This window comes from Rutilus rutilus, assembly GCF_951802725.1.
Source record: "Rutilus rutilus genome assembly, chromosome: 4".
NCBI lineage: Eukaryota > Metazoa > Chordata > Actinopteri > Cypriniformes > Leuciscidae > Rutilus > Rutilus rutilus.
Window position 1 is genome coordinate 20,320,708 of NC_140212.1, and position 71,787 is coordinate 20,392,494.

Consider the following 71,787-nt stretch of genomic DNA (forward strand, 5'->3'; position numbering starts at 1 on the left):
TCCCTTTTCACACCATTCTTTGTAAACGCTAGAAATGGTTGTGCGTGAAAATCCCAGTAACTGAGCAGATTGTGAAATACTCAGACCGTCTGGCACCAACAACCATGCCACGCTCAAAATTGCTTAAATCACCTTTCTTTCCCATTCTGACATTCAGTTTGGAGTTCAGGAGATTGTCTTGCCCAGGACCACACCCCTTAATGCATTGAAGCAACTGCCATGTGATTGGTTGATTAGATAATGAGAAATTGACTATAAAACTATAAAAATGTATGAAATACTAAAAAAAAAAAAAATTGTGCTGCTCTTTTTATCATTGTCTCTATTCTCTTTCTTGTATTAAATGGTTCTTTCCCCATAAATCTTTAGAAATACTTAAAGATCTCACATTTTGCCATGTGCACCACCTCCTACATAAAACTCATTATATACATATTTCATAGCGCATGTGGCCGCCTCTTACTTTCTATAAACAGATTTGTGTGACTAGGAGGCTAAAGCAAGAATAATGATGCTGCTATTGTTAATTACTCGTGTCTTAATTATCTGTGCATATCTCTTATAAGTTATAGTCTGTAAGGAAATGTTGCGTAAAACTTGATAAATTCGTTTCAGTTCAGTTTTTGATTTTGGAAAGAAAAAAACTGGTCCTGAAAGTGTGTGCCAACCTGTTCCTCAAAGGGGAATATTTTGTTTTGGATTTGCAGTCCCCTCAGGATATCCGCATGGAACAGATTTACACAACACAATGCAATATTTCCACACCTCTAAATTACAGATAATCCCATCTTGACATTTCCCAATTCTCCCACTCATAAATCAAGGCACACAAAACCTTTGTAATCACATTTCAAGCCTTACCAGTGCTGGTGTCAAATCATGTTGTGTTATTTAAAACACCAGTTTTACAGTCAAATCTACAGTACTATGGAGAATAAAAAAGGCGAAGAACAACAAAATAAAATAAAGGCAATTGCATTGCACAGGGAAGACAATTGTCAGCACAGCCAGTTTACTCTGATTGGTGGTTGAATGACTCTTGTGAAAATATTCTTTTGTTGAATCAGACTAAATATGCACAATTTTCAAATGATCAGAATCAGTCTAATGATTTGCTCGCTTGAATCTATAAGAACACTTACAGAATTACCAGAGTTTAGTAATAAATGTTGTATTAAATGCTATTTTATTTGCAATTCTTAGAATGACATTAGGACCACATAAGTTGTTATCATAAATAGCTATTTCTTCCACTTACCCTTGAAGGTAGAGTAATGTTTTTATATACACTTTTTGGTTTGTATTGATTCAAATTCTCTTCACATCCTGATAGAAATCAATAATAGAAGTGGTCTAAATATTAAAACATTCTCTGGAAGTCTCAGGACCACAAAAAAATGTTCGTCCAATCATTGCATTCGGTCCGAATGCAATAATAGGATGTTCTACATGCCTTCTGTCATCTGATTTTTTAGCAAGTAAAAAAGTGCTTTCTGTTATAAACATCTCATTTAAGCTATCAGAATTTAATCTTTCTTACTTTTAATCTTATCTTTAGCCTTATAAATAACATCTGAACAAAATTGTATTTGTAAAAATATAATAAAACTGAATGAAAGTTCTTTTTTTCTCTCCATATTGTCATTATATCATATTATATAAAATAAAAGCATGATATGATACAAAACATAAAACCCATATGGAACCTTTTCTCCTTTTTTTCCATCAAAAGTTTCAATAAACTGTTCCATTTAATATTTATATTTCATATGTCAGGCTTTACACCTCTGCAATCTTACTTGTTTGCTGCTCTGACTTGATAAAGCATGTTGTTTCTATTAGCTGTTACAGCACATTAAATTGGTTGCAAAATGTGATCAATTTGATTATGTCTTCTACATAACAGATGAGGGCGTAGACATTTTTTTCTCTGTATATCACATTAACACCTTACAGGAAACAACACATCATTTAATGTAAATATAGAAGAAAAAAAATTCTACAGTGCATCTTAAAAAAAAATAAAAAAAATAAAATCTTTTATTTTATATTTTTTTGGTGAAGTTGGACCAGATAATGGTGGAAGTAAAGATTACATCACTAGATACCAGCAGTGAATGTAATGCAGCTAATTATCTACAGTACATTTGGAAAGCACTGCATCTCAGATGTACCCGACCAACCTCCAAAATGAAGGACGAGAGGACACCAGCACCCCCTGTCCAAACCCCGATCAAGGACACAAAATCCCCCGTCACCAGGAAGGTGTGTGTATGACTGTTTGTGTGTATACTTGTGCATCGTTTATGTGTGTGTAATTTTGCCTGTGTGCAGGTGTGCACCAGCCAGGCATGGCCGACACTGAATCTATTAATATCACCCTGGGCTAAATTTACATCCTCTGTGCTCTGTCCACACACTGCTCCAGTCACACACACCACCACTGACATATAAAGATCACGATCTATGGATGAAAATCCATGCAAGTTTTGAAATGATTTTCTTGGAAACGTTGTCATTGTACTGCAGGATAGACTTTTTATCTACAAGAATTATTTATTTCAAAAAGAGTAAAGCCACCTAGAGCATTATCAATGAATTGTTTCTTACATTCTTTTACATAGAAAAGAAGGCACATTGTTTATATGATGTGGTGTAACTTGGGCCCTGTTTAAACCTGTTATTAAGATGCGTTTTGATCAATCGGATCACAAGTGGACGGCGCTAAATACAGGTGTAAACAGGATCTAAAACGGTTTGAGCTTGTCCACTTTTGACCACTTCAATCTGATTGCTTTCGTAGTGTAAACGGCTCATGTGGTCGAAAGCGTTCAAACAGACACAATAAGAGACCGCCTGATCTCCGCCTACTGACCTAATGCGTAAACATTATGGGAAGAGCGCTAGCCAAACAGGATTTAAACTTTGTCGGCTGAAGACCCAAGTTTGGTTGGAAGTCGAAAAACGTACCAAACACAGTGTTCTCACCAATCAGTTCCAGTCCTCAAATTTGAATGGTCGAGAGAGATGTACATTCCTAAGACTTTTCTCTCTTTGCACCACTCCACTAGTGTGTGTTTGGGGATTTTTAGTGACTCTTTCCACAGGTTGAATTGTTAAACAATAAGTGGCGATAAGTAGAGTCTTTGAATCATTCACTGAACCAATTAGTATAACAACACTAATCATACACTATCATATACTTGGTGCAATGCAGCGCCAGGCGCAACACAAGTGTTTTTTGCTAGTTTCAGCCCGACACAGTTTACATTTTTACGTCCTGCGCCACGTTGTTTAAATAGCAAATGCATTTGCGCCCATTTGTGCTGGTCTGAAAACGAGGTGTGTTCTGACGCATTGTTGGCGCGTTGCTATTTTGAGGCAACAGAAATAGACTGCGCCATTGACCAACTGAAACCTGGTCTAAAGTCAATGGCGCAATATTTTCTTGTTATTTAATGAGCGCGTTAGACATGTGCGCCTATAGGCGGGTCCACAACACGCGTACACTCTGCTTATTACACACACAGGGAGCACACAAACATGCCAAATATTAAAAGTAAAAGGATTACAATGTAAAAGATTATTATTGTGTACATAAAGATATGGTGGAATCCGGCTTGTCCCGTAGATGGTCTGCTTGCGCGCTTTAACCTCGCGCATGAGCAGTTCTGTTTGCGCTCTGGAGACGCGTTCGGTCTTTCCACTATCAAATTCCGTCATGTAAACAGCGACTGGCTTTTAAAGGGATTGGTTTAATGCATGTAAATCCCAAAACACACCCATTACTCATTAAGAGAATAGGGACAACCCTTTTAGACCATGCACCGGGGGCACCGACCATTTTTCCTGTCGTTAAACTAGCAAAAGGGGATACGGACACGCCATAAGTGCACTTGCGCCGTACGCTTTAGACCATGCGGTTAGATCGGGCCCCTAGTGTGCCCTCTGAGATGTGCAACCATTGACTCTTCTTGACTTTGAGTTTGGAACTAACTATTCATTGGCTCAAAAATACACAAGTATATATTCAAATATAGAGATCTACATTGCTGTCGGTGATGCAAGGTAGGACGAGCTCAAACATCTACTCTCTAGTCTGATTTTACAGCTTCATTGTGTTTATACTTGCATTTTTGCAAACTATTCTAATTCAAACATTCCTACTTGTGGATTTTTCAATTTATAGTATTTTCCAATATCACAAAATTATGTTTATCAAAAAATACTTTTTTGTTTATAGCCTAACTTTAGCTTTTTCTTACGGCTTCAAAATCAATAAAAGTTGTGTTAATTTGTGAAGATGATCTTGATGAACAAAACGTTTGTTGGCTTTATTTCTGCAATAATCCAAAAGCCAGTGTAAAAATCCTTGTGGCTTTTTTTTCTCTCGAGGGAATGGTACAAAATTTCCTGCAGCACTCTATCCAGTAACAATCTTTTTCTAAGAGAATATTTACGATCTTGCAAAAGCAAAAAAATTGTTAAATCATACTTTTAAAATGGAAAATGCACCCTTTTACTAGAAAGATTGTATTACATCATCGTACAGGTCATTTGGCCAATATTACATCACACATAAGAGGTAATCTGTAATAATCAATCTGAAAGCCCCATATATTCACTATAGGCTGAAGTGTCACTTTGTTCAGCCGGGTTAATACTGACTCAAAGCAAACAGAACTAACACACACACAGAGACACCTATAACATGAACAAGGTCACGTATTGCAACCTCTTTCTTCACCTCCTCAAGTGCACATTCATACACGTACACATTGGCAAATACTTTTTTTACACCTCTAATCTTCTTTGAAAACAAAGAGACATTTAAGCAGTCAGATATCTCTGCATTACATTAGATGTAATTATCTTTTCATTTTAATACCATTATTGTGTATTCAAAAAATCGTGCTTCTGATTATGATACAACGGTCGTTTCTATTAGTAAAAGGGAGCCATACCAGCATGCTTTGCACAAAACTTCAAAACAACATGGGATGAATAATTACCCTGTCAAAGTAACAAACAAAGGCACCCGCTGCCTTTATTACGTGTTGTATTTAATTGGTTTGCAAGGGTTTCTGGGAGGTGCAATGTCATAATGTCATAAATGTCACACACCCTTCGCATACTGCAGTTGTGCGCCTGTATAAGTAGTTTAAGTATTCCTTTTACATCCAAATATCTGTAATTATTTCCTGAAATAAAAAAGCAACAAAAAGGAGGAAAACACAATTTGAACACTGACAGGTGGTAATTATTAAAATGTAGGAAAGAGTTGTCATCGTCAGTGTATAATATGTGAAACTGAAGATTAGCTATTCTTTATGGGCCCAATAATTCACAAGAATCACTGCAGTGTGTTATAGTACCAACAAAATGTTTTACCATTAATTTGATGTATTGTTTATAATGAGAGGCATTCAATAGACTAATTCATTTTGTGTTTTATTAATCTATTGGTATAAATCTGCTAGGCACCAGTTAGTTCTCAATTTGGATTGGCCGAGAGTGCTGACATATACATTCCAACCCGATCTCACAGCAATTTGTGCGTATTTAACGAGGTGGCTAATTCGTACAAATTCATGCGAATTCGTACGATTTTTGCTAAATCCCTGACTCCGCCCCTAAACCTATCCGTCATTGGGGATTAGACAAATCATACGAATTCGTACGAATTAGCTATCTCGTACTCACTCATACGAATTGGTCGTGAGATAGCGGTGTACATTCCTAGGACTTTTCTTTCTTTGCACTCCTCTTGTTTGTGTTTGGGAATTTTTAGTAACTGAGGTTAAATCGTTACGCAATAGGTGGTGTATAACAGATAAGTGACTGTCTTTTTGAGTAAGTCTTTGAATCATTCACTCAACTCAACACTAATTGATTCAAAACACTAAACTACTGTGCCCTCCAGGACGCGCAACAGTTGATTCTGCTTTGAACAACAGTATATTCAAACATAAAGACCTACATTGCTGTTGGTGAAAGTTGAGCTTAAACATGTACTAAATTTAGGTGTATACTGTAAAAAGTGAACAGTTGGATCAACTTAAAAAAATTACTTCAATTGGTAACACCTAAAGAAATGAAGTTTTCTCAACTTAAATTATCACGTTTTTCACGATAAAATGTGATAATTTAAGTTGAGAAAACTTCATTTCTTTAGGTGTTACCAATTGAAGTAATTTTTTTAAGTTGATCCAACTGTTCACTTTTTACAGTATATCATATGATATGCTGAGTAGGAAATATGCACAATGATTTAGTTAAAACAAATATTAAAAACAAAAAGAGTGAGAACACTGAGCCCAATGACTGATCTAAGAGAATATCATGAAGATCATACCAGATGGTTTCGGTGTTAGCACGCTCTTTATCAAGAGCAATCCCGACAACAACCCTAATAACATAACTGTAGTTATGTTTCCCAAATTGTGGCCTTATACTAATGTAACCTATATGAATATTAGGTTGTGTGAGCTGTTTCTACCCGAACTTGCACTGTCCGGTTTATCATCTTATTGCTGATGTTCTAATGCTTTTTATTAAAATCAAAGGTTGTATTTGTTAACATTAGTCAATGCACTGTGAACTTACATGAACAAACAATGAACAGCTGGATTTTATTAACTAACATTATTAAAGATGAATAAATACAGTAACAAATGTTTTGCTCATTGTTAGTTCATACATTATTGTCAACTAAAGTGTTACCCATATTTGTGTAATTTCTAACATCAGTTAATGAATGCTAAATAAGCACTTATACTTTCTATGTTGAGATCTGAAGAGCGTCAGAACATTAACGTTAGTTGTCTCGTTTTTGTTTAAAAAGCCTTATTTGGTGCTCAAGAGATATTTCGTAACATTATCAATGCTGAAAACAGTTGTGCTGCTTAATTTTTTTTTTGTGGAAAACGTGAAACATGACCATGCAAAACTTTGGGGTAAGTTTTTCACCGGTCCTCCTTCACTGCTACACTCCCTCACTCCCACTCTGGACCACACTTCCCAGCATCCCTCTTGGTCCTCACCTGCACTCATTCAGCCATCATCCACACCTGCCACTGATTATCACCTCATCAGGACATACACATAAGCACACACCTGGTTTCACAGACAGGGCTTAGATTAAGCCAGGATTAGGACATGTAAGTAGCTTTTATAAACATGCCTTTAAAAAAAAAACATTACAGGTGTGAATCTTAAGAGAAAACAATGGCAGTGACATATTTTAAGATATGTCAGTGCAGGTTACTTTCAGTTAAACCAGCTCAATTCATATATAAATTTTATTGGCTTAAGCCTTGTCTGTGAAAGTTTAGTCTACCATATTGCCTGTCATCTGCCAGTTCAATAAACATCCGTTACCTGCATTTCTGTTGTCTGTCCCTCTGTTCCATGACATAAGTAAGATTTAAAAAAGGAAGAAATTAATACTTTTATTGAGCAAGAACACAATATATTGATCAGAAGTGACAGCAAAGATGTGTTACAATGTTTTTTCTTTTGAACTTTCTATTCATCCAAGAATCCTGAAAAACAAAATATCACAATTTTCAACAAAAAATAAAATAAAATAATATATATATATTAAGCAGCAAAAACTGTTTTATACATTGCTTAAAATAATAATGGGTAATCAATAATAACTGATAATATTTTTTTCTGAAGGATCACATGACACTGAAGACTGGATAATAATGCTGAAAATACAGCTTCGTCATCACAGGAATTAATTACATTTTAAAATATCTTAGAACAGAAAACAGTTATTTAAAATTGTAGTACTGTTTAACAATATTACTGTTTTACTGTATTCTTAATCAGAGCCTTTGTGAGCATAAAAGACTTTGAAAAATCGTAATTATTCCAAACCCTTCACGTAGTGAACACCATGTCGAACCTTGACGCACCCTCACCGGGTGACGCTTCTGTCAGCTAAGAAGAGGAAACTGAGGCTGAATTCTCACCGGCTCACCATAATTAAACAATAGAAGATTGGGAAAACATTTCCTGGTCTGATGAGTCTCAGTTTCTGAACATTCAGATGGTAGGGTCAGAATTTGGTGTAAACAACATGCATGGATCTATCCAACATGTGGTGGTGTAATAGTGTGTGGGTGATATTTTCTTGACACACTTTGGGGCTCCTTAGCACCAATTAAGCATCGTTTAACTGGGGTTTGCTCATGAAAATGAGTTCACTGTAGTCAAATGGTCTCTTTACAGTCACCAGATCTAAATCCAAAAGATTGACCAGCTAAAAAATCTGCAGCTTCTGCGTGAGGCTATCGTGTCAATATGGACCAAAATATCTGAGGAATGTTTCTATGCCACAAGCCCACAACAAATTCAGGGAGTTGCAACACTATCTCACGACCAGTTCGTACGAATTCGTACGAATGATAAAAAGTTGGCTAATTCGTACGAATTCGTACGACCTCACTCGTACGAATTTGTACGATTTGTCTAAACCCACGTGATGGGTAGGTTTAGGGGCGGGGTCAGGGGTAGGTCATTCGTATGAATTCATACGAATTGGGCAATTCGTAGAATTTGTACGTTTTCCCGTGAGTTCTCAAGGGAGTTCTCTAAGTGGCTTTGGGCAAGTTTCCAATTAGTCAATGGTATTCCTGAACTGTATCAGTTTCAGAAAGATTATGTATCATTTGTGCAGTTTGAATTTTCAGATAAGAGTAATCAACCTGGACGTAAAAAAAAATCTTTAACCTAACAGACTAGTTGAAAATAGTGACAATTCTCTAGATTTTGTGGAAAATGGCCAAATAAAACAACTAACTAGCATTAAAGTGCAATGTTTAGTATGTTAAAAAAAATGCTTGTGTGCCGGTTAGGTTTAAGTGAAGAGAAGACTATCTAATTTGCTCAGTATCAAAACAGCAAAAGTAAATGGGAAAAACATGAGTGTGTGTTAGAATATTATTTATCTTCTCTGTGCTGTGACACATTCAGAATTATGGCTCTACACTAGTTGCATAACAATTGTGGTGAACAAACAAAATACAAAGACTAATTAAAGATCTCAAAATATAACATGACAATATGATTGCTTTTATATTAAATGACAACCCATCTAGTTGGAAATAAAGCAGAGACTGCCATCTGGTGGAAGAAAAGAGACTCCCCATATAGTGGATGTCACAAAGGGTTGAACAGCCATTTTCAGGTTTCGCCACTCTATAACCAAGGCCCTTCTCTATCAATTACTCAGTTTGGCCAGAAGGCCAGCTCATAGGAAGAGCCGTGGTTATCCTTCCATTATAGATTATGAAGGCTACATAATGCTGTGAATGTTCAGAAATGTGTTTGTAGACTTCCCCAGATGTGAGACAATCCTGTCTCTGAGCTCTATAGGCCATTGCTTTAACCTCACGGCTTGGTTTTTCCAAATCATGTCCATACACTTGAATGTGTAACGGGTTAACTCCAATCGAAGTGAAGAAACATCTCATAGACGATCCAGCGAAATTTGAATGCGTTTGAATTGAAAATCATCACTTTTTTTTTTTGCTTTGTAATTGTGTTGTATGGTGTGAAGATTGATGCGTTACAGTACAGTAAAAATTGTATTACTTGCTGTTGGTGTCAAAAATGTAGCTACAGAAAAACAGCAACAACAGAGCAAAAATACAATAGATGACAACATGACAAAAACAAGCAAAAAAGATATAATGGTTATTTTTTATAAATACTTTTATAACTTGACTGTCTGACAGTAATGATTGATTATGATAACACTAAAGATAAATAAAAATATGCATCTATGACTGGTTGGTTCACTGCAAATGAAATCATTTCTGACAGTTTGGAGGTGAGATTTATTTGGTGGCTGATAGGAATACCATGATTAACAACAGACTTGTCCCATTGCTTAATCTTACAACGTGAACAGAAATGATCACAATATCAATTTCCAACCCTCTGTTATCATGATTCTGGATTTACTTTTTGCCAAGATACTCCCGAACAGCACGAGCTGCCATGAATAGTTGATTTGCACCAGATTCCTCAAAATATCTGCCATTTTCTATCCTCTGAGCATCCGTTTCTGACTTTAAAAGACTCCCTAACAAACCAATAGCAAAGTAATAAATACCACGTTCATGATCCATATAAGCTTTATATTCTTTTCTAAACGTGATTATTAACTCTCTGTGTGTGTAAGCACTAATTGCCCAGGTTCTTCGTTTGGTGTGGAAATGTTTTTTTTTTTGGAACAGGAGTAATAATTGGGTTTCCGTTTGCAAACACAGCTTTGAAACCCTCACAGTCTTTAACTTGTCTAATCAAAATAGGAGATTCCATGTTATTTTTAGTGTCACTTGCATACACAAAACTCTCACTGAGTGTGTCCGATTCATCAGATAGAAGCACACAGAAATTGGGCTCTGGGTAGTAAGTTCCCAGAGGAAAGTGCTCTGCTGTTATTATGCGCACCTGTCGATCATGTTCGCTCTTTTCTCTGAAGCCACTGTTCTCAGGGAACACATAACCTGTTGACATCACTGTTGGGTAGTTGTGCTCTTTGATTACATCTATGTAAGAGCTCAACACATGATTAAAATCAACTGTGTCTGCGTCAAAAAAGCAGAAATAGATTGTACCTGTAGGGTCGTTGTGCCTAAACTGTCTTACTAATGCTTTGGTATGTTCATAGTTTTTAATTTCTTCTCTTATTTGTCGATATGGGATGTCATTATTTTTTGACCGCCATGTAAAACCTAATTTTTTAAAAGAAATTTCGCAATTAATGCCCTTCTGAAGTTCAGTTTTTACAGCATCTTCATCTGATTCCTTTCCATTAAGGCCAAAAACTACAGCGATGTCCTTAAGACGGACCATGTCCTCTTCCCTAAAAGCTGTGCTTTTCAGAAGATCAAGAAACTTCTGACAATATGAATCAGCATGTGCACTCATTTCAGGTGTAACCCTCATTGGGACATTGATCAAAAATTTGACTCTGATATCTTTTCTGTCAGGTGGTACTGTTGATTCCTATGGAGAGAGAAATCAACAGTTTATACAATCTTTATTCAACTGCATTCATCAAATTCTCAACTGTTGTTTTTATGTATTCCAATCTGAAATGAATGGGTTAGTGAAATAAGTAAGTGAATAATGCCAGAATTTTCATTTAAGAGTGAACTGTTTCATGTAATTTCCTAGAAAAAAAAGTATAGGCCCATTTGGGAATGGCATCTACCATAATTGTGCTTCTGTTACCTGAATGCTGAGATTTCCTAACAAATCATCAAGTTGGTCAGATCCTGAATTTCCTGACTCCCTCTCTTCCTCCTCATTCTCCTTCTCAGATTGTTTCTTCATAGCAGAGCGGTCTGTTTTCTCCTCTTTGTGTGAATTATTGTCAGACGTAGACATTTTGGTCTGAGAAAATGAAAGTAAAATAACTTGGAATGATCAGTAGATTAATAGTGTAACAGGGAGGGCCTGATTTTCCAAATGACACAATCATAGTATAAGTATGTGTAAGGACTTCCACATAAAAGTAACAATTAATTCATTATTAAAAAAACACACTCTGCTATATTAAACACAATTTAAACATTCCCAGTGAAGATTTGAAAAAGTATGTGATTACCTAAGCTTATGAGTTCTCCAAAATCTAACTGTGCTGGAAAGGGGAATTAAACACAACCATTCTGTCCCCAAACCTTTTTTAATTATCTCTGTTCATCTGTATTTCTTTTCCTTCCACCTTTCTTTTAACAAATATGAAATAACCTTTTATACAAAGTCTACCTTATGGCTCTTAGACTATTTAGAAATATGCTGGTATTAAAAAGTATCTAATTTTCACATATAAATGATCAAAAAGCTTCTATATCATGTAGTATAAGAATTATACAGTGGAAAATTATAATTTCATTAATGACTGTCTCGTATAAAAAAGAAAACTGAATGTTTTACTTACTTTAACCTTGCTGTAGTGTGTTGTCATGATACAGGTGAAGCTGCTAGACTTTTTATAGAAGAGGTGCTCCTCCTATAACACGTCATTAAATGCTATAGAAAGTCCATTCATTGTTCTTTAACCATATATAGTATTGTTCACTTGTTTCAGTTGTTCAGTGTCTATGATGCATTACACCGAAACAAACACTGCAAGAAACATATTGCATTTCACATGTAAACATTCTGGTAACATATTATAATAAGTATACAGTTATAAAGTATTTACAAATCATTTTAGTTTATAGTTAACTAATAGTTTATAAACTAGTTAACATTGTCATGTCACAAATGAACAGTGAGTTCTTCATTCATTGTCATTGCAATTAAATATTTATTATTATTAAATTAGCATATATATAAATGCTTAAATACACAAAAATTTAGACAATGCTTTGTTAACAACTTATATTGGTTACAATATAATGTTTTGGTACAGAGTTAACCACCATGCTTAACTGTAGACAGAGTGTTCATTTCAGCATATCCTTAATTCTTCTCCCTCCGGACATACAGCTGATCCATAGGGCCATAAAGTTCCAGGTTTGTTTAATCGCTCCACAGAACAGAATCCCAAAACTTCTGTGGCTTAGTTATTTATATGATTTTGAGCAATCTTAGAGTTCTGGCATGCGTTTAGTATGCGTTCACCTAAAAGCTGAAACCTCAGTGACTGTTGCCACAAAGTCTTTTGCAGTCACTCGAGGGGTTTTCTTAACCGGCCTTCACAGAAATATGGTTGCAGCCGTTGATCGCTGGAAACAGGAAACCGTAATATATATATATAGTATGTATATATATGTATATATATATATATATATATATATATATATATGTATATGTAGGCTATATATATATATGTATATATTAAGGTGGCCCTTATTTTTCAAGTTTTGATTTATAATTGTCTGACCCCCTCAAGTTGTTCCGATACATGAAAAAATTATATATATATATATATATATATACATATATATATGTATATATATATGTATGAATGGTCCAAAAAAAGAATGGTCCAAAAAGTAAAGAGAAGATATCATCGCCCTTCACAAACAAGGAACAGGAAACAAAAAGATAGTGAAGGCACTAAATGTTCATAAAGACACAGTCGGAAGCTGTTTGCCAGTTCATAGTTACAGTGCATATATATATTTATATTTATATATTATTGAATTAGCTCATTATACATATATATATATAAGATTAAAGTCAATGCTTTTTTGCAGATTTGTGCTGTGCTTTCATTTTACATTTTGAAAGTCCTTTGAAGACCTGAAGTTGTTTTTTAAGTTATATTTTGGGAAACCAATTGAAACATGTTGTGCTGAGGTATTTACATTACTTTTGTTTGATTTATTAATTGTAAACAACTGAAAGTCTGTACATTTTAACAATAACTATTATATATTGTTTTTATGAAATAAAATGTATCATATTAAGGAAATGTTTTTGGTCATATTGCCCACCCCTAGTGGATTCTGCTTAAGTTTACACAAAGTTTCAGTGATTTTTTTTTTCAAGTTGTGATCCCATCCCATCCCATCCCGTAGCCTATTCCACCATGAGAAATTCCACCACATCTCCCACTGCACATGTTAACCCACATTTTGATATGTCAGCTTTTGTATTGTCCATGATCATTAAAGCTATTTGGTTATCGTTTTTCTCATTTTATCTCTTCAGAAAGTTCACACCCCCAGCCATTTCTTCCTCCTAAATATGTTACGTCTCAAAACACAGATATTTTGATAGGGATAGAAGTAGTGATTCAACTTACGTTTCTATAGCTAGACTCTAGACCGTAGTTTCTTCAAGCTTTCTCGACGTTGGCACATATGGAGATTTCAGATGCCCAGCATGTGTCCCATGACTCCTGGCGCCGCCCTGCTTCACGTAACAATATATACAGAAATAATTTGTGTCCTCCCTGCTACTTCTAATAGCCGCTGGAAGGTATAGCCTTACCCCAGTGTTCAAAATGTCAATAGTAAGATGAACAATATGCAGATAAGAAAAAAAATTGATACAGAAAACATAACATCCAATTCAGATTGAGGGGCATATTTAATGAGCATCATTACTCGACACCAGAGTAACTCGCTGAGCAAATTCAACTTTTGCTCTTGCGAGAACTCTGGATTGCCAGGGAACTATTCACTTTCACACTGTTGCTAAAAATATTCTACATTGCACACTCTTCATATCACAGTCCTGCAAAGATGACAGAATTTACTCACATTTGCTGTCCTGCGGCAATACATGACAGCAGTTGCGTTTTAGGCCAAACATCTGGTGACTGTGTGCGACCTGGACCGCATCAGTGGATGGTGAGATATTTTACTAAATAAAATTATCCTGTCAGAAGAAATGCGCGATAACTTCATTATTTATTTTTCCATCTGAATCATATGATCTTTTGTGCCCTATTAGTCTCCAAATTACGACCAGAAATGGATAAAATAAAGTCTGCTGTTTAAAACACATAAATGACTGATGTATGGGAATGGTTATTATGCACTAACAGCGGGAAACTCTATATCTGTGCAGTCTGCGCATGTCAAAAAATCTATTCCGATTTTAAGCTCGTGACATATAAACGCACACATCAACCCGATCACGTTTAGCGTTAATGTAAAAACTTAATTCAGATTCATCAATCGGAATGAATTCAGTCCGATTGAAACAAAAGTTGTGCATGTAAACGTAGCCACTTTCACACCTCTGGTTGTTGCTTTTGTAGTAGATTGAATTCAATTCTAGCAATTCTAGTTCCCTTTCGTGGTCACTCGACGAAATTGGATGACGTCGTGGATGACGACGATTGGGGTTTCGCTTAGAAGCCTATCACCTTCGAGTATATAAAACGAGCCAATGGCAATGAAATGCCATGGGTCTGCGGAATTTGCATAGTGTATCTCCGCCCACCGCAGGGGGTATATAAGGAAGTACGCTGGCAACATGCAGATATGTTTTCGCTTCGGAGCCGAGAACTTCTCCACTCCAAGCAAGCCAAAATCCTGAGTTATTCTTCTCAATTCCTTCGAGACGAGCGAGCTCTCCGGTGTTGGTGTGACGGCGATTTCAGCGAGTGCTCACTACCCTGCTGATCTGGTCAGTGATCTGACAGTTAGTGTGATTTCTCCCTGTTCGCTTCAACATCCGCGGAGTTTTCCTCTCACAAAAAGAGCATTGCACGCGGCACGTCTTTTTAAAGATGCCTCGCCCGTGCACTTCTGGTTGTGGTCGCGATGTATTCTTTGCTGATGGGCACAATCTCTGCTTAGCGTGTTTGGGCGTTGATCACGCTAAAGCAGCGTTTGTGGATGACTCATGTTCTCACTGCGGGAACATGACCATCTCCATGCTGCGGTCGAGACTCAATGAGCTCACCAGAGCGAGAGTCCCCCTACCCACACCCCGATCTACTGACTCCCCGGGAGCTAGTACTTCGGCTGGTGGCCGGGGTGACTGTGTGGAGCACACCGCCGATACGTCCACGGTCCACACGCCCCTCTTCAGCATCGGTACCCGCAAGTGTTCAAACTGAGACCGCTGGTCCCTCTACGGAGGCCCCGCGTGTTTCGTTTGGAGCTCCAGCAGAGGATGCAATGTCCATCACTGCATCACAAGGTGGGCATGAGTCCTCGGGAAGTGAGGATTCGGCTGTGTTGCCGCCCTCGGGCGTGCCAGCATTGCCCGAGTCTGATCCCGAGCTGACTGCCATGCTTTCCCGGGCAGCCGCGGCCATTGGGCTCGAGTGGTCCCCATCACCCGATCCAGTGCGCTCGCGGCTGGATGATTGGTTTTTGGGAGCGGCCGCTGACACTCGTCGCCGCCCAACCCCAATACCATTCTTCCCGGAAGTGCATGAGGAAGTCACGCGGTCCTGGAAGGCCCCCATGTCTTCCCGTGATCGTTTGTCGGCTTTCTCCGCCTTTCCTCCCCTCGATAAGGCTGATGCTTGTGGGTACACTGGGATTCCCCCGGTCGAACGTTCTGTCGCGATGCAGCTGTGTCCGACAAGCGCTTCATCGCGTGGTGATCCTAAGCACCCGTCCAAAGCCTGTAGATTTTCGTCTACTATGGTGGCGAAGTCTTACAGAGCGGCGGGACAGGCAGCTGCCTCTTTGCATGCCATGGCCATCTTGCAGGTTTACCAGGCCAAGATGCCGTGACATGCACGAGGGTAGGACAGACCCAGGGCTCTTCGATGAGCTGCGCGCCGCCACCGACCTCGCTCTCCGAGCGACGAAGGTGACCGCGCGCTCCCTGGGTCTGGTGACGTCCACAGCTGTGGTCCAGGAGCGACATCTCTGGCTGAACCTGGCCGATATGCGTGAGCCCGAGCGGACTCGTCTGCTCGATGCTCCCATATCCCAGGCCGGCCTTTTCGGCGTTGCCGTCGAGGACTTTGCCCAGCAGTTCTCGACCGCCCAGAAGCAGACTGAGGCGATCAAGCACATTCAGTCTTGTTTTCTGTTTTTTATGATTAAAGCAAGGACAAATATCTGCCAATGCTGAGGAAGATGCAATGTTTAATGCAACGACGCTATGAATTTATGACTTTCTGCTCTGATTTAGGAGTTTTTTAAGGCCTATATTTTTGTAAGGGAGAATTGAGACTTTTAAGGACCCACAGAAACCCTGTGATATTTATTTAAAAAAAAGAAACATTGAAAATAACTCTATGGTGACTGGTGCAAACAGATGACAGGGTTTCTTTATTTGTTCACCTCCCCTACTATGATGGCCGCTACAGTCTGAGGATAAGATATTATGCATACATTTTTAGCCCTTGTTTCCAGAAGAAATCTTAGACTGCCACCTTGTGGAAAACACAAGGCTTGTAATGTAGAATAAACGAAGGCATCTGCTCAACTGTACTGAACTACTCGGAAATTGACAGTAAAACAATTGAAGGTACAGAGGTAATGAATATGTTCACTTCTGTTTCTGTATCAAAACAAATTTAATACCCCTCAAAAAAGAATGAGAGGAAATACCAATGAAAAACACAGAACAAACAAAAGAACTTGGAAAACATAGACATCAACCTATTAAGAGTGAGAAATTAGCATTTGAAATTACAAGAGAAAACTAATGTCTACCATAAAAAAACAAGGTTTAACAATGAAATACGGAAATACAAAATAAGACCACAGTTAACAACAACCACCATAAAATGATTATCCTAATTCAATGAACTCACACATGATTTAAAACGCAAACACAACATGAATGACAGGTGTAAACACTGCTTGTACTTAATATGAGGCGAAAATGTAATTCTGAATGGGTGGGTCAGAAAGATGGTTTCATCCAACACTACTCTGCATATTTTTATACACAGAATTTTTATAGTATACAAAGTAAACTAAAACAAACTCCTGATTATACATGTACAAATAAATTAATATCACCATTGGCTTAAATAACCGCAAATTGAGCATTTGAAGATGTCATGGCATCATGTCACATAAAATTCATTCATTATTGATATATGGTGAAAACGTTTCTTTTGCGTATAGAAAATGTGAAACGAACAGCTTTAATTCATTATTCAGGTCAAGTCACCACATGAATCTTTGCGCAGCCGTACTGTCGGGCCACTGAAATGTTTTACAGATGAATATATAGACTGTAGCAGCATTAACTGCAGTATAGAAGCTAAACTCAAGCAGGAGTCTGGGTAAAGACGGCACAGGGACGTGAACGCGATAGAACAGATACGGGAGGATGAAATATCGAAACTCCAAGAGTTTCTGCGGAACGGTCGCCGCCACGAGACACGTGCAGAACACCAGACACCAGAACAGAGACTTGGACCTCAAAGTATCCAGAAAGTTCCATACTGCGAACACATATCCAGGGACTAAAAGGAAACGGACAAGGTCATGTCTCTGAAAAATCCTATTCCACACGTAAAACGGAAAGTGCCGGTTGTCTGCGAGCAGGTACTTGTGAACAAAAGTGAATTTCCAGACCAGAAACAGGAAGGACGTCATCAGCACGGCATAAATTAAGGGTTGCTTTCTTAAAGACTGCAGAAACCGGACGACCCTTTGGTAACTCATTGAGGTAGGAAGAGAAAATACGAGCGCAAATGACAGGAAATAGAAAATCTGAGGGAAGTTCAGACATGCTTCGTGACTACTGCGGTCTCCGACCACAATTCCGTCGTTCAACGCCGTGAAAACCACGAAGAGAACGGCTACGGCGATGTACGGCCACGTGGACAAGAACACTGCTTTTATATTGTAGGGCGTTTTCAGGAAATCCAACAGGAAACGCATCACTCTCATCGCACCATTGATGGTTAGAGGGATCTGAGAGGGGGATTTTTCCTCCCGCTTCTTCGACTGTTCGGTTCGCCAGGTCTCGTCCATTTTTTGGGCCACCACGGTGCCGGCGCAGAACGCCACCCAGATGATGTTGGTCTGGCGGAAGAGGACGGCGCAGACGCCGAGGAACGCCGCCGCTTTGTGGCATCCGTACAGAGTCATGAGGTACATGAAGAGCGTGAAGAACGTGGAGCCGGCGTCGGTGTAATACAGGAACGTGAAGAAGTACAGCACGGGGAACGTGGACAGAGCCAGGGCAGAGAATATTCTACGAGAGGCAGAACGGGACTAGAGAGAGAGAGAGAATGAAATATGATAATAGGATTACACATTCAATTGTTTTTGAGGCGTCATTCAGCGTGGGCTATGTCGTTGCTAAGGTGGTTTGTGTGGTCGCTAGGTGCCTTTGTTGAGGTTATTACTTTTCTAAGCGATCAGATTTACTGTTTTTGCTTGGTGGACAATGAAACAGGCTAAACCAATAGACTGTTGACACTACACACCTTAGCAACCGCATAGCAACACCCAACAATTCAATTATGAGTTTTGCATGTGCAAATATCAGTCACAGTTTCTTTGGATAATGTGTTTAGATACCCTGCAATAACTATTAATTGAAAACTCCTTGTCTCCTGTACTGAATATTCTGTCCCCACCCCCTTATGGTGATTAAAAAAAAATTAAATAAAAAACAATAACAAAAAATTATTTTGAGGGATAAATTACAAAATGTTTGAGTGTCTCAAAACATTGAATTTGTCAGTATTTCTTTATTTTGTGCTCGTCTCCAAACCTAGCATCCCCATCAATAATCAATATTTGAATACATTTCTTATAATAAAATTATAAACTGTTTAACGTCAGGGGAATTCTATTTTTATTCAAACTTTTAAAGCATCAGTTTAATAACATTTATATGTACAATTTGTATTATTATTATTATTATTATTATTTTTTTTATAACAAAGCCTTCCTGTTCCCTATATTACACCAGATTTTTAGACTGAGTTTTCCAATAGAGTGTATATTTGGTTATGGTTTATCATTTTTATCATTTATAACACAAACTTAATTCATTTTCATGATGAAAATAGAAACATTTCACACCTTAGCAACTGCATAGCAACACCCAACAATTTTGTTTGTTTTGCTTGTCACAGTTTTATCAGATAAAAAAAATATATATATATATATATATATTTACTATATTTAATATTAATAAATTATAATATATTTATAGAAACTTTTGTCCTCTGTCTAGCATGATTTTGGAGAAAATAATAAAATAATAAATATTATTATTATTTTGAAGGATACATTTTAATATCTTCAAACTTTTAATGATATCTCTTTAATTTTATAAGTTTATAAGAGAGTCAAAATGTTAAATTAATTAGCATATTTTGAGCTTGCCTCTTAACCAATAATACATTTATATACAGTTTTAAAATCAAGTAAATTCTACTTTTTTATAATAAAAATAAATAAATAAATAACCTGTCTGCTGTTATTACCTTGATGCCAAGCATTTTAGAAAACAATTGAGTTTTCCAATAGCGTTTATATTTGGTTATGGTTTTGGTTATACAGGAGAGTTTATTATATTTTAAATATAACATTTCAGATTTGTGTTTATAATACAGAGTATTTTAAATATGACTAACAGAAATGTCTGTTAATAAAAAAAAAAACTAATATAAATACAATGTGAAAAATACAGATTTTTAAACATTATACATTTTAAAGTTGAGCAAGGCCATAATATGTGTGTGTGTGTGTGTGTGTGTGTGTGTGTGTAGATAGATGTATAGATATAGTGTGTGTGTGTGTGTGTGTGTTATATATAACTACTATTAGTTTACATTAGTTAACTAACAAGAGCAATACATTTGTTAAAGTATTCATTAATCTTTCTTAATATTAGCTAATAAAATCAAGTGTTCATTGTAAGTCCATGTCAGCTCAGGTCCATTAAATATTAACATCTTTTTGATTTCAATAAATGTGTTATTAAATGTTTAAATTAGCATTAACTAAGATTAATAAATGTTTAAGAAATATTTCGCATTGTTATTTCATGTTAACTAATGTAAACAAATGGAACCTTATTCTAAAGTGTTACCAATATTTAACTTAAAATGAATACACTTATGTGCAGCTAACTGAAGAATCACCATTTAACTTATATGAAAAAAAATGAGATCAAATCATACACCTTATCTTTGATGTGCAGCCTGCAGATGATCAGATAGATGATGTAGAGATTGCCACTATTAAAGAGCAGATTGATGAACCTCAGCATGGCTGTAGAGCAAACCACCCTGCCCTTCAGATCTGCCAGCCAAACCACCGGCCTGATCAGACCCACTGATGCCAGATACAGCCCAGGAAGAGTGGTGATCATCGGATCCCACTGTGGAAGAACACACATGTCCATTAATGACCAAACACACACACATACTTACTGAGAGATTCACGCATCATTTACAACCATACCTCATTAAACTTCCCATCACAGTACTTCTGCGCTTGAGGGACATGGAATATCTCATCCATGTACGGATCTCTCTGTTCCCGTGTGATTTTGGAGAACAGAAGGCAGGATATGAGAAAGTTAACGCTGCACAGAGCCGTGAAGATATAAACCTCAAATCTCTCCATCCTTACTCAAACAAACAAACTCGATCTTTGATGTTATTACGCTTATGGAAATGAGTGGTATATGAGGATGATTAAGATAGTATGCGATGCATTAATTTTTTGTGAGCGATATTCATCCGGAGTTTCAAAAATGTGCAAATGTATGCAAAAATCGCATTTTTAAGTTTTGGTTTTTGACAGCTTAGTGGTGCGTCACATACTAGAGTCCGTGTGGAAACCGGTCGCGAATAATTAGTTCCCACTTAGATGTTGTCGGTGATTATTAAAATAATAATAATACATCTTTTGTCCGTACTAATGTTGCCATATTTTAATATGCGCATCACCTATACTATAGTATTGTTCCTTATTACTTTTCTTATTAAACATCTGATTAAGTAATTTTGACAAAAGTAACAGAAGACTTGCTTTCTACTTTAGAATTATTTGATTTTACTTACTGCATATACCATCTGTGTAGTGACACCGAAAAACATGACGCCGAGTTAAAAAAATACACAATAAAAAGTTAAAATACAAGTGTTATTATTATTTAGGTTGACCAATTAGAAACAACTTCTGGGCCGATAGCCCCCGATTTGACTTTAATACCGAGCACTGCATTAGTGCTTTTTTATTTCTATAGTTGTCTTATACTTTTATAAACTAAGACTTGACCGTAGACTATTTAACGAATGCCTTTTTAAAATATATGGAATATTACCAACGCAATGACATTGATCTCAAGACGGAACATTCCCAGCAACAAATTACGGTGTCACAGTATTATTATTCCGTCCGTGGACACACTGGGTAGCGCGTGCTGTCTAACGTTAAATAAAGTTGATGTACCGGAGGCATTAAAATATTAATAATGCAGCTTACACAAGACTTAGAACTGTTTCCTGAATACACAGTGACTCAACTGCTCTTCAAAGATGTGAAAAATGCGACGGAGTTGAGAAAAATGGCAGTGAATGGAGAAATAAAAGGCGCCTTGATCAATCCATCAATGGTAAGAGCACGTAACGTTAATTATGTATTTTTATGATTCTAAACTTTGCGTAAAACCCCCAATGTTATACATAGTTGACGCCGAAATACTATGGTCTCAAAAAGTACTATGGGAATACCATGTTTTGGGTGTTATCATATCATGGCGATAGATAGATAGATAGATAGATAGATAGATAGATAGATAGATAGATCTGTTTTGGATGGTATCGCCGTTTTTGAATATTTACCATGGTATACTATAGTACTACTATGATATTATGATATGGTAAGTGATGTAACTTTTTCCTATTGTTCTGCTGTTATCATAGTTTTGCTGTATATTTACTAATTTGTTGTTCTCTGTAAAGGTTGTGGACGCATTCCAGATCCTGGTGGCAGCAAATAAAGCAGTTCACCTACATGAAATTGGGAAAATGAAAACCCGGAGCCTTTATTCGGAAATAATTTTTAATCTTTCACCCACAAACAACGTAAGTGACGTTCCAGTACAGAGAAACAGCTGACAATAACTTTATTTGGTTTACAGGGTGCAATTTTAACATTAATTTTATTGGACCTCCCAGATATCCGAAGCGTTCAAAAGGTTCGGGGTCTCAGACAGTGACAGTGCGGTTCATATTGTGTTAGTACACAATAAAGAAGAGAACCTGAACGTCGATGACATCATCTCAAAGGTGGACGGACAACAGATTCCTGTTGATCAAGTGTCCGATTTGATGGATGCTGCAAAAATTAAAAAGGTTTGTCTCCTTTTGGACAGTACTGATGTTGAACAATCTTGTGTATTGAAAGTACATGTATTTCTCTCTTTACAGCTCTACAAAGTCGCACCGCAGGAGGAAAAGTGCGGCAGCCTTTTGGACGCTGTTGTTTGCAGGATGGCCACTAAAGATGTTGCATAGAGAATATATAGGTGTTGATCTGTAAACAAAAGCCTATTTATTTGAAATTCCTTGGTTTTATAATATTTTTTTTTACAAATAAATGATCTTGAAGTTCATTGGCTATTTTGCTGTATCTCTACTTTTCAGATATTCTACACAGAAAAATGGGAAAATTTCTACTTTTCTACTTTTACTTGTGATACATTAACATTCTTTAATGCAGATGTGAGTATGTGTGAGCCGTTAAAACGTAAACTAATGAGATTTATCTAAAAAGGCTCTGAGAGAGGCTAATTTAAAGTGTATGATTTACATTTATGCATTTAGCAAACACTTTTATCCAAAGTGACTTATGTAGCGTCTGGACCAATCAGATACACACAGATTATGCATTATATTTAATGAATAATCCAGCAAACTCACTCTCCCAACAAAGGCCTGTGAAACTCCCCCCCCCAAAACTAACATCACAAGTGAAGCTTACACACTGGCAGAACACGGTGTCCTGTTACAGGACACATTGAGACTGATAAGAGTTTTACGACCCCAAAAAGGAATTTGCAGAGGGCTGTGACGCTCACTTAATTCTTGCTGAGGATTTTAAATAAACCATGTTAATCCTATATATTCTATATATAACCACTTGACAAATATATATAAACATGCATCTAATTTTCTCATCTAATGATTTTCTTTTATGTGGTTTGGCCTTTGTATTCTTGTAAACTTTTGGGATTGATGTTTCAGACTTTGTTGCATACTATGGTTTACCAAAATCATATGTGTGGCAGGTTTAGTCTCTATGAACTCCAATCTTCGTCCCCCATTTTTTGTAATTTACATTACATTTTGCTAACTTTGTGACGCATTAGTATTATAAGCGTCTTAAAGATTCTTGTGTTAAACATCCAATCAAATTACATGTTCAAAGGCCTGCTTGAACAATGGGTCGTAAAGAAATTTCCCTCCAAAGGAAAACCCTTCTTATTGGCTCACACACCTCCAGAGGGTGTGACATCTTCACGCTTTAAAAGTCACTGATCACAAGATCAGCCCCCTCTCTCGTACTCTTTTCTGGAATGCTGACGTGAAGATGATGCTGAACTAGAAGTTTTCTAAGGACCCTCCAAGCTTGTGCCAGGCTGCGGCCTTCTCTTTCCATTCACCAAAGACCCTCTGACTCCCACTGGTTCTCTCTCATCAAGACCACATCAGCAAAGATCAACTGGAGCCTCAACAAATTGCATCAGGACAGTTTAATTCAAATGGGTTCACGGGACAAGCAGGTTAATTGATTGTAATATTAATTTACGACATTAAGTTAATTATATTAACTGATCCAAATATTCATAATCAATTATAACTAGTTATTGATTATTAATATTTCATAGAGATAATTTGCTACACTTACAATAGAGGAACACAAGCAATTCATCACAGAGCCGACATTTGATTTTTACCTGATATGTCAATTGTACATTAACAAGAATCAAGTCCTTTATAATATCAAATGTATATATATCATATGCATGTTTACTTTAAATGAAAAAGCCAAATTTTCACTTTCCATCAAGGCGTCTTCTGATCAACTTTTTGATGTCTAAAATACTCATTTCATACCTCCAGTATGTGAAATATGCAAAAAGATACTGTAGTTGTCAACATTAATAATGTTACGAATGTTAAAAAGAGATTAAACAGCACGATATGTATAACACTGCATATTAGGCAAGTTAGCAAATCACACTGGGAAAAAAAAACTTGGAGAAGAAGAAACTTGGCACAGATAAAGCAGGAGGGATGTGATTCAAAACCTCATATTTTTATGATGACCACTGATGTTTATTTCTTCACAGTGTTTTCATATCTAATAATATGTATTGGTTATTGTACAATTTTAGTGTTATGCACTTGAATGGTAATTAATGCATTAAATCATAAAAACAAGCGAATGTGGCTAGTGGAATATTCATCGAATTTTCTCACCCTCGTGTCCTGAATTATTTTATTACGTTTGTGGACACAAAAGGAGACATTTTGTATAACTGCTGTTTTCTATATAATGATTTTCTGGAGTCCATGGCCACTATTTTTGATACATTTTTGAGTGAGCTTAGTCCGGGAAGTTGCTAAGCTCGTCTTTGCCAATGTTTCCTCCGCTGAGAATGACCACCACACTCTTGTCACAGATATCTGGAATTTTGTCACTGGTGACGGCAGCGAACGCCGCAGTACCTGAAGGTTCAACAACGAGACCAGCCTTATAAAGCGTGGAAACGGCAGATTTGATCTCCTCGTCGGTCACCAGCACAATGTCCTCCACGTACTTCTGACAAAGCTCATACGGCAAGGTACCTGAGGTTCAATCCCAATATACAAGTTTCAGTTAGCTCAAATAAAAATGAATCTTAAATAATGTAAAGTTATAAGAAAGTACACTGCCGTAAAGTTTCATTTAAAGTAGATTTCATACCTGCAAATGGTGGCGCTAGCCCCGAAGCGATGCTTTTAGCATCCATACCAACAGGCTTCTTCTCAATGAAGCTCTTGTACATTGTACACGCTGTTGAAAATCAAGAGGTTTTAACAATGTGCACCTGAACAACTCTGATAAGGTCACGGGTTGCGTTGTTTTGGTTCAGAAGGAACTGTAAAAGGAGGCTGCAGTTTGTTTGTGGAGCTCTACAACTGTACTACAGCCTCACTGAATGTGCTAATGCAGGTTCAAGTAGGGTGTGCAAAGGTAAATGGTAAAATGGTAAATGGACTGCATTTATAGCGCTTTCAACAGACCCATGGCCACCAAAGCGCTTTACATATTGCCACACATTCACCCATTCATACATGTTCATGATACATGATAGGACACCCTATCATTACGTTCGGACCGAATGCAATGATTGGACGATCATTTTTTTGGTCCTATGACTTCCACAGAAGATATAAATATATATATATATATATATATATATATATATAAAATATATATATTTAGAGCACTTCTATTGTTTGTGAAGAGAGTTTTAACCAGTATAACAAAGAGTGTTTATGAAAAACATTAATTATCCTAGTTTTAAGGGAATTAGATCATAAAAATATCTTAATTTAATTATGATTTACATGACTTTTTCTTAATACGATTGCTTGAAGGTTCAGTGCTGGGATATTATCATTAACTACAGCTAAAACCATACAAAAATGTCATTATTTAAAATAAAATAAATATTAGCAAATATTTTTTTTTAAACGTATTTTATTTCATCTATTTGCCGAGGCAACATTTTTTAAATGGCATCATTTCTTGAGCATGACTCTCAAACATCAATTTTAAAAGGTAGGTGGCATATTCACCTCCTTCTGGTTCCACTCCATAGATTTTTGTGTTCTCACAACCAGACAGTTTGACGGCAGCTGCCACACCAGCAAGTAACCCTCCTCCACCACAGCAAACCACCACCACATCTGGACAGGGCACAACCTCCAGGATCTCAAAACCTAAGCTATCATTGGAAAAAGACACTAGCATGAGTGAACCAATTATAATACAACATTTCATGCAAAATGAAAATGCCATCATTTACCAACTCTGAGCTGTATGACATTATTTTCTAGTTTTTGCAACCCAAAAGTAGATTGTGGACAGGTTCACACAGCTCTTTTCCATACAAGTTTCATTAATACTGATAAAACTTTTATTTTATACATTTATGATACCTTTAATGTTCTTTTTGGAGCTTGACAGTCACAGTTACTGTTGGGGGTAACGAATTACAAGTAACATGAGTTATGTAATCAGATTACTTTTTTTCAAGTAATGAGTAAAGTAACACATTACTTTTTTAATTTACAAAATATCTGAGTTACTTTTTCAAATAAGTAACGCAAGTTTACTGACTGACAGCTCTCCTGTCTCCATGTTGAGAGGAATCGTGAGTAAGTGAAGAGGCACTGTGTTCTGGGTGACATAATGCTTATTCTAGTTCTAGACTAAATGCGAGTAGGCATTAACTTATCTAACTTCTAATTCAGTATTTAAAAGTCAGAATATTTCTCAAATCTGAAATAATTAAATATGTTAAATAACACAAATATACTTTATTTAATCTCTTTATTAACCAATGTCTTTGCAGCTGACCATCCGTGATTCAGTTCAACCATACAAATAAGTAAAAATGACTTTAGATAAACATCACATTTGTGTTTATTTTTATTGCTGAATTAAAAGTGTTAAACTTTCTTCTTTTGTCTCCTATTCTTCTGCAACCCAAAATGGCAGCACAGCTGAAAAGTTTATTTGAGCTTCGCCCTCTACTGTACAACCGTGAATTTGCATGAGGCTTATTCATTTCTCTTTCAGTGTGTGAAAGGAACTTTACATTTGCCAAGAACATGTCTGTTGTTATTAAAAAACAAACAGGCAAGCCCAGCCCAGGTGGGAAAAAGTAATGCAAAAGTAACATTGCACATTACTTACCATAAAAAAATTAACACAATTAGTTACTTTTTAGGGAGTAACGCGATTTGTAACTCATTACTTTTTAGAAGTAACTTTCCCCAACACTGGTCACCATTCAATTTCACAATAGAGGAAACATTCCTCAAAATACCTCCTGTAGTGTAAAACTAAAGAAAGTCATGCAGGTTCGGAATGATATAAGGGGTGAGTAAATAAAGACAAAGATTTTCATGCTTTGGATGACCTATTTCTTTAAATCCCAGATTTAACCTGGCATGTCCAGCGATAAGGTCCGGATCATCATAGGAATGTAGAAAAGTCATGCTGTCCTCTCGAACACATCGGTTAACAACATCCATGAGACGAGCAGTTGGCGCTCTTTCAACCTCAACTCCCAAACTCTACAAATGTTTGACACATTTTGTTTTGTTAAAGATTCAATAAAGAAAAAAGTGCATCTGCAAAGTGTATAAATAAAGTGTGGAATACTTGTATCAGCAGAGATCTGGAGATGGGGGCGGTTTCTGGCATCACCACTTTGCCTTTGGATCCATAATGCTTACATGCATACGCAAAAGACTTCCCATAATTCCCAGCAGACATGGTCACAAAATTGTCTCCTTTGAGTCTCCTGGCAAACTGGTTTGCAACACCTCTTATTTTAAAAGAACCTGCAGGACGAGGAAAGACAAGTTTAAAAACTTTGTATGCTACACTGTATGCAACCATAACCAAATCAAACAGACACAAACCGACCCGTCCTTTGCATGTTCTCCAGTTTGATGTGAATTTCGCCGGATGTTTTGAGCGGCAGTGTGGTTTGGCACCATGGGATCATTGGTGTGTTGATCACATCCAGCGGGCTGAATCGCACAGTTCCACAGGCCTCTCTGAGCATCTCTACTGTAATGCTGTCTGTTGACACTTCTCCCATTGCTCTTGGGCGATCAATCAAACTTTCCTAGATTGCTAATGGATAAATAATGTACAAAATCGAAGTAAACATTTATTAATATATATATATATATATATATATATATAGTATAATTCATACATACTTTATTATCATTCAAAATAATTAGTGTATATCTTATGATTATTGTCGTTTTTTTATTAACAAATCGGATCCGGCACCTTATTTTGGGGATCCCCCATCTAATACACCACTGAAAGATATTTAAATGACCTATGTACTATAAAATGAAGTATAGTAACGATAATGTTATCAATAACTTGCTATATCCATGTATAAATGTATAAAAATGTATTAAGAAGTTAAAGAAATGCTGGCAATAACCATATTGGATTTGACTGCTATTTGCGTTTTCAACACATGACAATAAAATAGGCAATAAAAACTTTGATGCACTTCTGTTATTTGTGAAGCCGTTTTGTGAAACTTATGCATGGAATAATTAAGGCTTAATTTGGTTGTTGGAATAAAGTAAATAGGTCGCATGCCTACGCATCTTTTAAAGTCCCCCTGTGGTTATAATAAAGTTTTTAATGTTGTTTAAATGTCTGTGTGGTGTTTTTAATATACTTTTAGACAAACCATGTGCAAATTCATAAGTCAACACCATTGCTGAGTATTTTTCTCTTTAAAACTGCAGTGCTACATTTTTTCTAAATGTCATAATCATTTGTTAACAAACAAGTAGGCCTACTACATTGTTTAAATTAGGCTAATACATTTTTCGCTAACTGTGATTTTGTATATACATTTCTGAAATACATAACTTAGACAGTTACCTCTGATAACAGATCACTCTAAATTGTAACATGGACTCGTGCATTTTATGTAAAGCTGCTTTGAAATTATTTGTATTGTGAAAACTGTTAGCCGATACAAATAAATGTAAATTGAATTGAATTTAAAGACAGTCTCAAAAACGCGGTTTGAAATCGCTGGTGTTTCTGACGTCACAAACTACCACTGGGAACATGGTTTGTGTAACATTAGCAACACACTATTAGCTGTTTGATAACATAGGAGCAAAAGGCTAATCATATTGCTAAAATGATCATTTTGTCCCACGTTGCAAAGAGATACCATTGTGCAGCGTTTACCTCAGTAAGTTGGCCGAGAGAATCTGTGAGCTGGCATGAATGGAGGAGGGGCTAATTAACATATTCACATACACTACATAAAGCAAAGAAGGCTGAATCCAGCTTCTTATTCGCAGCTTCTATTGACGCTATCCGTTCCACCTTAAAAGTGAACTTCCGCGTTTGTTCCTCACGCTTAACTTAGGGACCGTGCAGTTTTTTCTCTTTTTCACGTTGTTTTTAGGGATTGTGTTGCTTTTGTGTCTATTTTCAGAATAAAAGAATAATAAACTATTTTGAAATGCAAATAACACTGATGTATCAGCGAAAATGGACTGTAAACATATAAAGGTACATCATTACAGTATTCTTTAATTATTGTATATCATCAGCTCAATTTAGGGACCATGTGGTTTTTCTCTTATTCACACTTTTTAGGGATCCTGTTACTATTGTGTCTATTTTCAGAAAAGAATATTAAACTATTTTGAAAGGTAAATATATATAACAACATCATTCTTTAATTATTGCACATGCCATCATTTGACTGCATTAAATAAAAAAAATTTAAAACAATTATTGCAAATTTCAATATCACGAGGTAAATATTGATTATTCCAGCTCCACGTTGGCATCAGTTATGAAGACTTCAGATGACCTATGAATTGATGGAATAGAACACCTACCCCTGCAAGGACTCCAGAACATCACACATGGATGATTATACAAAACAATCATGTTATCATTGCTTTATGCATATATAATCTTACAACTGTACTTTCTGATATCATCTCATTAAATGCTGTTGTGGTTTAACATAGAAACATACATTTTCTGTAAAGCTGCTTTGAAATGATATGTATTATGAAAAGTATAATACAAATGAATGTATGAATTAAATTTAATTGATTTGAAAGAGCCATTGGATTGTTGGTTACTGTACCATTTTGAAGTTATGGACCCAATCTGACAATACAGTTAGAAGAGCCATTAGGGGAGAGTGGGGTGAGTTGTGCCAGTTTTTACTCAAAGTGACTTTAAAGTGAGGCCATGGTAGTAATGCCTTCAACTTAAGGATGTACATATATTTCAGGATGTGGTGCATCCCTGAGAACAATAACTTTGGATCTGAAATAAATTGGATAAATTGCATAGGGATTTTGAATAGAACATAACTCTGGATCACAGTGTCATAGAGACAAGGGGGCGGGCTCATTTTACTTAGACGACCAATCAGTCTCTCAGGATCATTGTGAAGCTATCAAGCTACGCCCTAGCAACCATTTAGAGCACCATAGCAACACAATATATGATATTTGTTAATCATTTCAGTCAAAAAGGCTTTGGCAATAGATGCCTGTTGACATAGCGCTGTCTGTCAACTATGTAACATAAGAATAAAGTGACTAGGCTAATTTCTAAACATCCTATTGTGACATAGGTCACTTAAAAACGGAATAAAACTTCTCTTTAATAACATAGTGCAAACTCAAAACTGAAATCAGTGTTAGCTAAATTAAACAAATAACACGCAGGCCTAAGTCAAACAATGATGAGGCATGCCCATCTCCTCACTTCTCAAGATTATCCCCTGTGAGTATGTAGGTCTAGGTGGTCTGGATCTGGCACAACTTAACCCAGGCCCTTTGGCACAAATCACTCCAGACCCACAAGTTTGAAAAACTAGCATGATCCAGCAGTTAAGAGCTAACATCATGCTAACTGTATAGACTCATTGTGTAGCCTACTAAAGCACTAAAACATGTGTGAAATGTTTTCAAACTTGTCTATAATTGTTCAGACACTACAATCAAAAAACCTTAATCATAGAAATTTTACTTTGAAAGGGAAAAAACAGTTTTTTGCACTAAAATATGCTTAACTCTAATGCCATGTGTCTCTCTTCTTTGGAGGATGAGTAAAAGTGATTGCTTTTCAAAATGATGTGGTCACATGACCAATTTCTTCTATGGTTTTCCAGAAACAAGGGTGGACTATACTTCCCCCCTGGCACAAATCACCCCACTCTCCCCTATATTGTTGGCCCATTTGGGGGCGTTTCACTGATGCTTTATACCCAGTGTGCTTGACTATCATCATGCACAATTTTAGAATTTAGAATTTAGAAGATAAGGACCCATGAAGTTGACAAATGTGACAAAACAGTTAAAGTAGAATTTGCATTGTTGGCCCATTTGGAGGCACTATATCTCAGCTGCCTTTGAGGGTGCATTAAAAGTTGTGCTTAAAGTCCCACTCCGATCATATTTTGAGCTATTTTTAAACATTCTCAGTGGTCTTTAAATTATGATTATGCCATTTTTAGCCATAATCACAAAACCTGTGCCGTTTTCTGGGACTTTGCTTCAGCAGAGCGGCAGTAGCTCATTAGCAATTCGCCTCTGCGTTGTGGGCGGAGCCGTTGGCACGGAGACGACCCTCCCCCTCCTCTCCCTCAACTTCGCCTCGATATTTCATCCCTCCCACAGTGATCAATCAGGACATATTTAGTATCAGTGGATTGCTCGGAATTTCGGGATTATTAAGATGCTATACTGTCACCGCTCTATCTGAAAAACTGACTGACTCTCTCACGAGTGATGGGCTTGACACACGAGGGGACAAACGACTGCGACAGGCGAAACTCGTCGCCACCCGGCGTGTGCAAGTCTAACTTACTTGAACGAGCGTGGAATTTCACATGCACGAATGTCGCCTGTTGCTTGGCTGGAGGAGGCTGGCTGCCCTCTCTCATTATGTAATGATGTAATTACTGACGGGATCAGTCTGTGTTCTCCAAACTTTAGTTTTGACGATTGATAGACAGTGAAAAGTGACTTATTTGTTACAGTATGTGTTCCAATTTCAGCGCCACTATCGGAGCTCTGTTCACAATGACATGCAACGGCTTGTGTGTGTATGAGCTTGTGGCCCCGCCCAGTGGAGTTACTAGGTCACAACTCCAGTCTATTTTAGCCGGCATTTTAGCGTCTGCTACTGATTCACAGCCATTTGAATGCAGAAATACTCAGAAATACAACTTTGAGCTTATTTTTCTCAAGATATGTCCTCTAACATCAGAAAAATGCCACAAGAACATGTTAACACCTAGAAAAACATGATTTTCATCGGAGTGGGTCTTTAACTGTCACCATGCACAATTTCAGACATTTTTACTGTAGCATTTTGAAGTTATGGTCAGAAATGACAATACAGTTAGAATAGCCATTGCATTGTTGGGACATTTAGAGGTGCTATATCTCAGCTGCCTTTGAGGGTGTGCTAAAAGTTGCACTGGGGCCTTATACCCAGTGTGCTTGACAGTGTGCCCTCCGTCTCCTGAAGAGCTGCTCCCTTCATCTTACAGGCTGCGTTGCCTTCCTGTGGGAAACTAGACTTTGCGACCTGGGTGAGGGCTGCTGCTGTGGCCGCACCGGAGCAGATGTAGACAGCACAGGGGGATGCCCTTGGAGACTAGTTGGCGGGGGACAGCCCCAGGCGGGTCGGTGGTGGCAATAGCATCCCGCCAGGGCAGGATGTGTTTGATTGCCTCCATCTGCTTTTGTATTGCAGAGAACTGCTGAGCAAATTTCTCGACAGTGTCGCCAAAGAGACCGGCCTGGGAGATGGGGGAGTCAAGAAAGCAGACTTTGTCAACTTCCATCATCTTGGCCAGAGATGCCATTCCTGGACCACTAGTGTGGACATCGTCTCACCTTGCAGTCACCTGGAGGGTGATGTCCGTCACTGTCCGCAGTTCCTGAATCAACCTTGGGTCAGAACTTTCCTCATGCAGCTCTTTGAGTGCTTTGGCCTGGTATACTTGCAGGAGGGCCATAGCGTGCAAGGCGGAGGTAGCCTGTCCAGCAGTACTGTAAGCCTTGGCCGCAAGGTGGCATCACTTTTCTGGCATGAATGCACTGCAACTGCACACTCCATCTGGGGGATCTCCACGTTACGGATCTCCAAGTACCCCTTGGCTGCCCCACCGTCGAGTGCAGTGAGAACAGTGAAGGCAGCGATGTGGCTTCAGGCAGAAAAAGGTGCCTTCCACGACTTTTTGACCTCCTCATGCACCTCTAGGAAGAAAGGAACTGGGGCGGGACGCTGCTGTTCAGCATGCCCTGTGCCAAGAAACCAATCATCCAACAGTGAGTGTTCGGGACAAGGTAGAGGGTTCCACTCAAGCATCATGCTCGTGGCGGCCCGGGAAAGCATGGCAGTCAACTCTAGGTCAAACTCGAACAGCGCTATTCTCCATGAAGGAGGCAGTGCAGACGAGTCTTCATTCCCAGAGGAATCATTCCTAGGTCCCTCATGGGAAGGACCAGCAGCCTCACCCAGAAGTTCCACAGCCTGTGATGCGAAAGAGGTTTGGGAGGGCGGCGGGGACTGACCCGGCAGGAGAGCTCCGGCTATAACCCTCAGATCACCCTGTGTATTAACCGAAGTGGAAGGAATAGAGAAACCAGATCAGGATATAGCAGAGTGGACTCCACCTTTTTCAAGGTATTGGGCAAGTATCATCTTTCCGCAATGGGTAAATGACTCATCAACAAACGCTACCTCAGCATGCTTAGGACCCAGACAAGCGGGGCAGTGATCGTGGCTGTCAGATGGGGCCAGGAAACAACCACATCCAGAAACACACAGGTGGAATGACATCTTGAAAGAGACGCAACTCCACACCTGTGTTTGCGGGAAAAACTATTTTAGGGAAAAAAAGCTATTTTAAAGGAGAACTCGGTAACTCTAGCGAACTCTACTCACTTCTTCGCTGATTTTCCCTTTTGTTGTCGCATGTTTTCCCCACAAGCTCCCCCTACAGCTGTGGGAGGGTGTATATTTCACAACACGGTCGTAAAAAACTCACTAGCGGCGGCCTCCTCCCCCTCTCTACCGCTACTCATGTGCGTTTGTTTTGATCGGAGCAAGCCAACTGTATCGTGTGGAGCTATGTCTACCGAGGTGGGTAATCTGGTAATACATCATACATGCGTTGCGTGTTTGTGTTTCGCGCTCGTTCTCATTCTCTTTCTCGCTTCTCACGAGACTTCCACTTTCTATCTTGCCGGGACGGTAGTCCCCAAGTTGCAAGGTTGGTTTTCCGCCTGGGAACGCTGGGGGGAGCGGGGAAAGTCACCAATATCACCAGAACAGGTTGTTTAACCATCCAAATGATTTCTAGACAGTTTTATTACGTTAAAAAAGTTACCAAGTTCTCCTTTAATGCTGAAGCGACCAGGGGTGCAGTCGCTGCACTGAGTTGTGAATGCACTGTCATGCCAACACACCAGAACTGCTTCCCTCTTGATCTTCACACAAACAACGATTGTCAGAGCAGAGTGAATGAGTGAATGATGGCCGCTCGACTCAAAAGCGAAAGCTTAACTGCGTGAATGTTGCACGCTGCCTTTTCTACCCGTATGTATGGGGAGTGGTTTGCGATGCAAATCTCATTTGCCAATGTGCATTGGCTTGTTTTGTTACCACTCGAAGGTGATTGGAGTCTCAGACGAGATCTCATTACATCAGTCAGTTCTGACGTAATATCGAACGTGACTGACTAATGGGAACTAGGGATGTGATCATGTAGCTGTCCTGTTATGGTGTTGGTGACGCAACACATAAGGTCATCTGACCTCATAAAAATGTTTAATAGAAAACTGTAAAATAATATCGGATTGCTGCTATTTTATTTTAATTATATATCATATAAAGGAATATAATTGTAATTTAAATGTAAAATGTCCATATCACTTGTTATTGCATGTTATTTCCTTTGCTGAAGTTGCCAACCATAGACGTCGTAGTTATGCTGTCAATTAGTAAGTCATGAAATGTCCAGAGATTTTGACAAACCAACAAATTACGTAACTGGTACATTGTGTATTGGATGTCAAAACAGTCTGACAGGGCACTGGGTTTGCCAGTAGCTGAAAAACTGGTTAAGCATTGCAAACCTAAGCAATTATTTGTAAGAAAGTGATTTCTTTGCCATTTTTAGTATATTAACTGCAAGTTTACTATTTTGTAAATTGTAAGGCAGAGAAGGGACATGTGAACTGCTAACAGAACATACATATTGCACAAAGAATAAGCAGATTTGTGTTGGTTGGTGTCATTGCGTGTTTTTGATGCTGTTAATGGCTCATCTTGATTTAATTCATTATTACTTTTATATCTGTCTAATGTAAATTTTCTCTCTGTTTTTAAATTTATTGTGTTTTATACGATTTGCCATATAAATACTCACAAGAATACTGTCGATATTAAAGTCATACATTATGGTATGTTTACACGACAATGATGTACTAAAAATTGAAACGTTTTTTCAAAACGATCCCCGTTCACACGGATCTGCGAAAACGACTAAAAACGCTGAATTATTCATGCTAGGCCAGTAGTTGGCAATGTCAGTTTGTAAAGAAATACTACATGTCTATACTACGCGTCATAACTTTTTGACTGGAAATTCCTTTTTGCTCTTAAATACAAATAATTATTTGCATTTAGTACATTGTTATTACTCAGTAGAAAGAATGCAAAGTGTCTCAGAAGTACAATTCGATGGATCTCAAAACCTATTTTCCCAACACAAATATAGTAATTTAGTTAATTTCAGCTTGGTGAATTTTTTTTTTTTTGCTCTTTCAAAAAGGCATCAACATGTAAACAACTTGTGTAAAAACCTACTGCATGTAAATGTGATGGTTTTTGTTTGATCCACATTAGGGTTAAAGGAACACAGTGGAAGTTAATGATTAATAAAACTGTCTAATGACCTGTAGGTGAAAAAGACACTTTCAGAGATACCGCTTTGGGGATACTTCAACTGAATATTCAACTGCTTTTTCTCTAAGACACATCTAGACATGTGAGTGTTTCAAAATTGTGAATTAATAATATTTTAATCATGTTTGCATTTGATTACGATGTATTTTGCCTTGAATCATCTCTGACAAGATAGAAGTGGATGGATACACTTTTTTTTATTTAAAAGAAACTGTAACTGCTAAGTCCATTAAATAGTGGTTCTTAACTTTATTTATTTTTTGTCTGTTTTTAAGACACCGAGGCAGTTCAGTATCACAATTTATTTGTTTTATTGGTTATTTTGTTTATTTGTTATTTTTTATTGTATTTTTTTTTTCACTTATTACATTTTTTATAGTTTCCATTTTTCCACATAAGCACACAACTTCAACTTTGCAGAGTTTGTCTTCTTTAATTTTTCATTAGTTTGTGATTTGTTTACCTCTTCACTAGCCCATTGTTCGCCATGACGGAGGAGGGCAGCCCAGAGGAGTTCTTTGAGTCCAGACCAATGGAGCATTCAGACATTAATAAGAAAATATCTCAGGCCAAATGCTGCTCCCCAAGCCTAAAGGCAAGAGACATTGTCTTTGACCATATGCATGTTAAACCGAGCAACAAGTGCAGAACCACTATTAGCTGTTTATTTGTTTTAATAGTGGTGTATAATAGCTGTTATACTTAAAAAAAAAAAAAAAAGGTTAAATCTTCTGACTTAATCTCTTTTCTACCCTTGTGCCTGGAAAGATCTTTATTGGTGTACTTGCCTTCTGTTATTTCTCCAAATCCCTGACGGGATCTTACACCAAAAGCACCCTCACTCAGATTGAGAGGCGGTTTGAGATCCCAAGTTCTACTGTTGGTATCATCAATGGCGGTTTTGAAATGGGTGAGTTGAGATGTGTCGAACTGCACTGAGAAATGAGGGCCGAGGTTCACCAATTAGATGAGTACTTATAGCAGTGAGTCACACCACTGAGGCTGAATTTCCGTTCATACTTTAAAAATGGGACAGTTGATTGATGGTATGCTATTAAACAACAAAGAACTTGTTAAATAACATCACATTTGCTTGCAGGTAATCTGTTGGTCATCACTGTGGTAAGCTACTTTGGCGCTAAGTTTCATAGGCCCAAGATCATTGGAGCAGGGGCCCTGCTGATGGGTATAGGGACACTGATAATGGCTTTACCTCACTTCATTATGGACCGGTGAGTAACGTTCATGGGTCAATGACAAATGAGGCATGTTCAGTTTCATATGATTTAAAAAAAACTCTTGAAACTCATGAAAAGTTCAAATGTAATGACTCAAAAAATGTAATTTAGTCCAAGCATCATGTAAAAGTTATATTTTCCTTATCTGATATTTTAAGAGATTTGTTGATTATAAAAGATGTGTTTTTAAGTCATTGTATCTATTAATTACTTTTAATGTTATGTTGAATCAATGGATGGCCATCACCTAATACCCCTAATTAGCATATTCATACTAAAATATTTAATAAAGATCCACCTCATAACGATAAGTATTTTTCAAGATCTGTATTTTAAATGCATTTACTATTTATGTGTCTGTTTGTTTCTGACAGGTACAAGTATGATACAGCTGCCGCCCACACTAATGATGCTGATAATTTCACAGTGAGATCCACATGCTCATCTGACACCCAGAATACTGTTCAACAGCTTGTGTTCGGTATGCATGGTTATATGTGGAAGCATGTGGGATATTTTAATTGTAAATTGCAGTAAAATACCCAACAGAGCACTCTATATGGGTTGTATAGGATGCCAAAAAGGGGAAGAGGAAAGCTCGCCCACATGGGTGATTGTGCTGTTGGGAAACATTATTCGTGGCATTGGGGAAGCCAGCATCGTTCCTTTGGGAATGTCTTTCATAGATGATTATGCACACCCAGAAAACTCTGCATTTTACATTGGTGAGAAAATTATTGTGTGTGTGTGTGTGTGTGTGTGTGTGTGTGTGTGTGTGTGTGTGTGTGTGTGTGTGTGTGTGTGTGTGTGTGTTTTGATCTCAAACCAAAGTACCTCTTGTGATTCAGTCCTTTTTTTTTTTTCTGTAGGTTGCCTGAACACACTCGGAGTGATCGGGCCAATGTTTGGTTACTTGTTAGGATCTCTTTGTGCTACACTTTATGTGGACATTGGCTTAGTTGATAGAGGTAAGTTAAAATGTTAAACCTTAGAGTTCACTTACAAGAAAGTACCAAAAAGAAGTGCAGTATTACTTTGTTTGTTTTGACATGTACCATGGTAGTACTTCCAGTTTGAAGAACCTTGAGGTACCATGCAAATACAAAATACCATACATATTCATATTCATGGTATATGCATATGGTAATGGTCAAGGTGGAGTTAGAGGGTCGGTAGGGTCTCAATCTGGAAAACGGGACCACCACAGAAGCATTTTCAGAGCAGAAGACCACCATGGACTACCAGAACTAGAACCATCGTGGAAGAACAGTTGAACACAATGGTGGAGCAGGAGGCCTCAGGGGCTCAGGAAAGGCCAGAGGAACAAATGACCCAGGATAGGAAGGCAGACTATGAGGCCTCAGGAAAGCCGGCTGAGTGGAAGACCACAGAAGAGCCAACAGATTAGAAGATTAGAAACCCACCATAGGGAACCAGAAGTGTGGGTTGTGCCACAAGGATCAGGGTAAATATGCTTCAGGGGAAGTATCAGCAGATGCAGCTGGGAGCACTGAGTTGGTCTTCAGGCTGTAGATGGACTGAGCCATTACCACCATCCATTACTGTCACCAGTAGAACTTGGTACCTTGGGGAAAACAGGACTCCCTGGAAAGTTAGGAGAAACAAAATTAGGGGAGCCCAATACATGAAGCCATGTAGGCTGAAGGAACTAGGAGTCTGGCAGAATCAACGGACAAAGGTAACAAGGTAAAACTGGAGGGAGGAGTGACATAGAGGGAGCCAGTGAAAGGAGGGACCCCTGAGGAGTTGATGGATGGAAATACCATGGAGGAGCTGGTGGAGTAGTAAAGGAGGATTAAGGTTGGTCTTTGCGGCCAGAACAAAAGGTTCAATGGAGACTCCTGTTACCTACGAGAATTATAGCCCATGAGTAGCCTCTATGGTCAGGAAAAGGGAATGGAAAAAAGGATGGGTGATTTCAACAACAGAGATGGCAGGGATGAAGATCTGGTTGCTCTCTGTGGTTAAGATAAAGGAGGAGTGTTATCAGCTTGTCCTCTGGGAGAAGTTAAGATCCCGCTGGGTTCATAATAAAGGGCTGGTCTTCTTTCAGGTAGACAACACACACAGTTTGATGGTGAACCCAAGTGCAGGGTCTTTTTTTTAAGTTTATGGATAGTGAACAGGTAAGGATGATAACAGCTGGGATTGCAGGATAGGTAAGATAAGAACCACACAGATGGAGAACAGATGAAGATAAGGAGTCTTTCGATAAAGGAAAGCTGAGATGGACAAGAGGTAAGTAACTCTACTAACTAAGAACAGAGAAGTCCATTTGTTCTTATCAAAGATCAGACACTGAGTGACTTTGGAGTATAAATGCTGTTCTTGATAGCAGGTGTGATAGAATATATGGAGTGGGCAAATTGTGAAATGAGGTGGTGAGCCCAGTTGAGGTTTTAATATATATTCATAAAAAATGTTTATTTGTATATTTTCTTCTCATTATCAGAGAGTGTGACCATCACCCCTCAGGACTCTCGCTGGGTTGGGGCCTGGTGGTTGGGTTATGTGGTTTCTGGGCTGTTGACTCTGCTTGCTGCTTTGCCTTTCTGGTTCCTGCCAAGAGCTTTACCTGAAAACCCCCAAACCTATGAGCTGGACAACCCCTCAAAACAACATAAACACACACCCAGCATTACAGAGATAACTAAAGGTATGGCAACCTTACACAGACCACAAGGCTTAGATGGATACAATTTAGGTCTATTTAAATCTAATTAGTCACTGAGACTAATTAGTCATATGTAGTACTTTATGATGTGTGTGTGTGTGTGTGTGTGTGTGTGTGTGTGTGTGTGTGTGTGTGTGTGTGTGTGTGTGTGTGTGTGTGTGTGTGCGTGTGTGTGTCACTGTAACGAGGTATGGATCAAATAAAACACAGGCCTGTTCCTCTCTCGCTCTTCACTGTCGTCGCTCCTCCTTTATGCTTCCACTCCTCCGTGAGAGATGCGAGACCGGTGCGTCGCGCACGTGTCGCTCATTATCAATCACGCCACCGGCCTCGCGCCGTCCTCCCACGGCCCTCGACCTCGTCGTGCTCGCCACATACCCCCATCGCCCCTCGCAGGCCGGGGGGCACCCACAAGACTGCGCTTACTCCCCCTCCCCGGGGGGACCGATCACGACGGCTGCGGTACCTGGGCTGGGTATGGATAGACGAGGTGAGGGAAAAGGAAACGGAAGCATGAGGAGCGACAGAGACGAGAGAGGGGAGAGAGGAGAATTTTTTTTTTTTTTTTTATAAAAAAAAATTATTGGTCCGGTTACCATAACGCGCTGCCATCTGGCCCTACACCAGCTGGGCGATCTTCTCCGCGGTGCCTGGCGGTAGCGCTGGATTGCCCTCGGTGGACGGCTTGACACTCCTCCGCCGCCTGGTGGACGGCGACGGCTCCTCAGTGTTCGGGCAGTCGGCAAGAGTCCCCCGTTCCCTGCTCCTCCCCGTCATGGCGGATGGCAGCAGGCTCCGGCCCACGGCAAACGATGGCGACTCCTCCGCTCCATCACGGACGGCAGCCGCCCCTCCAGCACCCAGACGGCCAGCAGCGAGCTCGACCGTCCCCCCCCGGCAACTCCCTCCCGCGCACCGCCTCGAGCGTCCATGGCGACGGAAACTGCCCGCCACGATGGCACCGCGGATTCACCACAGTGGCGAGGGCTCTTTGACAGCGCGTTCCTCCTTCCTCCCGGGTTTCGGCACCAGTGTAACGAGGTATGTTGTTATGGGAAGAAGGAGGCGGGAACCGGCGAACATTTAAAGACTTTTAATGACAAAAAATAAAACAAATACAAAATGAAAGTAAAAGCCAGCAGCCCCTCACGGACGACTGCTGGCAACACAGAACATCAAATAAAACACAGGCCTGTTCCTCTCTCGCTCTTCACTGTCGTCGCTCCTCCTTTATGCTTCCGCTCCTCCGTGAGAGATGCGAGACCGGTGCGTCGCGCACGTGTCGCTCATTATCAATCACGCCACCGGCCTCGCGCCGTCCTCCCACGGCCCTCGACCTCGTCGTGCTCGCCACAGTCACTATGGAGTTTTACAGTTTCAGTCTATTTTAATTATAAATATTGAATAGGTGGCCAGGAGATCCTCCAGAAAATCAAATTTATGTAACACAAATCAACGTAATACAGGTTTGGAAGAATATGAGTTTTCAGGAAATTATTGGTGGTTATTATTATAAATTATAAAGTGTTATTATGGTCTACTATGACAAATAAAAGAGATTGTTCTAAATATTTGCTTATTTGCTTGTTTTCTAGATTTTGGGCCGTCCCTGAAGCGTCTGCTCACCAACAAGATCTATCTCCTGTACCTGGTTTCCAATGTAATGGCATTCAATGCCTTTGTCATAGTCATAACATATACGCCAAAGTATTTGGAACAGCAGTTTGGACAAAGTGCATCCAAGACCAACTTTCTCATAGGTGACAACTGCCATGATTACGGCCATGTTTTTTTTTTTTTTTTTTTTTGATGTTTGAACTGAGTGTGCTTATATATTTCTGTAGGAGTGACATCTATTCCGCCTGTGGCTCTGGGTATATTCCTGAGTGGGTGGATAATGAAGAGGTTTAAACTGGATCTGCTGGGATCTGCAAGAATGTCGCTTTTCACTGCAATTGGCGCATTTTTTCTCACCATACCTTACTTTGCTCTTAGCTGTGAAAATACAGATGTCGCTGGGGTCACAGTGCCCTATCAAGGGTACTTTCATCTCCAGTCACACTCTTATTGCATCATGGAAACTATACATTATCCATCAATTCAATCTATCCATTTAACAAACTGCTTGTAATATAATATAATCAATTGTTTATGTGGCAGATCTGTAGAAGTTCAGAATATGAGCAGTGGTGTCCTCACTTCTTGCAATGCCGACTGTGGGTGTCCTGACTTCCAATGGGATCCAGTGTGTGGACAGAATGGAGTGACCTACATCTCTCCTTGTCACGCAGGCTGCAGTTCCAGTCATGGCACAGGACAGAATATGGTGAACAACTATCTTAAACTCTTGACCTCAAAATCATTATTACATGTGTTTGAGTGTCTTTTCTTTAATTTTTTTTCATTTGCATGTGTTTGTCAGACATTCCTCCACTGTACATGTGTCCAGAGCTGGGGAATGAGTGCTGGGAACTCCTCTGCAGTGCTTGGACAGTGTTCACGAGAGAGCAGATGTACTCTAATGTTCTACATCTATCTGGCGCTGGAGTCTTTTGCCTTCTTTGTGTACTGTCTGGGCACTGTTCCCTTCTTCATCATCTCATTGAGGTTCTGTTTAATTACTTTACATGCTTTGTATTTATATGGATGAAATTTGTATTAAATGTTTAATCTGTTCTTGCAGGATTGTGGATCCTGAGCTGAAGTCTCTCTCAGTGGGCATGCTACTGTTAGTTTTAAGAGTTTTGGGTAAGTTCACATTTGTATTGTTTGGGTTTATTTAGAAGAAGTGCCCCAAGAATGGAAATTAATTCACAGATGTTTTTCACATTAAGGTCTGGCACAGCATTGTTTTGAATGCAATTTCACTCTTTTAAAGGTGGTATTCCTGCTCCCATTTACTTTGGGGCTCTTATTGACTCTACCTGTCTGAAATGGGGTCACACGAAATGTGGTGGAAGAGGCGCTTGCAGAATGTATGCCACTGAGACTTTTAGGTGAGCAAATCTGGCACGAGTATTCTATGTAGCCCCAACTGATGCATGCTAAAATGTAATGTTACCCTCATTAGGTTCCTGTTTCTGGGACTGGTCAACTGTCTCCGGTTGTTAGGATATATCCTGTTATGGGTGGCCATCACACAGATTAACAGGAAAGTACAGAATGATAAACGGAAGTCCAAGGACATAGAACTGCAAGAAACTATGCTGTATGGTCCAGAACAGCAGAATACTCTAAAATAATGTTCTGCGTTGTTTTATTCTGTATTTGTATATGTGTGCTTTTTTATGTGCTTTGTTTAGTTTGTTTTCCTTGGTCATTTTAAAAATATGGTGACATATGGAGGAATGACATACGTGGAATCCACACGTACCAGATGTGGGCCGCGCACATATGCATTCAAATGCACATGCCTATTGACTAAACATGTAATGTGCATGTGAACCGTTTTCACAGATTCACGTTCTGAAGTTTACACGGAAATGATAACGGTATTACTTACAAAACTTGTTTTCAGTTGAAAAATGGTGTTGTGTAAGCGGCTCTTGAGTTAATAACTAATGATTTTTACAACAGAAAGGAATCAATCAAAAACGTACTTAAGCTAGACAATGACTTTCTTCTAGAGCTGCTGTACTGCCAAAACAATCTTTGTTGCATTCATTTCCTATTATCACTGTAAAGCAGCTTTGAAACAATCTGTATTGTAAAAAGCACTTTATAAATGGAGGTGACTTGAATTCACTTGACTACAGTAATGTTTTCTTTAGACTAATGACTTGTCTACCATCACGACAGCTTTGCTATAACTGTGTAACGAGTTAGCTCAAAGAAATATTAATAATCAATCATAACTTGTTATAATTGATTATGAATATTTGGTTATGAATATCAGTTAATAGAATTAACTTAATGTAGTAAAATTAGTATTACAATCAACCCACCTGTTCGTCCCATGAACACTCAGGGTTAATTCATTCTAAGAAATACTCATTTCCGGGGGAGGGAAATGTCTTTCTTACTGTACAGTACTACTAAGAGCCTGTAGTCAAAATCTAAATCGTAAAGTAAACTTTGTTGCAAGCAGAGAATCAGAACCAAATACGTATTGTGCGCAAGTTTTATTAACTAAATCACAAACATAACTAATCTAAACACACATACATACATGCATAGGTAAAATGGTGAGTGACAGAATGGAACCGGAACCGGAACCAGGAAATGGAACTATGGAAAAGATCCATTTAACTATGAAAAGAACCATCAGCTTATCATTTTCAGAGCACCTCATTAAACTTGCATTGCCTTTGCAGTGGAAACAATTCTTGAAGTTCTTGGAAAAGGATGTTGATGGTTCGGTGAGTGTCAAACGTTGAAGTTGCACTTGTTTTCTTCTCCGTTGGATGAAGAAGATATGATGAACTTGAGTGGTTTGTTTGACTCTGTTCTGGTTGAAAGTTTTCTCTCCCTCCATGAGCACATGGCTGACCACATGCAGATTGTGACGTGCCGGCCCTGGGCTGGAAAAGCCACGCAGGCAACCAAGGAGTGAGGAAGTCGGAAGAGTTGATGGTTTCCCATTCAGTGATGGTAAAGTTGCAGTTTTCTTCCGAGTTGGATTGAAGAAAATACAGTCTGACTCTTTTGGGAGAGTGAAGGCATAGCAGGCTGTGGTCACGGCCTGCCGAAGAAGCAGCAGTGAAGGCCAGAAGAAGAGAGACAGCGTCACTGTGAATTTGTCTCTAATAAAGCCTGAGAAAGGCCCCACCTCTCCGGGATTGCTTAACCAATGAGAAGGGTGGAATTTCCAAGCGGGAAAATTCCTCTGTGGTTGATTTATGAATCTTTGTTTTAAGCGGGCTCATTTGCATGTGCAGCTGGATTGGTTTCTGATGACAAAACTAAGAAAGATTCTTGTAATACTAATATGTTGCGCAGCTATCGGCATATCATGTACACAATCATTTTGATCTTCAAAGTACCAATTTATAGAGACCAAACATGGTATAGGTGAGGTTACATTGACCGTTGGTTCTATCAAAAAAATACACAGTATCAAAAAAATAATAGAATTAAAATACACTACACAAGACAGTAAATCATTCACCCAATTTTCTGGGATGCATGTTCATATATATCAGTTTGTCTATAATTGAATGCTGCAAAGTCTGTTTTGAGGTCTGTTTCTGTCTTCCCTATGGTCCCTGCCTTGACCACTCCAATAAACAGCAATAAACAACTTATCTGATCGTAGTCATGGTAACTAAGACCCTTCTTGCCCTTGTTGGGGGAATGGGACCATAGATCCCAGAGTGAGATGCATTGTTAATTTTTCACTCTGTGCAATTAATATGGGTTGTTATAAATCATAAAGGTTAGGTTAGAAAAGACATATAATATTGTCTATGTGCAATATACTATGTATTTATTAATTAAAGAATTTAATAATCAATTCAAAATGAATTTATACCTGTAAGATATCATGCTGTAGCACCACTGGACCAGCGGTTTGGAAAATGGATGGATGGATGATTCAGCTGTGGCGCCATCTTCTAGCGAGATGTTGGGATTCATTCGGCACGACCCTTACAGTGAATTATGGGTATTATGGGTATTATTCCATTGAGTGTACATCAGAAGTATACTCATTATTGTGGTGCATTATGGGATTGAATGAGTGCACTCAATAATGTCCATTATGGTTTTGAACACCACTACAAATGACTGTCCCTTCAATTAGTGCCCTATTTAAGTGTATGGGGCGATTTAGAGAATCAATCATTCTCTTTCGAGGGAACTCAGCACTGCATCATGACGCTGATGTCTGTTCGTCGTAGTTTAGGTCACACGTCTGCTGAGGTGGCATGGTGGCTCAGATCATGGGGTCACAGATGGAGCTTGAGACGGAAAGAGCAAGCGGAAAGAGTGCTTCTCCTCAAGCGGGCGGAGCCATTCTTCCCAGACCTCCACACTGAGGTGTTGAGGTCCTGGGACAGCCCATAGACTTGGCTCACCGTCTAGCCTATTTGGCGACGAAGTCAATCCTGTCACTGATATGTTCTGCAGTTCCTCCCTCGCCAGGGCCCAGAGCCAGAGGCATCTGTGAGCCAGGCCCTAGCTCCTCCAAAGCAAGGGGCTTCTTCAAGCATATGAGATTTAGGTAGTTATAGAAGCATGTCTTCTCACTGGAACATGCTCTCTCTTTGATTTTGAGAGAAGCACCTAACACATGTTAAAACATATATTTAATATTTTAGCTGACCATGGCAGCATAGGTCACTGGGGTCACTCAGGCCTGTCTCCTATGTGACCAATTCTTAGTTAGAACATTTACTTTACTTTAGAATGAACTTCTTACAGAGAAAAGTATATCTTATCAGTATGTTTTGGGAAAGTTTCCTGATCGGAGCTAAAGCTCGACCAACTCCAACCTTGAAGAAGCTGTGTATCTGTGTGTATGTGTCTGTCAGTACCCTTTGTTACAGGACCTGACGTTCGTGAGGTAAGCAACTCCCAGTCCCAGGGAGATGAAATGACCATCTGACAGACAAACTGTAGCATAGAAACTCAGATTCGTGACCTCGGGTGGGTCACTTTTTGCCTAATCCAGGATTCTGGTTGTCATTTGGAAAATCAATGGAGATATGCTTCTGAGTCTGACTATCTATGGCTTAACCAATCAGAATCATTCGACCTAAAGTAATGAGGAGTTTAGTGAGTGTTGGACTATAATTGCTGCTGTATTGATAATGTACGCAAAGCAGCCTATACAAACTCCTTGCTGAGTGTTGAAGCTGAGTTCTGCTGATAAAACTGTAAACTATTCGTCAGTCGTACATACAGTATCTGGTACTCAGGACTTAACCTGCCTTTCAGCTGAATTGCATTTAGTTGCACTGTACTTCTACTGCTTTGAAAATTTTAAGTTTCTCGATTATAGTATTACCGTTTGATAGTGCAATCAAAAAATGTAATGCTGTATTTAATGAGGATACTTTTCCAAATTAAGAAATGTCATTCAGTGTTCCCACGACCAAACGGTGTCGATCATTATGAAATAATCATTGGGTGGCGAATTACCTGTCATTGCCCTAACAGGTTATTCCTGCAGGGGGAGCTCGGTGGCTCAGCAAATCAAATCACTTGAATTATATACTTAATCGTTCAAACACATATAGTCTATAAATCAGTAGCCTACGTAATCTCAGTAAATTTCTTAGATAAACGGATTTATCCAACAAAAAGTTTTGGGTACCACGACGAGTATGACGACATCCTGACAGCAAATGAATAATATTTATTAACATTATTTATTAAATAACATGCTTTAAAATTGGTTGATTTTTACACTGCACAGATAATAATTTACTTCCAAATTGTATTCAGAGGCTGTTCGAAATGAGAGAAAGTCAGTAGCCTATTAAGGGGAATTTATGTTTTCTTAAATTAAGAACTAATACAAAAAAATAGATGTTATAATTGTGATAAGGAATTCAAATGTGTATTTTACTTTGTAAATTCAAGAAAATTTGTAAAAACAAGGTGATAAATAATTATAAAACTCAATATGAATATTTTTTGTTTACACTTAATGTTATAATATCTGTGTAATATAATATTAATGTGTACCTTTGTAATTATGTATGTTGGCTACATTTTGGAAAATGTCTTATGTAGGCTAACTGTTTTTGTCTTCTTTTACTGTCTATGGTTTTTGTATCTTGAACGAATCCAGTGAGAGAAGTGACGCTCATTAGATAAATATATAAAGGGTAGGAATTATAAGCAAAGGCTTCAGCCTACAACTTTTTTGTTGTTGAATTGAATAATGACGAGGACTGAAATAGGAGAATTTGTGATGAAAACCTTTCGGTCAACAAAGTCAAGCAGATTTAATTTCTTAGAAAATCTGTTTGCCATTCTACTTATTATATTTCTGTAGAAACGCCACACCACGCTACTTGCAGTGTTACGGTTTAAAGTGTTCAACTAGGAACAATGCCCGGAACTATAGTTTTGTTTGTGTTGTTCTTTGTTTCCGATCGGTCATGATTTTGAAAAGAACTTTAATTATGGCGACCTTCATGGCACAGGCGTGAAATGTCTCATAATTCCTCTTTACTTGTATAATTACATTTATTTAATCACATATACACTTAATAAGTGTTATGGGTGTAATTAGACATGTTGTGTGTGCTATGTCTGGAGGGGTTGACAGTTCTGTCAGTGCATTGTTACTCAAAAGAATGGGTAAGTTTTCAGTGTATTAAAAATGAAACCAATTCTACACATTTGTATTAAATTAAATTTACAGTCCAGTTCACGGAGCACATTATGCGCATCAACATAAACTCTGTTGTATTTTATATGTGCTATTATGTTGCGCTTATTATATTCAATACTGGATTGCAAGTTAGATTGTATTGTAGAAATAATAATAAAGTATTCTGGTTAATAATAAAGTACACACTTACATGTCTGAAAGTTACTATTATTTGTCTGTCATTGAATTAGATATGAAATATTAAAGTAAGCTGTGTTTATTTTAGAGACATAATAGAATGATACAACCATACAGTATTCAAGACGCTTTCTGGTTTCCAAACTAGCATCATATGTTTGCAGATATATGATATCTGTTTGTCTGCCATCAGGCTATCATGTGACTGGTGTGTTCATGAAGAACTGGGACTCTCATGATGAGAAAGGCGTCTGTTCATCTGAGAGAGACTGTGAAGATGCTTATAAAGTGTGTAAGATGTTGGATATGCCTTTCCACCAGGTCTCGTATATTAAAGAATACTGGCATGAAGTATTTAGGTAAATATAGCAGTCGTTTTAAGTTCATTAAATTCAAAATGTTGTGCTCCATTTGTTAATATTCTCTCATTTGTATTCTTTATGTTTGCAGTAATCTTCTCAGGGAATATGAGAAGGGCAGAACACCAAATCCAGACATAATGTGTAACAAACACATCAAGTTTAAGCACTTCTATCATTATGCAATTAATACTTTGGGTAAGTTAAGAAGAATGGCTGAAGGCTGAAAATTGGACTGTCATTGTCATATATATATATATATATATATATATATATATATATATATATATATATATATAAACTACCGGTCAAAAGTTTTAGATCGGTAAGATTTTTTATGTTTTTAAAAGAAGTATCTTCTGCTCACCAAGGCTGCATTTATTTGATTAAAAATACAAACAAAAACAGTCATATTGTGAAATATTATTACAATTTAAAGCAGCTGTTTTCTATGTGAATATACAGTAAAGTGTAATTTATTCCTGTGATCAAAGCTGTATTTTCAGCATCATTACTCCAGTCTTCAGTGTCACATGATCCTTCAGAAATCTTTCTAATATGATGATTTGATGCTCAAGAAACATTTATGATTATTATCAATGTTGAAAACAGTTTTTTACATTTTTATTTCATGATGCTATGATGAATAGAAAGTTCAAAAGAATAGCATTTATCTGAAACGGAAAGCTTTTGTAACATTAAACACTACCGTTCAAAAGTTTGGGGTCAGTAAGAATTTTAATTTGATTTTTGGGGGAAAGAAATAAAATAAATCAATACTTTTATTCATCAAGGATGAGTTAAACTGATCAAAAGTTACAGTAAAGACATTTATAATGTTAGAAAATATTCTATTTTAAATAAATGCTGTTCTTTTGAACTTTCTGTTCATCAAAGAATTTTGCAAAAAAAAATTGTACACAACTGTTTTCAACATTGATAATAATAATGAATGTTTTTTTTAGCATCAAATCATATTGGAATGATTTCTGAAGGATCATGTGACACTGAAGTCTGAAGTAATGATGTTGAAAATTCAGCTTTCATCTGAGGAATGAATTACTTTTTAAAATATATTAAAATAGAAAACAGTCATTTTAAATTGTCATAATATTTCACAATAATACTGTTTTTTATTGGTTTTTATCAAATAAATGCAGCCTTGGTGAGCAGAAGAGACTTCTTTTAAAAATATAAAAAAATCTTACCGATCTAAAACTTTTGACCAGTAATGTGTGTGTGTGTATATATATATTTATAAAATAAAAATATATATATATTGATTTATTATATTTATATTAGGGCTGTGAAACGATTAATCATGATTAATCGCATCCAAAATAAAAGTTTGTGTTTACATAATATATGTGTGTTTTATGTATAATTATTTTGTATGTATAAAAAGAAAAATGTATTTAAATATAAAATATTTATATAATAATAATTATAGACAAACTTTTATTTTGGATGTGATTAATCATTTCATATATATATATATATATATATATATATACAGTACCAGTCAAAAGTTTGGAAACATTACTATTTTTTATGTTTTTGAAAGAAGTCTCTTATGCTCATCAAGCCTGCAGTTAAAAAAAAAACAGTAATATTATGAAATATTATTACAATTTAAAATAATGGTTCTCTTTTTTAATATACTTTAAAATGTTATTTATTTTTGTGATGCAAAGCTGAATTTTCATCAGCAAGTACTCCAGTCTTTGGTGTCTTATGATCCTTCAGAAATCATTCTAATATGCTGATTTATGATCAATGTTGGAAACAGTTGTGCTGCTTAATATTTTTTTTATAACCTGAGATACTTTTTTCAGGATTATTTGATGAATAAAAAGTTAAAAAGAACTGTATTTATTTAGAATAGAAATCTTTTGTTACAATATACACTACCGTTCAAAAGTTTGGGAACAATAACTATTTTTTTTTTTAAGAAATTAGTACTTTAATTCAACAAGGATGCGATAAATTGATAAAAGGTGATGGTAACGATTTATATTGTTAGAAATGTTTTTATTTTGAATAAATGCTGTTTTTATGAATAAATGCTGTTAACGTTTTACTCATCAATGAATCCTGAAAAAAGTATTCCAAAAAAATATATTAAACAGCACAACTGTTTCCATCATATAATAACTGAGTATCAAATCATCATATTAGAATGATTTCTGAAGGATCATAAGAACCAAAGACTGGAGTACTTGCAGCTTTGCATCACAAAAATAAATTACATTTTAAAATATATTAAAAAAGAGAACCATTATTTTAAATTGTAATAATATTTCATAATATTACTGTTTTTTTGTGTGTTGTTTTTTTTTAACTGCAGGCTTGATGAGCATAAGAGACTTCTTTCAAAAACATTAAAAATAGTAATGTTTCCAAACTTTTGACTGGTACTATATATATATATATATATATATATATATATATGTGTGTGTGTGTGATTTGTGCTTTTTTGCTAAAAATGTAATGGGACACCAGTCTTTGTTATTCGTGGAACTTTGGTGTCTGTCATATTTAGTCTTATTTGACAACAGGTGCTGATGCCATAGCAACGGGACACTATGCCCGGACATCCCAGGAGGATGAGGAGGTTTTTCAACAGAAGCACGTTCCACCTCCCAGAACCCTCTTCAGAGACCGCTTTGAAATTAGAAGGCGTAAGTGTGACATCTGATGTCTGATATGATGTAGAGCACAGGGAAAGAAATTAATTTTTTTTTTTTTTTTTCAGCATCGAATCAAAATAATGTAATGAAAATCATCCTTTCCAGACACTAGTAAAAAATTTATTTTAATTTAATTGCAGAAGAAAAAAAATACTACCATGATGTATACTTAAAATTGTATACTTTTGTATACTTACGCTTACAATTAATATAAATATAAACCAGTATGGAAGTAATGGAAAAATAATATCACAATGGAAAAAGAAATAGGCTTTTCTTTATGCAAAATATCAATTCTCATCATTTTCTTTAGATTTTTAGAGTGAGGTATGGACAGTGATATTTCTTGACAAAAAAAAAACATATGATCGTTTTATTTGTTCATGTCAGTTGTATGTGTGATTTGTTTCAGAATTGATCTTTAATCTCCTTCTGAATCTTATTAGCTGCGCGGCTCTATCAGGGAGCTGATCGCGTGAAAGACCAGACGTTCTTCCTCAGTCAGATCTCCCAGGATGCTTTGCGGCACACACTATTTCCCTTAGCTGGTCTGACCAAAGACTTTGTGAAGAAGATCGCTGCTGAGGCCAGCTTCCAGCATGTTCTAAAGAAAAAAGAGGTACTGTAATGAATAAATCCCTCTTTCAAGTCACTCATACAAGATCCAGGATCTCTGTCACTGGAGACTTGACATTCATTAGTGTTCAGTATAATACATGTAATATAATCCACTGGATTAATGATTAATTGATACAAAAAATGTCTGCTAAATGACTAATTTAATCTCCTTTATCCCACCCGGAAGAGCATGGGAATCTGTTTCATTGGAGAAAGAGATTTTGAGAACTTTATTCTTGAGGTACGTTCTTTGATGCTGATTAAAACTGTACGTATAAGGAATTTATTGATAGCCTCTTGTTTTTTAAAGCAATAAAAACACAAATCTCATCTTCTTTGTAATGAAAACTACAACAGTACTGTTACCAAAGTTATTGTAAGAAAAATGATAATCAACAACTATTTTTCTTTAATTTATAGAAAGTTTAACAAATTTGGTCCTAAATGATCTAGCCTTGACCTATAGCTTAATTTAGGCTAAATTTGCAACTATGTTACCTATACTGACCTATTATAACCCTGTTATATATTTTGTTTGTCTTTTATTAGTAATTTTATTGAGCATTTATGTTTATTACACAAATATCTGACATTTAAACTGTATAAAAATTTTGGTAACAGGGTTGCAAAAAGGGTAAATCTCTCGAAATTAAACCAATTTAATCTAAGACCTTCTAAGGTTTATGAACAATATTTTCCACAAATTAAAACTCTCCTTTCACTGATGGTTTGTTGAAATCACTGAAGAGTTTCAGACTTTATTTTGCATATACATACATATATATATATATATTTTACAGTTACCTAATATTGTTCTTTTTCCACAAATGTATTACAGTACTTGGAGCCCAAACCAGGAAACTTTGTTTCCATTGAAGATGGGAAGATCATGGGGCAGCATAAAGGTGAATATTAATTATGTTGGCTTGACAAACCAAAATACTACAAAATCTACTATTTAAAGGTGCATTGCGCAACTTTTCATGTTAAAAATACCCGTTTTCTAACCCATACATGCTTAAACAATTGCCTGATGGGCTGAATGAGCCCTTCTCTGATCACTGCGATTGCCTCTATAATCCTGTACAGTAAAATAAATAAGAGGGATTCGGGTCGGAATCTGAGACTGGGCGTGACGTCATGCGCGTTCACGGCACGCTCATATGTCTGGCAGGTTTGTGTATGCGCCGACGCCGCCATTCTCCGTAGAAAATGGATTCTAAGAGACCGGCTTGTAGTTCATTTCAAACACCAATGCAAACTCCACGTCAGATAAAAAAAAAGAGAACTTTTGTCTAGTGCAACCAAAAGGTCCAAATTGGAGTCAGACAGGCGTCGGGGTAAGACGAGAGTAAACATAGGGAAGGCTTTCAACAAATGGAGAGATCTCCGGTCTGCTCTAGGGCTCAAACGGGATCCTCAGTTGGCTTTTTTCTTGATAAAAAGGTAAGATATATCCCATTCTCTAATGTCTGATACGGCCAATAATGACAATAAATGACGATCCATAAAATGTGTAATGCTTTAGCGTAAGCTAGATAAATGTACAATCGGAATAGGTTTTACTAACTTACCATTGTCAGTGATCAGGTTCAGAATGATTGTGATATAAAATGCTGATATATAAGTTAGATACTTAGACACAAATGTTGAGCAAATTACTGCTTAATTACGATGTATTGCTATTGGAATATGCTACTTAGCTGATCAATAAAACAGGCTAAACCCCCGCAAATCTTCGGCGGATTAGCCTGTTTGGCTTTTATGGTAACGTCATAGTGCCACTTGATTGTTTATTACCTTGAGACATTTGGGTGTACTTTGTTGACCGACTGTGTATGGTATGGTATCATGATTACTATTTTGAGCTTTTACAAAGTAATAACTTATATTGTTCATGAACGTGTTACCATAATAATAGTCATAAGTGGATACAGTAAACACATAACACAGTTCAACATGGAGATAGATGGGAATAAAAAACGAAGTTTTCTACTACCCCCATTTTTTCCCTCACACATAAGTGTGTTATTTACTCAATTGCCTTTCCTTTCACATATTTTAAATTACTTGCAGATTTAAAACTTTATTACCTCTGAAGACATTATGATTGTAAACAAAAGATTTGTGCGGCTGATGCTCCTTGGGTTATGACCAGCTCGTGCTCGTGCAAGCGTGCGTGTGCGTGTGGTCCGTGAGCGTGCACACCTCTGGTTGCAGTTTCGCTTGCCGCCAGAGGGGGCGTAGTTCTGCGAAAACTCAGACTTTTGCGCAATGCACCTTTAAGCTTCTTCTTTTTTTCTGAGACAAAGTTTTTAACAGTATATCTTCCTAGAGCTTTAAAGCTAAAACCACCAAAAGTGGGACAGACCTATCAGACTTTTATGACTCGGGTTGCTATATCTTTTCTAATTGATTGGGAATTCCTGTATTGGACTTTGGAGCATTCCCAAATTCCTGTAGACTTTTATTGTGCTAAATCATGCTAAAAGCATGTTAGTAGTGTGTTAAATCATGTTAGGAACATATACATCATGCATAGCAATGTGATAATCATGCTTGCAACATGCTAAATCATGTTAGCAACGTGGTAAATTATGCTAGCAATGTGGTAAATTATGTTGGCAACATGTTAGCAATGTGTTAAATCATGTTAGGAACATTTTACATCACGCTAGCAATGTGGCAATCATGTTAGCAACGTGGTAAATTATGCTAGCAATGTGGTAAATTATGTAGGCAACATGTTAGCAATGTGTTAGGAACATGTTACATCATGCTAGCAGTGTGACAATCATGCTAGCAATGTGGTAAATTATGCTAGCAACGTGCTAAATCATGTTAGGAGGAACACGGTAAAACATGCTAGCTTCATTCATTCATGTTGCCATCCAATATGCCTGCAACATCCTAAATAATGCTAAGACATGTTAGCAACTTGCTGAACATGTTAGAAATGTGCTAGAACATGTTAATAACTTTTGATTGACTTCTTTGAGTAAAATCAAATTTCAAACTTTAAGACAAGGCTTTGTCAAGCCAACATCAACGTTTGTCATCAAACCTTACTCATCTAGTTTGTCGATGTTCTGCTACATGGTGTCTGTGATACTGCATGACTGATGCACACAATACTATATTTCACAGGTTGGTTCACATTAACACTGGGTCAGAGGGCGAGAATAGGAGGGAAAGAAGACCCTTGGTTTGTAGTTGATAAAGATATCACTACCGGTGATGTATTTGTGGTGAGTTACACAATTTGGATACTTCATAGCACATAGTTCATGTACATTTATTTTGCTAAAAAAGGACCAAATATGACTTTTCAGGTCGATTGCTTTGTAAAATATGGCGACTCTTGCAGGGTCCAACCACTAACCACCCAGCGCTGCTACGAGACACGTTACAGACAGACCGCTTCCATTGGATCGCAGAAGAGCCGCCCGTTGAACTTGTCCACACTCAGATGATGGAATGTCACTTCCGTTTCAACAACCGGATGCCTTTGAGTGAGTCGCCTTTTTTTTTATTACCCAGAATTATTAGAAAATGGGTCAGTTGAAATAGTTATGTAAGTGCCACCACAATACAACAACCAATCTTTTTCTCCGTTTTGTCTACAGAAGTGGTATTTTAGTATTATTTATACTATTTATTCATATTTTATCTTTTATTTTCATTTTAGTTTAAGTTTTAGTAATTTTTTGTCCTTTGGTCAATATTATTTGCTTTTTATTTCTATTTAGCTTTCATTTATTTGTACTTATTTATTTATTATTTTTAAATTCAGTTTTAGTAATTGTAGCACTTCAACTTACAAATTATTTAATTTCATGAAGATGCCAAAGAAACATTTTAATTTTTTTTAAGTTTAATATTTATCTAATATTTCTTTCTTTTTTACAAAAACAATTTTCCAATTTTCCAAAAAATTTTTTTTAAACTGTGCTAATATAAACATCTTGTTTCTTTCAGCTCCATGCACCGTAACTTTGAATCTTGATGGGTCGGTGTGGGTAATGATGAAAGAGCCATTGAGAGCAATGACACCTGGGCAGGTAATCCAGAAATATCTACACCGTGGCACCGTTTCCTGACGTGTCAGTATAAATCATTTACTTTTGGTTTTGCTTTTACACTAGATTTAAAAAAAACACTTTAAAGTGCGCCTATTATGCTGTTTTTAAGGTGTTTGGAATGTTTCCTACAATAGGTTTACATGCGCCTAAGGGTCAAAAAACACACATTTTCTCATAATATACATTAAACAACCAAATTTTCAGCCGAAGATTCAGCCTCTCTAAAACCCGCCTTTCTGAAAACCTTCTCTGCTCTGATTGGCCAAATGGCCCAGTCTGCGTGTGTCGGAAACAAAACGTCCATTACCGTATCTGAATTTCAGCTCTTCCTCAGCACTCGATGCGAACAGTAACGATGGTGTCGGATTTCCGTATCAATTTCAGCGCGTGTCCTCATTCTTTTGAAATGCATGCGAAGTGCATTCACAGCACAGAAAACAGCGTCTTCTCGACATGTCAACAACATGAACCAAAGTCTTCCAACTCGATGTTTGAGGGTCTGAGTAGAATTTGTTCACAAACATCCAATGAAGACCATAGGCTGGCATTATGCAAATTTGTTTCATTGTTACATAGGTCTGTAACAGGAGACTGAATTGCTGATGACTCGTCTCAGTAATTCAGAATCGATTCTTTCTTTTAGGAGAAAATACGTTTATTTGTTGTGCACTTTGATCTTTAAAACTTTGCAGAGCTTAGGTCACAGTAAGAATAATAAACTGTATTACTGTGTTAAAATCATGGAAAGGAAATTTGGGAATTTTGGATAGGGTACTGATATTGTTTATTTGAACTTCCACTCCATTGTCTTTGCTCTGCAGTTTGCTGTGCTATATAAGGGAGATGAGTGTTTGGGCAGTGGGAAGATCATTCGTCTGGGACCCACGAAATTCACTCTTCAGAAAGGTCAAAACTGCACGAACTGCCAGCCTGAAGACACAAACCACCAACATCCAGAGCCCGTCAGCTGAGACACAGCACGAAACCGACACGCCTCCGATCTCTTGTGGACAATAACACAATCTCAACAGGCTTGTGCTGTGGAAAGATGCTCTCAGTATTTACAGACTGGGAGAAAATACAAAAAACTTTGATAGTGTTTTGAATATGTCAATTTTATTTCAATTGTAATTAACTTGGAAATTGTAATTTATTTGTATAATATAAATACTGATTAATGATTATCGGATTACTTTTTTATTTTTATTTGAAAGATTTTGTAAATGTAAATGGTTTTAATGCCTTTATTGTGCACCACATCCTGATCTATGCAATCTTGATGCAAATATTAAGCCATGGTTACGACTGTTACGAGTATTTTACTTTACCAATAGAGGGCGTAAGAGCATAATTTATAGCTTGTGCTGTTGGACAAATACAATCTTCCTCAGTTTTCATTAATTATGCTGCACACATCATACTAAATTAAACGTAAAGTAACATATTTAATCTATACGTGGCAGACAATTGCAATATATTATAAAATCGGTTAAGACTTTTTGCTGTTCTAAAATAGGATTTAGAATAAATTATTGACCTGGTAATAAAGATTATCTATTTGTAAAGGTGTGTGTGTGTGTGTATATACATACATACATACATACATACACACATATATATATATATATATATATATATGTATGTGTGTGTATTTATGTATGTATGTATGTATGTATGTATATATATACACACACACACACCTTTACAAATAGATAATCTTTATTATATATTATCCATATATATATGCATGCATGCGTGCGTGCGTGCGTGTGTGTGTGTGTGTATGTATGTATATATGTGTGTGTGTGTGTGTGTGTGTGTGTGTGTGTGTGTATAATACCATATGTTTGGGGTTTGGTCATGATTCCTTTTCTGGGAGTTTTACTGTCTGATATAACAATTCAACAAAATTGTGAAAGAGGACATTAAGTGAATTGTTTTATTATAATAATTAGCATTTGTTGTAAATAAATGTTTCATGAAAAATTTGTTTTCAAAGCAGAGTGATTTTATTTTAGAAGAAATACACTTTTTCTGTATCATTTGAAGGATGTCAGCGCATGTTTTCACGTTTAGGAGACACTAAATTGAATAAGGTGAAAGAAAATAACCGTATTTGTACATGTTACTATAAAATGCACAATAAAATAAAATAAAATCACATCAGATATAAGGCTGTGAAAATACATTGCATACAAACAAATCACCCTCTAATATCTGCCATAGAACATTTGCAAATCTGTATAGCAGTATGTGTGGGAAAACGAGGTTTTGAATGACAGAAATAAGTGGATTGTTTTTTATAACTGGGTCCTATATATATATATATATATATATATATATATATATATATATATATATATATATAAAAAAAATGTTATGTCAAAAACTTTTTTGCGCCAAAACTTATTTTAATGTTTAAAAACGAAATTCTAAAACTTTTTCTAAGGTCTCATGTGTAGGTTTGTGAGGGTTTTTCCAATTACATGTAATATCACCGTTTAATTAGCCTATAATAACTGTATTGTAGCACACCGTCGAAAACAATGACAACCATGGTGTTTTTGTAATAGTTTGTATGGATAAATAATTTCGTTTTTTCTCTACTCATAGCGAATAACATAGAGAATCCAGCATTGATAACTCTTTATTACTTTACAGCCGCTTGTCAACTGAGTGATTTAAACACGTGGTGTGAATTCATGTCACTTAGAAAGCAGAAAACTTTGTCAGTAGCCTAGTCTAACTGCAAGCGAGCGACTCAACGCAACAAACTAAAATACAAACTATCCATTATAAATTACATTGTAAACGGCGTTTATTTGTAATGAAGCATTCGTGTCCACAACATCCAGACAGTCGCATGAAACTGTTTAATCGCGAAACTTAATTTATTAGGCTATAATAGAAGAGTTCTAGTTTGACGCGCCGCGTCGCTCTCTTAAGAAAAGTCGCAAACGAACCAAGGAATATGCAGCGGTGAATAACAATAGTTGAATTTCCATGAGAGTTATTCTTTAGTCCTGAGAGGAGGTGCAGTGCAGGTTTATGTTAATGACTGTGTGTGTGTGTGTGTGTGTGTGTGTGTGCGGGGGGAGAGACGCGCACGCACGGAGCCATTTTGTTCTCATTTAAAACTTAACGTGGATAATGTCACTTGGCTCCATGGATACCAGCCTGACAAACTGTGTTTTCTGCTGTTAAAAAGCTACAATGAAGGATAAAAGAAGGTCGACGTGCCGGCAGAAGGAGAGCTGACGTGTTTTTTCTGCAAGTTTTGTGGAGTTTTACACCATGGATTTAGTAATGCGTTGGTTATTATGGGTTCACCTTCTCCTCTGCGCTCCTCTCATGGGATGTTTTGACTTGCACCTCTCGGAGACTTTACATTCTGGAGATGTTCTTGCCAATTTGTCACTTGGACCAGGTTGGACTTATAAAATAGACAGGACTTTAACTTCCAAGTTCATTGGGAACTTTATTAAAGTGGATTGGAGAGATGGAGTAGTGCGTTTAAATGGAGAGGTGGACTGTGCGCGCGCCCATCACAGCGCGCTGCCTCTTTATTTTAAAATGACATCATTAACAACTGAAGGACTAGTTAACGCACATTTTAATGTGTTTGTACACGGACGCAATTGCGTGTTCAAATATAAAAGGAAGAGAGTGAGTAAGCCTGATATTAACGTGGACTGCATTTATAACTTGGGACTAACTTCCTGCTTTTCTCCAGGTGATTTACTCCTTAGATTTAAGGACTATTTACCGGTCTTCACAAGACACTCTGGCGTTTTTGCTTCTTCTTGCACCTCAGACCACCTGAATGTGTTTTTGCGTAACGGGACTTTACTTGTGAAGGACGCGTACTGTTTGGAGACGGACTTGAGACGCTTTAAAAACACTATTCGCTGTTCGTTTCTCGATTCAAACGGTGAGCCCTTCTCTTTGTGCCTTACATTACGATTCGCCTCAATCCAAACTTCATTATTCAATTCTATGCAAGACGTATCAAATCAATGGAAACCGAGAATAAAGCGAGCAGTGAATTCAGCGCCTCAGTTTCAGTTACCGAACTACCAGGTTTCAGTGCCCGAGAACGAGCCTGCGGGGACGCGCGTCATTGCCCTCAAAGCGACTGACAGCGACCCTGGGGACGCGGGAAAGATCGAGTATGGCATGGAAGCATTATTCGACAGCCGTTCTAAGGACTTCTTTCGGATAGACCCTCAAACCGGCAGCATCGAGACTGTCCAGCCCTTAGATAGAGAAGTTAAAGACACACACGTTTTTAAAGTCACTGCTACTGATAATGGCACGCCGCGACGCGCAGCCACGTCATACCTGACCGTTACAGTAAGTGACACCAACGACCATGGACCCGTTTTTGAGCAGAATGAATATAGGGTTAGGATAAGAGAAAATGTGGAAGTTGGTTTTGAGGTGATTACGGTAAGGGCGACAGATGGAGATGCCCCATCCAATGCAAACATGATATATAAGATTGTGAATGGCGAAGGTGTTAATTCCGGGTTTGAAATTGATTCCCGGAATGGACTGGTTAAAATTCGGTTGCGTCCAGACAGAGAAACCATGGCCCAGTATCAATTGATAGTAGAGGCCAATGACCAAGGAAAGGACCCTGGACCCCGCAGTGCTACTGCGACAGTGTACATCACAGTTGAAGATGAAAATGACAATTACCCTCAGTTTAGTGAGAAGAGATATGTAGTTCAGGTGCCGGAAAATGTGGCAATTAACACTAAAGTGGCCCAGGTTGAAGCCTCTGACCGAGACGAGGGCAATAACGGTAAGGTTCATTACAGTATAATCAGCGGCAACGTAAAAGGTCAGTTCTTCATTCACACCCCAACCGGAGCCATTGATGTCATCAACCCCCTGGACTACGAAATGATCAGAGAGTATAGTTTACGCATAAAGGCACAGGATGGAGGCAGGCCTCCTCTCATTAACGGCACCGGCATTGTTGTCGTCCAAGTTGTGGATGTGAACGACAATGCTCCCATGTTTGTAAGCACTCCTTTCCAAGCCACCGTTTTAGAGAACGTGCCGATTGGATATTCTGTGATTCACATTCAGGCCATTGATTCTGACTCCGGCGAAAACGCCCGTTTGGATTACCGCCTCACAGACACCACTCCAGGTTTCCCCTTCACCATCAATAACAGCACTGGATGGGTAACAGTCAGTACTGAGCTGGACAGGGAAACCACTGAGTATTACACCTTCGGAGTGGAAGCCAGAGACAATGGAGTTCCGGTGATGTCGTCCTCAGCAAGCGTTAGCATCACCGTCCTAGATGTGAACGACAACATCCCTACGTTCACTGAGAAGGAGTACTCGCTGAAAATCAATGAAGATGCGGTTGTAGGGTCCAGTGTGTTAACTGTCACAGCTCTGGACCGTGATGTAAACAGTGTGGTCACCTATCAGATCTCCAGTGGTAACACACGGAACCGGTTTGCCATCACTAGTCAAAGCGGAGGTGGACTCATCACGCTGGCGTTGCCGTTAGATTACAAAAAGGAACGGCAGTACGTTCTGACTGTCACCGCCTCTGACGGTACACGCTTCGACAACGTACAGGTGTTCATCAACGTAACTGATGCTAACACTCACAGACCCGTGTTCCAGAGCGCCAGCTACCATCAGACCTTCAGGGAGGACCAACCCATTGGATCAACTGTTGTGGTAATCAGTGCAACGGATGAGGACACGGGTGAGAATGCACGTATTACCTACATCATGGAGGAAAACGTACCACAGTTTAAGATTGATCCGGACACAGGTGCCATCACCACACAGATGGAGATCGACTATGAAGATCTAGCCTCCTACACACTCGCCATCATTGCCCGTGACAATGGAATCCCACAGAAGTCTGATACCACGTATGTGGAAATTATCGTTCTGGACGCCAATGATAACACGCCACAGTTTGGGAGGGACAAATACCAGGGTTCCGTGTTGGAAGATGCTCCTCTGATGACCAGCGTGCTCCAGATATCTGCTTCCGACAGGGACTCGGGGCCTAACGGACGTGTGATCTACACCTTTCAAGGAGGCGACGATGGGGAAGGAGACTTCATGATTGAGCAGTACTCTGGAATTATCCGAATCAACCGGAAGCTGGACAGAGAGAACATTCCGGTCTATAACCTGAAGGCCCTTGCTGTAGATAAAGGTATTCCTCCTCTCAAAGCAGCAGTGGAGATCCAGATTTCTGTGTTGGACACCAATGACAATGCTCCTGTTTTCGAGAAGAATGAACTGTTCATCGACGTCAAAGAAAACAGCCCTGTTGATTCAGTGGTTGCCCGGATCACCGCCATGGACCCCGACGAAGGCACCAATGCTCAGATATTGTACCAAATTCTGTCAGGAAATAACCCTGAGGTCTTTGACTTGGATATGCTGACTGGAGACTTAAAAGTGCTTGTGGATTTGGACTACGAGACCAAACGGGAGTATGTCATACAAGTGCAGGCCACGTCTGCACCTCTGGTCAGCAGTGCAATCGTCCACATCCGTGTGGTTGATGTCAATGACAACGATCCGGTCCTGCAGAATTTTGAGATTATCTTCAATAACTACGTCACCAACAAATCCAATAGCTTTCCGTCTGGGATTATAGGAAAGGTACCAGCTCACGACCCAGATGTGTCAGATAAACTCAAGTATAGCTTCATTGAAGGAAATGAGCTGAGTTTGCTGATCCTAAACTCGGATACTGGAGAGCTAAAACTCAGCAAAGATCTGGATAACAACAGACCTCTGGAGGCCACCATGAAAGTTTCTGTCACAGGTCAGTTAACTTCCCTTTGTATCTTTTGCATTAACTGTTTTTGCCTGTAATGACTCTTTAAATTTGAGTTTTTCCAGCGTAGAAAGGTTAGTAAAAACGAATTTGATACAGACAAACTGATATGTATTAATATATTGGGTTGAAGTCAATGATGGAGCTGCTGCTCCGATTAGCTGCATGTTTTCAGTGTGTGTTTGCTGCAGGCTGAATTACAATCCTGTTCTTCTGCTTCTGAGGTGTTTGTTAGAAATGTTGAAGAAGGCAAAGACTGTTTGTGTGAGAATGAGTTCTCGGTTCACTCGGTTCACTGTTATATCGAGATCCCGGTTAATGTTCTGTTATGAAATGTTTGAGATGAGCAACACATTATTATTGTTGAATTAGGTGCCTCTGAGTATGTGATGGCTGTGCACTTTTGGAGAAATGGAACTAAATATCATGAATTACTACTCACTGAAAAGATTGTCTGGGTAATTTATTACAGTTTTGGTCAGTGCCAATAATATAAAAAGACCAAATATAAGCTGTTTAATCGACCTGGCCAATATATATTTGTAAATGACTGGAGCTGAATGGATTTAAAATGAATATAATTGAACTGATTTAACACTCTGGTGCTCTTTTACGTTTTGTTTTGTTTAGAATTTTTTACTTCATTGGAATGGTATGAAATTTTGGTAAAGGTTTTGGCACTTGCGATGTGAACACAAAAAAACAAAACAAAAATGTGAATCCTATGAAATATAGTCACACTTGTGCTCCTTATTGACCTCATTGGAAATGAATGGGAGACAAATTTGATCTAGTGAAAACTTTTGGTACTGCAGCCAAACAAAATCTTACTGAAAGCTATTTTTTGAGATGTCAAGCTCAAATGTGGAACACAACTTGTTTAGATTTATGGCTTTGATTTTCTTGCAATTTTAGAGTAAAACGTGATTTAGAAAATATATATTTCATATAAAAATTGAAAATAGTATGTTTGTGCATTTTTCATATCAATACACGTAAAATTCTGTTACTTTTTTAAGTTCTGTTTTTTTAACTTTTTTTCACTTCAGCAATAATCTGCCAAGTGTCGTCTTTGAAAGGAGATCAAACTTAAGTCTGTGCTCTAAAGCATTCATACAGAAGGGTATTGCATTCACTTGAGGAAAAATAATCTACTCTGTTTTTCTGAATTAACGAGTTAATTATCTCAGAATTACGAGATAATTTTTCATGAATAACAAGTTTTTGCTCTGTTTTTCTGAATTATTGAGTTAATTATCTCAGAATTATGAGATCATTTTTCATAAAAAAAAAATTTGTTCTGTTTTTCTGAATTAACGAGTTAATTATCTCAGAATTACGAGATAATTTTTAATGAATAAAAGTTTTTGCTCTGTTTTTCTGAATTATTGAGTTAATTATCTCAGAATTATGAAAATTCTGTTAGAAAAACAGAGCAAAAACTTTTTTTCATGAAAAATTATCTCGTAATTCTGAGATAATTAACTCGTTAATTCAGAAAAACAGAGTAGATTATTTTTCCTCAAGTGAATGCAATACGCTTCCGTACATTCAAGAGTTATGACAGTTTAAGTTGAAAATTTGATTGTCAGGTCTATGCTCAAAAAGTGAATAAATGGTAATAATGTGAATAAAACAGTGTAAATATAATTTAGTATAAAAAAATCCCCTAAAAATAAAAAAATATATAAAATAAAATAAAAAACATTATCAAACTAAAATATTGTACATTCATTTTATTGACAAAAATAAATTAATAAATAAATAAATTCTGTCATTTTTGACAAACACGCAAAAGCCATGGCTCGTTAGTGTGTTATTACAGTGCTTTATTATGATCATATCTGTGGCGGTGTTATATTATACCATGCTCATATGTACAGCCACCCTCTTCAAATGGCATCAGCTTCTCAAATCTCACACTCTTCCTTCTCTGTTTCTGTCCTCCTTTTCTATCTCTCTCTCTTCCTCCCACACACCGGCCTTCCTGTTAATTTGCAACTTACAATTCAAATACATCTCACAGAATACGGCTCTCTTGTCTGTGTTCTGTGGCTTTACGACCGTGTCTTTGTTGGTCTGATTGCCGGCCCTCATCTGAATATGCATGCTCATGGTCATTGTTGGGGTCGTAATGAGCCGCATTCATGCCATGCTCACTCATTCATGACAAAGACACATCGGTTTCCATCGCCATTGCGGTTCCCGCCCTCTTTTACCCCCTCAAATTCCACACAGATCTCATTCTCTCTTGTCTAATAAACTAATGCATTTTATTCCTTGGACATACCCACATGTCAGATGTTAGGTAACCATTAACACTGGTTGTGTGACCTCTTCACCCCCAGCCCAGGGGAAAGGAAACGGCCCTAAAGGGAAAACATGTGACAGAGCTCTTAGCTAGATTGTAACGGCTACTCTGGACTGAAATGAGTGAATTTAATCAGGTGTCTCAATTTCAAATTCAACCATCCTCAGGAAGGTAACAAATGTTTTTCGATCATGCGATATTTGAGTCTTAGAAGAAGCCAGCTTAGACAGAAATAATTTAGTTAAATTATGGATTTTCTATGTTAAGATATATCAGTTTAAATGTGTTTCTGTTTGCTATCGGTCAAACTTAAAGGGATAGTTCACCCAAAAAAAGAAAATTCTGTCATCATTTACTCACCCTCATGTTGTTCCAAACCCATAAAACAAAACTTTGGTTACTCTTCGAAACACAAATGAAGATGTTTTTAATGAAACCTAAGAGGTTTCTGTCCCTTCATTGAAAGTTCAGGTAACCAAAATTTAGAAGATCCAAAAATTCATAAATTGTTTGTAGAATGAACCCATATGAATTGAGTGGTTTAATACAAGTCTTGTGAAGAGATATGATTGCTTTTGAGAAGGGACACTTTGGAACGGGGGGGGGGGGGGGGGGGGGGGGTGTTAAAGGTCTTTAAGGTTATGGTTTTATTTACACCACTAAGCCTAAGTAGTAAACATTGATTTTACTTTTAACTAATCGGACTTATCATTTTGTCCTGGTATAATATCATAGAGACTTGGGGATGGGCTCTTTTGACTCCCAGAGCACCCTAGTAACCGCATAGCAACATGTTAAAACCCAGTCAAAACAAATGCATAGAAGTGCCCTAGCAACCACCCACTGAGCCCTAGAATCATGGTGGTGAGGTTTGCATGGGCAAGCACCACTCACACTGTCCTCACAAAATGTAATATATATATATATATACACATATAGTTGTACCAAATTTTAACGTTTTTTTTTTTATTACTTGATTTCTAAAGGTGTTAAGTGACATTTCTAGCCTTCCATATTTTAAATGTACCATACTCCACTGTTAAATGCAAAGCGAAAAAGCACTTTTTTCATACTTGAGACACTGTGAAAAAAATTATTTTCTAACCGATCTGACCCTCTAAAAATGACTTTTGTTGGTTTAACCTAAAGTAATATTTTGGACTAAAATAAAACCTGTTACTTTTACTGTTACTGCACGACTCGCATTTACATTTTTTTTACCTCACAAATGGAACACTATTTAGACACTGTTATCTTTCACTCCTGAACAGGTGTTTTCCTTATCGACTTTTTAATTATTTATCCAAGTACTTGGGGACACACACAAGTCCCAGATATGCACCTGATAAAAGCAAGTTAACATTCTAGTCAAAACAAGAGCCATTCTAGCCTAAAACAACTCCAGTTTGCACAGCAAACATGACGGAGTGAGGGCTGCGTGTTTGAAAAGTAACCTAATCTCTCTTATCTGTGTCTGTTAACATTCAACAAGGCTTTTCCCGATTTTAGGGGTGTCCTCTGCAAAATGATGCCCTTTTTTCTTTTAGCCCTGCACCTTTGTGCTTTGTTTCACTGGATCAATACCGGTGATAAGCCATCTGTCGCAGCCTCAAGATAGATGGAGCCAGCCGTCACTTGTACTGGGGAAACTGAATTTCCCTATTTTTTTTATGTCTTTATCTTTCGATAAAGATCCACGTCACATCCAAAGAGAGGAGTGGAGGTGATTTATCACTTCTAGCCAGTTTCTTCCTCTTTTCCCCCTGAAGTCAGCGAGCTGATCCTGCCGATACACGCTGACTCCTTCAGTGGGGTGAGCTTCTGCCCGTGGGCCACTGCGTTTGCGTCCTTATGTAGTTGACGGTATAGCCCACTCAGCGCTGCAGGACTCGCATGTTCTACATTGCATTGCCAAACTCTCTGAACTTGTATTTCAGTTGGGACTTGAAGACTTAGCTTCATATCCTACAAAACGATTTCTTATAATTGGATGGTTGAGGTTTGTAGATCAAATGTTTAGGCCCACTTGGATCTTGCACACTTTTGACATTTTCTGCACTGAAAAAACAATGGTGTAGGATTTTTACTCAGAAATTGTTAGTAGATTTGTTTTTGTTTTTGTTAATTTTACAAAAAATTTACAAAAAAATGGCAAGAGACACATTGAATTAAACATGGAATTGTGAATAGAAAGACTGAAATAGTACTTTCTTGTTAAACGTTCTCCAAATAATCTGTTTTAGGGTACGTTTACACGAAAAAAGGAACACACTTCTTTGTGTACAGACGACAATGTCAAAACGATCCCCGTTCACACGGATACGCGAAAACGACTAAAACGCTGTATTATTCATGCCAGGCCAGTAGTTGGCGATGTCACTTTGTAATGAAACACTACGCGCCTATAGACTGAACACGTAATACGCATGCGCATGACGTCCCTGTGCTCACAAATGCACGTTTTTGTAGTTTACATGGAGACGATAACGATATCATTTTTAAAAACTTGCATTTTGAAACTTTTTTCAAAAGTTTGTGTTTTCAGGCCCACAAAACGCCATTGTCATGTAAATGAATGGCCAAATTTGTACAAAAAAAAATTTGAAACCGAGGTTGTGTAAATGCTCCCTTATTTACAACTTCAAAACAATATTTTTTTTAGAGTGTGGGGAAGAAAATCTGTGAAATTCTGCAAAACCGATATAAACACAGTAAAATAGATTGAGTTAAGGCCCTTGCACACTGAGTCCGAAATTTTCGCACGTTAAAAAATAAATACGACCTCACGTTATGTCAATCACACTTGTACACTGCCTCCGAAATCTTCGTCCGTCAAAAAAAAAAAACGAATCAGGTTCGATTTTCTGCGTTTTTCGCATTGGTAGCAAGCATTTTGAATGGTGTTTTGACAATTCAGAACGACCAAATCACGAAAACGAAAAAACGCATGCGATAATTTCGGACTCAGTGTGCAAGGGCCTTTAAGCTGCAAGACTTTTGAAACTATTATAAACTTAAGCTAAATGATAAATAAAGTGATTTTTGGCTTATTTATTTATTTATTTATTTATTGCGGTTTCAGCGTCTTTTAAATGTGTGTGTATGTATATATACGAATATAGTTTAAATGTAAATTAACAAACATTATTAAGAATGTTACTAGTAGCTACTGTGCATGATTTTATCTTGGCTACGAGGTCGGGGTAATTGTAACAAGTTATGAATATAATGTAATCTTTTCAAATGCGTAATGAACATAATTTTATCAAAATATGTAGTCGAAGACTTCTTATTTTATTAATTGATCAATAGATTTTAGTAAAACAGATTGAAATTATTTCATATAATTATAAAGTAGATTCCACATAGACTTTTGTCTTAATAATACAAATATTCCAGACAACTAAAAGAATTAGTACCATATTAAGGTGAAACTATTCAATGCAATATTGATAAGTACTATAAAATCAATTATATTATTATTAGCTTCTTTGATGTTTGCTCTTATTTGAGATAACGTTGAAAAATATCATAATGTTATACCTCTTCCCCCTGATGGAGGCAACTGTAACATTCTGACTTTTTGAATTGATCAAATTCAATGTGATGATCAAGTCTTTCACAACGAAAACACGTGAAGCAGTGCGTGTCTTGAACTCTGTGAATGATGGAAATCGGCGGGGCTTTTCTATGGAATTCGGCAGCTGTCGATTCCCTTCAGGCCTACCTGTGAGTAATGGGGTAATGAGCTGAGTAATTTGTTTTGCAATGACTGTTATGAATGATATGCTTCGATATGTAGGCTAAATGTACAACTAATTCAAAGAGCTGATATGCTAATTAAAGTGGCCATGTTTTGTGCAAGGACCAATTAACTAGAGTTAACGTGAATTGGCTTAAGCTTGTAGAAGCTGTTCCTGTGTGGTTCATGCGTGCGTTGTGTGAGCCGACGGGGTCAGAGTAGGGCTGGCCAGCTGTGTCCTCAGATCTGCTTTCTGACATGCACACAACAGCTGTAAGAGAGCCAGACAGAGACTTTAATCACTGTAAAACTGCACTGCCTGTCCCCTGTCATCTACATGTCATTACCAGAGGAGATCTCCACTCCAGGTGTGACTGTCCTTCTGCCTCATATACACACGACCCTCTAACCTCTGAGGTCACAGACATGCTGTGGGCGTCATTCTGTCAAACATACTTTGTTTAAAGGGATGAATCCCACTTATCATTCATTAATGAGTCTGAAATAGTAATAGAAAGTGTTATGAACTAACGTTTAGATATTTAAGTATTATTTTTTGTTGTGTGAAGGTGTTAAGCAATGCTTCCACATGCAAAACTCACTGCCGCAATGCTAAGCTGTTTGTTTTGCTATTCGGTTTTTGCTATTGCTATTGCTATTTTGCTATATGCTGCGTTGCTATTATTAGCTTCTTCTTTTTTTTTTTTTTTTTTTTTTTTTTTTATCTTAATTTAGATTAGGTGTTGTTAGTTTTTACCTTATTTTTTTATTAAATTTTTTTTTATATCATATTTTAGGGCTGCTAACTGGTATCATTTAAAAATGTTCAAAATATTAAATTCATTATGTTTATTATCAGGTTTCAAGTTATATAAACTTTGTTTTAAGTTTTACTTGTACCAAAAAGTTATTAATTTCATTTGATGACATTTTGGTTGCATTTTAATTTGTTTTGAAGTCATGGAAATGTTATATGGAAATTTTAGTTTAGTTTCGATTTTCCCAATTATGTTAGTTTATTTATATATATATACATATATACATATATATAGACCACCCAGCATCTTTAATGTTTTATCCCGGTTTAATGAGAAAACTTGACTATTTTACGTTTTGGCGAATTGAAATGAATATGTATGATTTGAGTCGTACAAAAAGGTACACATTATAGAAAATATCGAAACATGAAGGTCCATTCCTAAACCTAACCCTCAGTAGGGTGCAAGCAGATAGTTTGAAAATGTACAAATGAGATTGTACAAATATGCCACCAACTGCCATGCTAGTGGGTTTTGTATATTATTTTCTCTAGATGCGAACACTCTGTTTCATTGCTGAAGTTGGGTAGACATAACAAAACGACTCAAGGTCTGTGTAGTTTAAACAAACTGAGTTTTATTGAAACTTTTTCACTTTGCTTGCAATGCTACATCCATCCCCATAGTGTCTGTTGAAACTGTTATTAGATTACTGAGGCAAACTATGTCAGCACTGTTCTCTTACCCATCTTTTTTATTCCTCTTGAACATTGCCCTTTATTAACAGACAGGTAAATGGCCTCTATGTATCTGACACTAGCAATTTTGGTTAACCGCAGGTTTCTTTAGAATTTGTTCATGTTTCTAAAGACCTTCACCCTTATTTTCAAGAGAGATGAAGATCAGAAATCCTCCTCCTCCTCACATTCCTGCTCTCTGATAGCGGAATACAGTCGAGACCGGGAAACCTGAACGTTAATTAAGCTAAAATAACAGTGCGAGCTGTCTGCATCTCTGTTAAATGAGCAGGAAAGGAATTTGATTCATGTTTAATCTTGCAAACTCATTTGAAGGTGGAGAGAGAAGACAGAGACAGCGATGAGGTCTCGAACCGGTGCCAAGAGGGGCAAACAATAACCGCTCCAGGTTTGGGTCATTCCAGGGTAGTTTACATCAAAACATGGCTCAGCATTGTTTTGCCTTTGTACGCTAATTATATGGTTTTGTTTAAGCTGTAATGTTTTCAGGCTTCGTTTGCCCTTGACTACTTGGAATTTTTTGTGATAATGAATATCGGCCTTTCACTTGCAATTGCCATTTTAACTTTTGCAAATTGTAAAGGAATTTTCTGGTTTGAATACTTCTGCTCTGCAACAGAAAACAATTGCAGCTCGCTCTGATTGTCAAAAGAAACAAAAGTCTGTTTACAGTAGCTTACAATGGAAGTTTACAAAGTCATTCCAATGAGCTTAAATCAGAAATATGTTGCCCATATTTTTGTTGAAGAGCTTAAATCGTTTCTTTCTATAAGTTGTCTAAATCATCCTTGTAACAGTGGAACTACTGTTCTGAGTTGAAACTTTTCTGGATATGTACTTTCTTTTGGGTGGAGTTTGCTCAATATAAACGGTAATTTGTGGGTAGTTATGTCCCTTTTGGTATGTGTATGCAAATCATACCTGGCTTTTACCGGTTTCACATGACAGTAGTGAAAGATTAAATATAAACTTACCACAGGCAAGGTTAATAAGTTTCACATTACTTTTTACAAAACATATCGTTTCGAAGCAGCTTTACAGAAAATGCATGT

General features: G+C 37.6%; 6 protein-coding genes across 8 annotated transcripts in view; 4 read left to right on the forward strand and 2 right to left on the reverse strand.

Annotated features, from left to right (window-relative positions):
- Nucleotides 1-16,698: 16,698 nt before the first annotated feature.
- alg10 (ALG10 alpha-1,2-mannosyltransferase) lies at nt 16,699-21,567 on the reverse strand. Its single transcript, XM_084406357.1, has 3 exons — nt 20,844-21,567; nt 20,563-20,760; nt 16,699-18,635 (listed from the first exon to the last, which is right to left on the reverse strand). The coding sequence occupies exons 1-3, from the start codon at nt 21,006-21,008 to the stop codon at nt 17,577-17,579; spliced, it is 1,422 nt and encodes a 473-aa protein (XP_084262483.1). The 5' UTR covers nt 21,009-21,567; the 3' UTR covers nt 16,699-17,576.
- Nucleotides 21,568-21,751: 184 nt separating this feature from the next.
- Nucleotides 21,752-23,004, forward strand: tprkb (Tp53rk binding protein). Its single transcript, XM_084406359.1, has 4 exons — nt 21,752-22,002; nt 22,352-22,474; nt 22,568-22,744; nt 22,820-23,004. Exons 1-4 carry the CDS (start codon nt 21,862-21,864, stop codon nt 22,904-22,906), a joined length of 528 nt encoding a protein of 175 aa, XP_084262485.1. The 5' UTR covers nt 21,752-21,861; the 3' UTR covers nt 22,907-23,004.
- A 119-nt stretch (nt 23,005-23,123) lies between these two features.
- LOC311288766 (L-threonine ammonia-lyase-like) lies at nt 23,124-29,595 on the reverse strand. The gene is made up of 7 exons (XM_084406358.1): nt 29,415-29,595; nt 28,101-28,313; nt 27,834-28,015; nt 27,615-27,745; nt 26,240-26,388; nt 25,362-25,451; nt 23,124-25,243 (listed from the first exon to the last, which is right to left on the reverse strand). The coding sequence occupies exons 2-7, from the start codon at nt 28,276-28,278 to the stop codon at nt 25,002-25,004; spliced, it is 972 nt and encodes a 323-aa protein (XP_084262484.1). The 5' UTR covers nt 28,279-28,313; nt 29,415-29,595; the 3' UTR covers nt 23,124-25,001.
- Nucleotides 29,596-36,186: 6,591 nt separating this feature from the next.
- Nucleotides 36,187-43,859, forward strand: LOC311289310 (solute carrier organic anion transporter family member 1C1-like). Its single transcript, XM_084407175.1, has 15 exons — nt 36,187-36,270; nt 36,663-36,783; nt 36,957-37,098; nt 37,288-37,420; nt 37,801-37,907; nt 37,999-38,151; nt 38,296-38,394; nt 39,900-40,103; nt 41,717-41,881; nt 41,966-42,161; nt 42,282-42,447; nt 42,544-42,728; nt 42,805-42,869; nt 43,000-43,117; nt 43,192-43,859. The coding sequence occupies exons 2-15, from the start codon at nt 36,676-36,678 to the stop codon at nt 43,361-43,363; spliced, it is 2,013 nt and encodes a 670-aa protein (XP_084263301.1). The 5' UTR covers nt 36,187-36,270; nt 36,663-36,675; the 3' UTR covers nt 43,364-43,859.
- Nucleotides 43,860-48,168: 4,309 nt separating this feature from the next.
- On the forward strand, nt 48,169-57,512 carry trmu (tRNA 5-methylaminomethyl-2-thiouridylate methyltransferase). Of its 2 annotated transcripts, XM_084408332.1 has the most exons (12): nt 48,169-48,371; nt 48,776-48,941; nt 49,033-49,139; nt 51,500-51,622; nt 52,078-52,250; nt 52,437-52,490; nt 53,088-53,154; nt 55,397-55,497; nt 55,617-55,761; nt 56,228-56,310; nt 57,153-57,329; nt 57,366-57,512. In XM_084408332.1, exons 1-11 carry the CDS (start codon nt 48,290-48,292, stop codon nt 57,300-57,302), a joined length of 1,251 nt encoding a protein of 416 aa, XP_084264458.1. In that variant the 5' UTR covers nt 48,169-48,289; the 3' UTR covers nt 57,303-57,329; nt 57,366-57,512. The 2 variants fall into 2 exon arrangements, with proteins under 2 accessions (XP_084264458.1, XP_084264457.1); XM_084408331.1 differs by having other exon boundaries at nt 57,153-57,512.
- A 1,989-nt stretch (nt 57,513-59,501) lies between these two features.
- Nucleotides 59,502-71,787, forward strand: part of celsr1a (cadherin EGF LAG seven-pass G-type receptor 1a) — a gene marked incomplete at its 3' end in the record, with an annotated part of 95,077 nt that continues 82,791 nt past the window's right edge. For both annotated transcript variants that reach the window (XM_084407604.1, XM_084407605.1), the window contains exon 1: nt 59,502-63,154. In XM_084407604.1, the coding sequence (XP_084263730.1) occupies nt 59,626-63,154 (3,529 nt within the window). In that variant the 5' untranslated portion in view covers nt 59,502-59,625. The remainder of the gene's footprint in view (nt 63,155-71,787) is intronic.

Bases quoted from the DNA above. Each gene is read 5' to 3' on its own strand.
- LOC311288766 (XM_084406358.1), bottom strand. From the start codon at position 28,278: ATGGGAGAAGTGTCAACAGACAGCATTACAGTAGAGATGCTCAGAGAG. The intron at 28,016-28,100 runs GTCGGTTTGTGT...CTCGTCCTGCAG, and splicing joins GGAGAACATGCAAAGGACGG to GTTCTTTTAAAATAAGAGGT. The intron at 26,389-27,614 runs GTTAAATCTGGG...TTCCAATGATAG, and splicing joins CTTATCGCTGGACATGCCAG to CTTAGGTTTTGAGATCCTGG.
- tprkb (XM_084406359.1), top strand. From the start codon at position 21,862: ATGCAGCTTACACAAGACTTAGAACTGTTTCCTGAATACACAGTGACT. The intron at 22,475-22,567 runs GTAAGTGACGTT...TGGACCTCCCAG, and splicing joins ATCTTTCACCCACAAACAAC to ATATCCGAAGCGTTCAAAAG. The intron at 22,745-22,819 runs GTTTGTCTCCTT...CTCTCTTTACAG, and splicing joins ATGCTGCAAAAATTAAAAAG to CTCTACAAAGTCGCACCGCA.
- LOC311289310 (XM_084407175.1), top strand. From the start codon at position 36,676: ATGACGGAGGAGGGCAGCCCAGAGGAGTTCTTTGAGTCCAGACCAATG. The intron at 37,099-37,287 runs GTGAGTTGAGAT...ATTTGCTTGCAG, and splicing joins CAATGGCGGTTTTGAAATGG to GTAATCTGTTGGTCATCACT. The intron at 41,882-41,965 runs GTGACAACTGCC...ATATTTCTGTAG, and splicing joins CAAGACCAACTTTCTCATAG to GAGTGACATCTATTCCGCCT.
- trmu (XM_084408331.1), top strand. From the start codon at position 48,290: ATGGGTGTAATTAGACATGTTGTGTGTGCTATGTCTGGAGGGGTTGAC. The intron at 48,942-49,032 runs GTAAATATAGCA...TTATGTTTGCAG, and splicing joins TACTGGCATGAAGTATTTAG to TAATCTTCTCAGGGAATATG. The intron at 56,311-57,152 runs GTAATCCAGAAA...TTTGCTCTGCAG, and splicing joins GAGCAATGACACCTGGGCAG to TTTGCTGTGCTATATAAGGG.
- alg10 (XM_084406357.1), bottom strand. From the start codon at position 21,008: ATGGAGAGATTTGAGGTTTATATCTTCACGGCTCTGTGCAGCGTTAAC. The intron at 20,761-20,843 runs GTATGGTTGTAA...GTTCTTCCACAG, and splicing joins GTGATGGGAAGTTTAATGAG to TGGGATCCGATGATCACCAC. The intron at 18,636-20,562 runs GTGTATGATTTG...CTCTCTCTCTAG, and splicing joins GGCTGCACATCAAAGATAAG to TCCCGTTCTGCCTCTCGTAG.